Raw genomic sequence first — 72,089 nt, forward strand, 5'->3', positions numbered from 1 at the left:
TGCCTACGTCTTGGGGGTAGAGGTGGCAAAATATACAACTACCGCCTACCGACCGCCACTGAACCGCCATCGATTGCCTACCGACTAATTTCGGTTCGGGAAATTTTGTTCTGAAAGTCGGTTTGGTACAGAACCGAATCGCTCTTTAACCGGATTACCAAACCGAACCACCCTTTAACTGAATCGACATAAACAAAATGACGTCATTTTCGCAGGACAGAAATGACGTCATTTCCTTTCATCGTTTTTTTTTTTTTTTTTAAAAAAAAAAAAATATATCAAAATGACGTCGTTTCATTACAATTGAAATGACGTAGTTTTGAAAGAGTATATATTCATCTCTTTCGGCTAACCCTAAGACACATTCCCCATTTCGCATTTTCCCTCCTCTTTCTGCATTTCTGCCGAATCGGCGAACCCTAGCCCTCACATTCGAAGTCGACATAACCGCTTGCCTCCCTGGAATCTGGCCATATTAGGCAAGATTCTGGCCAAATCGCCGGAATCTGGCTTGCTAGAATCCAGCAACAGTGACCGAACGTTTCCGGATTTCAACCACTTTTGCCGGAATTCGGCCAACCCTGATTCTGACAAAACTGTCTGAATTCCAGCCTTTATCCCGGATTCCGACAATAGTAGCCGGGATCAGGTGAAAGAAGTTGGAATTCTGCCATTCAGTGACGGAATCTCGTCATCGGTGATTTTTATATTATTTTGCATAAATATTTATATGTTGTGAATAAAAATTGATTTTTATGAGTTAATATGATTGAATGAAAATAGTAAAAATATTTGCGATTTTTCGTACGCGCCAAACACTGAAAAATACTTTCGGAGAAAAACATTTTCCTGAAAAATGACTTCCCTTAAACCATGTTACGACGGAAATCATTTTACCTCGAAACAAACAGACCATAAGATTTATGCTATTATGGGACTACGGAAGGGTATTACAGCAAGATGGGAGGTTTTTCTAGATTTGTAAAATTTCAGATCCGTGATAGTGGATTTGGCTTAGGTGCTGTAAAAAAAACAACGCATATCTCTTGTAATTTTTTAAACGATCCAGATTTTATTTCAAGTTTTTCTTGAAAAAGAGAAAATGTTTAAATTTGGACCAATGAAAAAAGTACAAGATTCCCAGTAATTGGTTTTACAGCACGAAGCCAAATCCGGTGAATAGTAGGGGAGTCCATTTTTGGCTTATTCATTTTTACCTTTTAGGCTAAAATGACTAATTAATTCACTAAAAAGTCGCATAATCAAATGCAAAATACATTTATGATGCATATGTAAATAGTACAACTCCACATGTGGAGTTGTACTATTCACACATGCATCTCTTTTTTATTTGATTATCTTTCTCTCTCTCTCTCTCTCTCTCCCTTCTCTTTCACCAAAACTCATTTATGCTATAACAATATTTTAATATATCTCTGAATATAAGAAATTGTATTTCAAAATATATCTATATGACAAAAGATATGTTTGTCATTTTAAGGTCACACTCATGCGAACCACCTCATATGAGAACAAGAAATTTGCTGACTTTATAGAAAATAATTATTCAAAAAAAAAAAATACCATGTTAGAAAGAAAAAAAATGACTTATTGTTGAAAAAATGTCTTAGAATTAAAATATAGAAAGATAAAGAAAGAATAAAAAATATATATTTAAATGATATAGTAAAATAATCGATAATGAGATATATGATACGTACCTTTTGAAATCCATTAGTTAAAATATATAAAGTAGGTTTTGACTAGTCATTTTGCATATAAAAATATATGCATAAGTTATTGGAAGTGCTTTACAAGTTTCAAATTTTTTAATTAATGATAAATTTATATTTTAAAAAATTTACAAGAGTATAAAAAACATTTTGTATGTTAGTCGTTCGAGTTAACGAAAATCCCCAATGATGAGAGGTGGATTGAAAAAGGCTGAAAAATTCAACACCAACATTACCACTTTTGATAATTTGGTAATGACCTTGCATAACCCATCCTACTTTTTTTTTTTTTAAGATGCGTAACCCATCCTACTTGGAGAGGGAAAATGAAGTTTTTCCAAAAAGGAAAAAAAAAATAAATTCATTCATTGAATATAAGATAAGAAGATTCGAGCTGTGATTGCGTACCTTGCCTGGAAACTATAGGTAGCTTTTCAAAGTCACCAAAGTGGGGCGTGTGACGTTAGGTGGGTCCATTTGACAAGAAAAGAAAATAGATGAACGAGATATTATACATTCTCACTTTTAAAATATAGCTCTTGATTATCTTTATTTATGTGACAATTTGTACTTTTTTTTTTTTTTTAATATAGAAAAAAATCTTAAAGTTAGCAAGGAGACCATTTTACCACATAAATAAGAAGGTCAAGAGTTGTATCTAGCTTGGAGTGACAAAAGATTATATCTTTAAATGTACAGGATTGTAGCACGATTGTTTATTTTTCTATTTCTTTCATTTTATGAAGGATTGAAATATGAGATATGATACATTGTCACCCCAAAACATAGTTTCTGATCACTTTTGCCCACATGACAACTTTCAGTCTACCTTTTTTCCTTTTTTTTTAAGAAAAAATTTCCTAGTGCTAGTTAAGAATCACCTTACCACATGGATAAGATAGTCAAAAATTGTATCTTGGAATAACAAAAGATCGTATCTAAATATTACCTCTATTTTGTCCTCATTCTAACTCACAGAATTTGAACAACTATTCTCCCATATTTTTGCAGGTGTGTGCCTTCATATTGAATTCAGGGGGACCAAAAAAAAAAAAAAAAAAAAGGCTGAGTCACTATAATTTATTTGCTGTTGCTTGTCATGTCATTGGTATTGGCATCCCAAGAATGATTAGTGCTTTCTATGGGCACTGAATTGAGCCCAAAAACTATGGAAAGGTGCGGAAATGACTGCATAACCCCAATAGGCCCTGCATGAGCTGGAATGATCTGAGCAAGATTCAAAGGGGCCTGCAAGTCTTGATGCTTACTTTTCTTACTTGTTTTTGTCAATGGATTTGTATATCTATTGGCTGGGGAGCAGAAGCCTTCTTCAGGCCCCAGTAGATCCTACCCATGCTCAAAATGGTATTTAGGGCTCAAAAGGGGCTGCTTAGGCCCTGGATGGACCCCAATAAGCCCTGACTATAGACCAAAAGGTTCAGATGGAGCCCCAAATGAGTTAGCAATGTTGGGAGTGGCAAGTTGGGCCCCTTTTCCTTTCAAAAGAAATCGAGTAAGCCTTTGACTCTCCAAAAAAGACAAAGAAACCTAGGGGTAAGAATGGGGTGGAGGGTGGGGTCTGGACCAAATGGCACTTCCTGACAACTTAAGTTGTCAGAATTAGTGGTTTCAACGGGTGACGCCAGTAGTAGTACTAGTAGTAAACTATTATTATCATTTTTGTCATTCTGTTCTCTCATTTGAGTACCTACAGTTTCTCCACATAAGATCAAGTGAAGAATTGATGTCAAGCATGGCATGAATCAAGTTTAAGATGATAATTTTGGCATTCCCCCCTTTTTATTGCTTGATGATTTGGTATTAGTTAATGATCTGGTATCTACTTTGCAGTGGATTGATTGTGTTTCACAATTGCTGCGGATGTATCCCTTTGCTTTTGAGTTCTCCTCGGTATGTGTCCTAGCATATGTGACACTAAGTTTTCATGAACATTTGACTGTGTTGATGAGCATCTTATTTTCTTCCCCTTTTTATTTTGTATTTTAGATCAGAAAATACTTGCTTGCTGACATCTATACCATTTGGTGGTTTAGGGTTTCCTGGTGGATTTCTTGGACTGCGTGCTTTCTTGTCGCTTTGGAAAGTTCTTCTGTAATAGGTAATTTGCTTTTATCAGTGTTGCTCTTGATACAGTGGATTAAAGTCTGTAGTCTCTTGCATGTGTTTGCTTGATGTACCCTTGCTATTTTGAATTAGAATGCACAATGTGATATCACAAGCAAAAACTAGTTAACTATCCTGAGAGAAACACATTTTTGTTTTGATCTTGGACTGCGGCAGTCTGTCTTGGTTCATAAAGCTAAAACGTTGCTGATCATTGTGTAATTGTCATACTGATGCACAAAATGCATTGGCATGCTTTGGTGCTTATAGTGAGTATATGTATAGCATGGTACAAAAAATAGAAAAAATTGTTTGAAATGCTTCTAAAGTTGATTAAAAAAAAAAAAAAGCTTGAAATGGAATGAAATTCTTGAAAGATGTAAAATATGCTAAATAGGAAGCTTAGAAATTGGTAGGCAAGGCTAAATTGAGCATATTATGTGATTGAATGGAAATATTTTCCAGGCCAATAAACTGAAATCGTTGTATTTTCTGTGTTCATCAATGAAGTTAACAATTGTCATTGATTTCATATTTCTAGTGTTTCGGCAGTGGAATCTGGTAGTTCATCTGTGTATTCTTACTTCTTATATTGTGCTATTGATTATTCTTTTTATGGAATATTAAATTTATAACCGCCATCGAAATTTTCTTATAAAAAAAATCCACCATACTACCATAGACCTTCAAATCTTGTTAATTGTTAACCTGGTGGTAATTCTTTTTTTGTTGTTGCACTGATTACTCATTGTACTCCCTTTCTGATGTTGTTCTAATTATCCTGCACTCTATGATACTGAATTTTTGTTCTCATTAACGAATTTCTGCAATTCTAAATCATCCTAATCACCGGTTGATCATCCAATTATATAAGGTTATATCAGGTTGTAAAAAAAAAAACAAAAAAAAAAAAACATAATAGTGAAATACACAATAAAGGAGTTCTGACTTTGGTGATGCTGGCCACTGTGGAAGCAATACGTACCTGTTTTCTCATTGCATACTCTGATTTCAGTGAAAAAGAGAGGCAGCAATGCGTTGTTTCTGAAGCTTGTGGATGTTTGTGGGGCATATTTGGCTGATTTGCGTGCTTCAGAGGGAAGCTCTCATGTGCATTACAACCCTTTTTATGATCCATTGAAACACGATGGTCCACTTTTACCTCCAGCAGCAGCCTTAGCCCCAACTCTCTGGCCCCGGTTTCATCTTCGTTGAGCTTGCCCTTCAGAGGCCCAAGCTGGGGAGGTTGAAGGTCAATGTAGAAAGATGGCTATAAAATTCTCTGAATTGCAGAAGGTATTAATATTACTTCTGTCCTCTGTCCAGTACATTTCCCCAATAACCCCCTCCCCCCTACCCAAAAAAATCTTTTTTCTGAACACTGCTGACATTCTAATGAAGTTTCTTTGTGGTGGTGGCTTTGCCTTACTGATCACGAGCAATTCTGAGCATTAGCTTCATTGTCAAGGATCTTAAGTTTCACCCTGCCATCTGGTCCAGCTTAAATTTTTTTTATAATTTTTTTTTTCATCTCTATAATTCCTTTTTTCTTTTTCCCCCGCAGTTATATAGTGCCTTGTTACTCATAAAGCAACAGTAATGCCAATTTTTCATTCATCAAACATGGTCGTAGTTGAGGGTTAGGCTTGACTTTATGAAGTTAGCAAAGGGTTTGTTTTACTATAAAACTGGGTTGTAGGTGATCTGGAGTTGTCTGATGATATTCTTGTTCACTCAGATTAAGTAGGATACAACAGGTTTTGAGTCTAGCCGTTGTTGCAATGGATAATACTGTCTCTGTTGACAGACTGTCATGTTTGCAGAAGTCGATCATGGTTTTCTTTTCTGTTTATGAATGTTGTTAGCTAAAAGCCTGTCTATCGCAACCCCCCCCCCCCCCCCCAAAAAAAAAAATAAATAAATAAAAAAAATGAAAGACCGTATGTTTTATATTTAGACTCTGTTGTATTTTTTAACAATGTTTTATGTGTTACACAGGCAAAAGAGGTAGCAGAAAGGAAAGCTAAAGAAGTTACAATTGCCATGGAATCATTAAGTGCAGAATTACGGTATGAGAAGCAGCTCAGCAGCTCAGCTGTGAACCTGGCAAAGAGGGCTAGCAAGGAAAGTGAGGCCATAAAGCGAGCAGTACAGTCACTGGGGTGCAAGGTTCACTTCTCAAGCACTGGTGATTGTACTGTTGGCATTGAAAGCTACCCAATAGATAATCCACAGAAATTCGCTTCTTCTCCTTCAAAAAGAGTACCAGATGGTACTGTGCAGCTTGATGAGAAGTCAGATATCTCCGTTTCTATCACGGTAATGGCTGAGGATGCTATTCCCAGTAATCCAGTTGCTGGAGTGTGTGAAACTTTATGCCCACTACGCACTCGAGATGGAGTCTGTAGGTGGCCAGATGCTGGTTGTGCGCAGCTGGGTAGCCAATTTCTTGGGCTAAAGGCAAATTTTGAAGCATTTGATCAGCTTTCCATTTGTGATAGTTACTTTCAGTCTGAGTAAAACCTGTGGATTTGAAGCCAAGCATGAGTTTCCAGCTCCAACTTCTGTTGCAGTACTTGGATGAGGTTCTGCTTTGGGCAAGGGTTCAAGTAGGTTTAGATTTAGAGCTTTTTCAGAACAGATTCAAGATTCTTTTGAAGCTCACCATCAAAATAAAATGGAAATGCATTATGATGTATCCGGGCATTTGGAACGGGTCCCGGGATTGTTTGTACAGGGCATAGAGTCTAGCCGATAACCTTCTTCGTACAGAAGGAGAAACGCAGAGGGTAAGCTTGAAATATACCTGCAAGAGCTAATGTATATTAGGGTGGTCCAGGTCCATATCTTCGTAGTTTTTGACAAGGTGTTGGCCAGGTAGTTTTAATAACATTGCCATTCATTTCCTGAGTAAGAGTATAGCTTCTGTACATGTTTCGGACTAGTTACTTTTTGTCACATTCTTATACCAACACTATGTAAACCAGGGCTGTACAATTAGTAAAATCTTCTTGCTAGTGAATATTGAATAATGCCAAGGATTTCTGCATGCTTTCTGGTGGCCGTCCTGTACTAGGTTTTCCAGAACAATTTGAAATTAAGATTTATACTATTCTGGGACTATGGAAGGGAATTAGAGCTAAATGGGAGGTTTTTTTAGATTTGTAAAATTTCAGATCCGTGACAGTGGATTTGGCTTAGGTGCTGTAAAAAATACAGCACATTTCTCGTAATTTTTTAAAAGATTTAGATTTTATTTCAAGTTTTTCATAAGAGAAAAAGATTAAATCCCGACTGTTGAAAAAAGTACAAAGATCTCCTGTAATTGGTTTTACAGCACCAAGCCAAAACCGGTGAACAGTAGGGGAGTCCATTTTTTGGCTAGACGTGTTGCGCACTGCTTCTTTATTCCCTGAACTTTATAAGATTACTGCAGATTAGGATGTTTTTGTGGAAGCATGTATGGAAGTAACAGGAAGTACGTTAGCATTCCAAATGGCTTAGTTATTTTTACTCTTTAGGCTAAAATGACTAACCTATTCACTAAAAAGTCTGTGTCTGATTATCCAAATCAAATGCAAAATGCATTTGTAACGCATATGTGAATAGTATAACTCTACATGTAGAGTTGCACTATATTCACACATGCATCTATTTTTTTTATTTGTTTCTCTTTCTTTCACTTTCTCTCACCGAAACTTATTTACACTAAACAGAATATGTCTTCGAATTTGAAAAATTGTATTTCAGAGTATATCTAGATGACAAAATATATATTTGTCATTTTAAGGTTATACTCATGCGAACCATTTCAAATGAGAATAAGAAATTTGTTGACTTTATAACAAATAATTATTCAAAAAAAATGACCATGTTAGAAAGAAAAAAATGACTTATCGTTGAAAAAATGTTTTAGAATTAAAATAAAGAAAGAATTAAAATATATATATATATATATATATATAATGATATAATAAAATAATAGATAATGGGATGTATGGTATTTTTTGAAACTCATTAGGTAAAATAGATAAAGTAGGTTTTGATTAGCCATTTTGTATATAAAATTGCATAAGTCATTGAGAGTTCTTTGCAAGGTTCAAATTTTTTAATTAATGGTAAATTTGTATTTTAAAAAAATTACAAGGGTATAAGAAATATTTTCTGTTAGTCGTTCGAGTTAATGAAAATCACCATTGATGAGAGGTGAATTGAAAAAGGCTGAAAAATTCAACACCAACCTTACAACTTTTGATAATTTGGTAATGATCTTGCATAACCCTACTTGGAGAGGGAAAATGAAGTTAGCTTTTCAAACTCACCAAAGTGGCGTGTAACGTTAGGTGAGTCCATTTGAAAAGAAAAGAAAAGAAAATAAATGCATGAGATATGGACATATGGTATACTAGCATCCTAAGATATAATTCTTGATTACCTTTACTCAGGTGACAATTTTTACTTTTATCTTTTTTTGTTTTTAGAGAAAACCCCTAAAGTTAGCTAGAGGACCACCTTGTCACATGTGCAATGTAGTCAAGAGTTGTGTCTTAAGGTGACAAAAGATCATATGTCGAAATGTATAGGATTGTAGCACGATTGTTTATTTTTCTATTTCTTTCCTTTGATAGAGGATTGAAATATGAGATATAATACATTGATACTCCAAAACAACTTCTGACCACCTTAATTTGCTCACATTAAAACTTTTACTTTTCTTTTCTTTTTTTTCTTTTTTTTTTTTTAGAAAAAAATACTAATGCTAGCTAGAAAACCACCTTACCACATGGATAAGGTGATCAAAGACAACTTCTGACCACCTTTGCTCACATGGCAACTTTTACTTTTCTTTTTTTTTTCATTTTTTTTTTAGAAAAAAAAAATGCTAGCTAGAAAATCACCTTACCACATGGATGAGGTGATCAAAAATTGTGTTTTGGAATGACAAAATATCATATTTCTTGAAGTATTACCTCTATTTTGTCCTCATTCTAGTGAATAATGCCAAGGATTTCTGCATGCTTTCTGGTGGCCGTCCTGTACTAGGTTTTTCAGAATAATTTGAAATTAAGATTTATACTATTATGAGACTATGGAAGGTTATTAGGAATAGATGAGAGGTTTTCTAGATTTGTAAAATTTCAGATCCCTGTCGGTGGATTTGGCTTAAGTGCTGTAAAATAAACTATAGTACATCTCTTATAATTTTTTAAACGATCAAGATTTTATTTCAAGTTTTTCATGAAAAAGAGAAAAAGACTAAATATAAATGGATGAAAAGGTACATAGATCTCCTGAAATTGGTTTTACAGCACCAAGCCAAATCCGATGAACTATTGGGGAGTCCATTTTTTGGCGTGATGTGTTGCGCACTGCTTCTTTATTCCCTGAATTTTATAAGATTGTTGCAAATTAGGATGTTTTTGTGGAAGCATATATGGAAGTAACAGGAAGTACGCAAGCATTTTCAATGGCTTAATCATTTACCTTTTAGATTAAAATGGCAACCTCTTTTTTTTTTCTTTTTTTTTTTTATCTTTTTTCTTTAGAACATGTAGCATGTGCTACGATATATTACTGAAAAAGCCGGCCTGAAGGCTTACAGATTGAGACAAGAGATACAAGACCCCTACACTCTAAATCAGAAGGATCTGACTTAAAAAACAGTTGCCTATGCAGAAACACAAATCTTACAAGAATAACATTTGAGCCTCCCTTTACAATAACGCTCATTCTCAAAATAAAAGAGGGCCGATCTAGAAATAAGCCAACAAATATTCCCGTAAAACAAGGGCACTACAAAGGCAGACTGTACCGGAGACACAAAGGGAATACACAAACACAACTGACAGAAACACCGAATCCAGGTCGGCAGCAGTGAGGCAGAGGCGGTCTTCGCCAGACGACGGCGCGTGTGGGACACGCGCCGCCACCGACAACCCCCAAACAGCAGATTAGTCGTCCTAAACCCTAGAAACCATCGTGCATGGCCTGAAAAAGTGGAATGTGAACCACACGCGAGGCCCAGGGAGCAAAGCTCCCTAGCACGTGAAAGCCACCCGCCATGCTCCGACGACTGACATGACCACAATTTCCGGCGGCTGGAGCGGAGAACGACGGACATTGCTGCTGGGAGGCACGTGTCTACCGGAAATAGACGAAGATGCGTAAATCTGGCTTCAAAAAAAAATTAGAAAAAGTGAAAGTCCGGCCAAAACATCCACCGTCGACGACAAAGCACAGATCGGTCTCTCCCCCAACTGGTCGTCTTGATTTAAGTCTTCATGCCTGAAACAAAAGAAATAAACCAGAAAAAACAAAGAAACAACAACCACCATAGCCCAAAGGGGACTAGTGGAAAGCAGTCGCCACCGGATCTACCGGGGGAACAAAACTCCACAACCCTAATGGCTAGGAGAAAACCTAACCTCCACTGGTACACACCATGGATGAGCAAAAATCACTCCATAACCCTAGAAGGCTAGGAGAAAGCCCTTATCGGGAGGAGGGAGGTGTGAAGCCACCCTCCCCCGGCGACAATCTCAACCGAAGACTCTCTCCCAACTGTTAAAATGGCTACCTAATTCATAAAAAAGTTCTTTCATCTGATTATACAAATCAAATATAAAATGCATTTGTGATGTGTATGTGAATATCACATGTAGAGTTGCACTATTCACACATGCATCTCATTTTTTATTTGTTTCTCTTTCTTTCACTCTCTCTCACCAAAACTTATTTACGTTATAACAATATTGTAATATATCTCCGAATCTGAGAAATTGTATTTCAGAGTATCTATATGACAAAATATATGTTTGTCATTTTAAGGTCACACTCATGCGAATCACCTCATATGAGAACAAAAAATTTGCTGACTTTATAGCAAATAATTATTCAAAAAAAAAATGACAATGACTAATAGTTGAAAAAATCTCTTAGAATTAAAATAAAGAAAGATAAAGAAATAATAAAAAAAATATTTAAATGATATAGTAAAATACTAAAATAATAGATAATAAGATGTATGGTACTTTTGAAACCTATTAGTTAAAATAGATAAAGTAGGTTTTGATTAACTATTTTGCATATAAAAATGTATAAGCCATTAAGAGTGCTTTACAAGGTTCAGATTTTTTATTTAATGGTAAATTTGTATTTTAAAATTTTTTTCAGGAATATAAAAATCATTTTGTATGTTAGTCGATCAAGTTAACAAAAATCCCCAATGATGAGAGGTGGATTGAAAAAGGCTGAAAAATTCAAAACAAACGTTACAACTTATGATAATTTGGTGATGACCACCTTGTACCATCCACAAGGTTAGCATAATAAATTCCAGTCATTGAATATAAGATAAGAAGATTGCGTGCCTTGGCTGGAAACTATAGGTAGCTTTTCAAACTCACCAAAGTGGCGTGTGATGTTAGATGGGTCCATTTGAAAAGAAAAGAAAATAAATGCGCGAGATATGATATGATATGATATATTGTTAATCTAAGACATTATAGTAATGATTCATTGACACCTTTGTTCACGTGATAGCTTTTACCCCTTTTTTTTTTTTTTTTTGAAAAAACCTTTAAAGCTAGTTAAGGGAACACATTGCCATATGGGTAAGGTGGTGACAAAATATTATATCTCTAAATGCACAAGATTGTATCACAATTGTTTATTTTTGAATTTTCTTTCACTTGATGGAGGATTGAAATATGAGATATAATACATTGCCACCTCAAGACACAACTTCTAACAACCTTTGCTCATGTGGCAACTTTTACTTTTTACTTTTTTTTTTTTTTTTTTCTTTTTTTACATACACAAAATAATCAAAAATTATATCTTAGGGTGACAAAATATCGTATCTACTGAAATATTACCTATATTTTGTCCTCATTCTAACCCACAGGACAGGTCAAATTCAATTTTGTTTCAGATGGTTAATTAATTGTCCCAACTCCGGTGTTTGACGGTAAACTTGTATAATTAGGAGATACTTCGAGGATATGATTAAAGACGAGAGGTAATTGAAGAATGTTTTGCCCACTATTTTCATTCCATCGAACCCTAGTTTTTTGAGTATGAATCATTTAATAATCGAATCCTAGTTTCATGTTCACAAATAACTCATTTATTAATTGAGTCAAATGACTCAAGTTTTATCGAGCCGAGTTCAACTAAACTCGCAAGTAACTCAACTCGTTTATATCCCTACTGATGATCATCTATGTATGTACAAAGATTTACTATATGTGTTCTTTTTTTAAAAAAATTGAGGTGGGGTTCGCTTTTCATTTTGGGGAGCATCTTGTTCATGCGGTGTGTGTGAATAGGAATATAGTATTGTTCATTTTTCTTAGCTTGACTGGCTTTGTGATTTGGATTTTTGCTAAAAGTCTTGATTGGTGTTCTTGTCTTGGACGATCATGTGAATGTTGCTAAAAGTCTTGATGGGTGTTCTTGTCTTGGACGATTATGTGAAATGTACGTGGAGATGTTTCGAACTGACATAAAAAGTTAAAAAAAAAAAAAATTATTAAAAAATTATTGATATAGCATAAAAAGTTGAATGTTATGAATTTGATTTTCTTACACACACGTTTCAGTCTCTTTCTTCTTTTCTTCATGGAGAAGCTTCTTGACCGACATGTACAAGCAGGGGGCATTGGGTCTTTTGGGGAAAAGTAGCAACTTGGTGGGAGAGATGAGAGTGACTGTCAGTTGCACAGCAAAAGATAGATAATTGTCAACTTTTACTGTTGTTATTGTAGAACAGAGTTCGGTACTCTGTTGATTAAATCAATAAGTTTTTAGAGAATTAAAATATAACAATGAGTCAAGGTTCTTAAGAGGAATTTTCGTTCATGTCATGGTCAAATAAGTCCCCTAATGAGATCAGATAGAGGTTGGAAGGTGTTTCACGTTCATGTTATGGTCGAGTGGGACCCCAAATGAGATGATATAGAGGTTGAGTGGTTGAGAGTAGAAGAGTGGTAAAATGGGACTCATAGTTGGATTTTATTCCCAACAACTGTGGACCCATTGATCGTGGATTCCGAGGTGAGATTGTCAAACTTCTTTCTATATATATATATATATATATATTTGTCAATGTGCAAACGAAGAAGCTAGAAAAATGAAACAATATTGGAGAATGGAGTGGCCTTTACTGAAAATCTTGTTGTGGGGTTTACTTGTATTTCTTCAAATTCATGGACACACAGCTGCCTGCCTCCAGGAAGAAAGGATTGCTCTGCTGGAATTGAAGGCGTTTCTGGAATCCAATATTATTCATGCTGATGCAGATGATCACCACCTTCTTCCATCATGGATTAACGACGCAAAGAGTGATTGTTGTGGTTGGGAGAGGGTCACATGCAACTCCACCTCCGCTCACGTGATCAAGCTTTCCCTCTACAACTTAAAGAAAGAAGATCCTTATAACAACCGTTGGTTGCTAAACGTGTCCCTGTTGGTGCCTTTTAAGGAGCTAACAACTCTTAATCTATCCGGCAATGCAATTCGTGGTTGCCTACCAAACGAAGGTAAGTTCTGAGCCACTCCTTTTTTTTTTCTACTTTTTTTTTCTTATTTTATATGCTACGTTGAAGAGATGCCTTTGAACGTTTTAGATCAATCTAATTCCCTCCACCCAAAAGAAATAAAAAGTTAAAATATTTCATTGAGCCCTTTTGTTGTCTTTGGTCATAAAATTCATAATGACAGAGGGTTGGATTTATGGTGTTACCTGTCCTTGATCTTCATCTCTCTCTCTCTCAATTAAACCAATTACCAAAACTCCAAGTAATTTTAAATGTCACATCATATTTTTCTTGTGTTTTTTAAAATTGATGTGGCTTTTAAAATCTTTATTAGATCAAAATTCAATAAAAATCTATCACAAATTTAATAGTAATTTTAAAAAACACTATCAATTTTTGGGGGACACATGAAGGACATGTAGTAGTTTTTCAATTTTTTGCAATTCCTCTCCCATTTACCAGGGTAATTATGAAAACCCAACCTCTCTCCTTCCAATAATTTTTCACGTATAGCTATTTATTATAGTTTTGATTTTGTTCATAGGATAGGGACCTTCTTACATATGTTTAAGTCTGACCGGTTAAAACTTAAAGTCTCACATTAGATACTTGTAAAAAAATGAATTTTCAAGTGCACTAATATGACCTATCAAACTATCAAAGTGTGCCAAAAATGTCAATTTTGTCGAAATATTCCTATAATACCCTTATTCTCTTAAAAATTAAAATAAAAAATGGATAAAAAAAATCTATTTTAAGAGAAAGGGGTACTATTATAGGAATATTTTGACAAGAGTGGTCCTTTTGGCACACTTTGGTAGTTTGAAGGGTCAAATTCAAGAGACTATTCTAAAATCAATTATTAGTTCAGGGGGCTTTTTTATATTTTTTTCCTTAAAATATATACATGTAAATAAGAGTGATTAAATCTAGGAAAAAATACAATTTACCCTCCCTCAAACTACCAGTCATTTTTCAGATAACCCCCCGAACTACTAAGGCTTGGACTCTGGCTTCCAAAACTACCAAAACCTTTGAAAAAAAGGCCCACTTTTCATAGAATATGCCCATAATACCCTTGTCTCATGTCATTTTTCAATAAAATTTTTTAAAAAAAAAATTAAAAAAAATTAAAAAAAATTTATAAAAATTTATAAAACTTTTTTAAAAAAAAATTATAAAATTATAAAAAATTAGATTTTTTTTTTTTAAAAAAAAATAAAAACTAAAAAAACAAAAATTTTCATTTTTTTTTAAAAAAAAATATTGCAATCGATCGGAGGACGTACTGCTTCTTTAATTTAGCATCGTTGTTGGGCACGATGCACGCTTGTAGCTTAGCGAACTTGTCCCCGCATCTCTAGATGTAGACATGGCTCATTTCCTATCCATCGATGTCTATGATATTGATCTTTCGGAGGTTATGAACGTCGGCCGAGGTCAGCGAGCTGATGATTGCGAACCGAAACTCGCTGAGCCGGGCTATAAAATCAGTCATCATGGTGTTGCAAACTAACGGTGACGAGAGAGGTGTCGAGATGATCGGGTCGCGGTTGGGAAATAACGCCACCCCAAAAAATAAAATAAGAAATAAAATTTTAGTTTATTTATTTATTTATTTTTTATTTTTTATTTTTGATTTTTAATTTTTTTGAATTTTTGAATTTTTTTTTGAATTTCTTATTTTTTAATTGAAAAAAGATACGTGACAGGGGTAGTGTGGGGATATTTCGTCAAAATGTGCATTTTTCAAAAGTTCTGATAGTTTGGAGGGCTAGTGTCCAAACCTTAGTAGTTTTGAGGGCTATCCGAAGAATGGCTTGTAGTTTGGGGGGTTAAATTGTATTTATTCCTTAAATCTAACATTAGGGCAGCTCAATAGTAAGTTAAATTAGCATCCACTTAAGACTTCTTAATTTTTGAAAGCCCTCCCAAAATATAAGGTCCTTTATATTAAATTTGTCCAAAAAGAAAGAGTGAGAGACCACAAGAATACGGTGAGTCCGCCCTCTAGGTTTTCTCTCTGAGAGGACTCACGAGCTAGGTGTGCGATTTGAGTCTCCTACCAATTTTCTTGGCTGAGAGTTTTAGTCTTTTTGTTGTTCCAGTACCATATTCTGCCATTCACAAGCATGAGAGGGATGGCTGAATATATAGATGGTGAGAAGTTGGGCATAACGATAATCGAAGATGATACTGCTGACTTACGTATGAAGAGTGGAAAATGCCTCATTGAGAGACTCATATCCAACCGCCGCATCTAAAAAGAAGCATTTCCAATGATGATGTCCCGGCTATGGAAAACGTTGGATAGTGTGGCGTTTAAGGAGATCCACGATAACCTGTGGCTGATCGAGTTCTCTAAAGAGAGTGATAAAAACAGAGTCAAAGACGGAAGGCCTTGGTTATTTGATCGAAGTGTCCTCGTCCTCAAAGAAGTGGAGGAAAGTATTCCTCTAACGCAAATGGATTTCACCAAGTCTCTCTTCTGGGTTCAAGTGCATGAAATGCCTCCCACTTGCATGAATCGAGAGGTGGGGCATAGGATTGGGTCAACTTTAGGGATGGTGGAGGAAGTGGATGTCATTGATGATGGGGTTGGATGGGGACGTTGCTTGCGGATCTGAGTTAACATTGACCTTACCAAACCATTAAATAGGGGTCGAGCCCTTCATCTAAATGGTAAATCTCTCTGAGTGCCTTTTAAGTATGAGAAATTGCCACAGTTCTGTTACACTTGTGATCGGATATGTCATGCAAGTTCCTGTTGCAAGGGGAGTAAAGGATTCAAACTCAATGAGGATAGTCGTGCAAAACAACGGGGGTTTGGCTAAGGGCCGATGATCTTCGGTATAAGAAGGAAGTACCACCAAGTTCATAGTCGGCACAAGCAGACTCTAATCCAGAGCTAGAAACTGAAACAAACTTTGGCACGACCGAAAATCCAAATGACGAGGGGTGGTGACAAGGAAATTTCCGGCCCTACAATCATGGAGGCTCCCATAACAGACAATCAGGCCAATAAGGAAATTCATTATCCTGGGCGTGATTCTGGGAGCATGAAGGGAAACGGATGCTCGTTACAAATTCGGAGGAAATCTTATATGTTGAACTTGATTTGGGGCCTGGGGGTGGTTTCGACCACCCCTAAGGCCTTTGGGGGTGGTCTGGCCACCCCCCGGCCAAAACCCAAACCTTTTTTTCCTTTTTGTTTTTTTGGCCTTTTGGGGGTTGTCAGATCCCCCCCAAAGCTGATCTGGGGTGGTCGAACCACCCTAGATTGGCCTAGGGAGCCACCCATTTGGACAAAAATGGGGTGGCCGGCCACCCCTTTTGTTTTTTTAGGTTTTTAATTATTATTATTTTTATAATTTTTAAGTTTCAATAAATTTTTTATTATTAAGTTTAAGTTTTGCAAATTGTTTTAAGTAGAAAACGGTCGTTTCCATTACAGCATGCATGCAATAGTTTTAAACTACCGCATGCAAGTCGGATCCCCATTAAGGAGTCTATTCAAACGGTGGTTTTGGATGGGCCTGGAAATGGGCCAGTCTAGACAAATCTCAATCTAATACAACGTACCAGGGGTATCTAGCCCACAGTGCATGATGCAAACACCAACGGCAAACGAGGGTACGTAACTCACATGTCAATCCAACAAAAAAAGGGGGAGGATCCTTACGGGCCAAGAAGAGTAAGGCAAGGGGAAGTTCCAAGGAAGATGAAGCAACCTCGCTGGAAATAGAACCAGCAAGCAAAAGGAAGCAACCAGATTCCCCAACAATCCCTCAGAATTCCTAAGGGGGACATGTTAAACGGACCAAAATACCGAGTAAGGTCTATCATCAGTTGGCAATGACGAAGGCTGTTTCACAACTCCACCTGGCAAAATGATTATCATTAGCTGGAATTCCCGAGGGCTTGGGAACCCTCGGACAGTTCGTGACTTCCACCAGATGGTAAAGGAAAAGCAGCCCAACTTAGTGTTTCTTATGGAAACCCTAAGTCAAAAGTCTCATCTTGAAAGAATAAAGCAGAGGTTGGGGTTTGATGGTCTCTTTGTGGTTGATCTGGTGCACAAAAGTGGGGGATTGCACTTATGTGGAAAGTGGCTAGAGACCTGGAAATCTATATTTATTCAAGGTGGCATATTACTGCTATCGTGAAGGATGAAGATGGAAATCCTATATGGAAGCTTATCGGATTTTATGGTCATCTGGAAAGTGCACGAGGATTGGAATCTTGGGCCTTATTGCAGCATCTGAAAACTATCCAACCTACCTCGTGGTTGTGCTTCGAGGACTTCAATGAAATTCTAAAGCAATTGGAGAAGGAAGGGGCATCTATCCGCCAAGAATCCCAGATGTAGGGATTTCGTACAGTGCTAGAAATATGTCAACTTTGTGATCTGGGTTACTCTGGGTCTCACTTTACTTGGAGTAACAACCGCATGGATGATTCTTTTACAAAAGAACGTTTGGAACGTGCTTTGGCCAACATGGAATGGTTCTCCCGGTTCCAATCCGTGATGGTCAAAACCCTAGTAGCCCGAACCTCGGATCATAGTCCTATCCTTATTAGCTTCTGTGACGAAGCCCCCAAACAGCAAACCTCAGCTAGACCACTGAGCTGGAATGCCAAGGTGTTATACAATCTGCTTGGGAGAATGACGTCTTGGGGGGGGGGGGGATCAAGTATGCAAGCCGTGCAGAGATGGCTATCCTCATGTCAACAAGCACTTACATCCTGGAGTTGGAGGATCAAAAATGGAAACAAAGGGCGAAGCAAAATTGGTTCTGGAATGGAGACAGGAATACTCAATTTTCATTCGTGGGCAAATCATCGGAGGAAGATAAATAGCATCCAAAGTATTAGTGATGAATTTGGAAGGATTTAGAAGAAAAGGAAAGATGTAAGCCGAGCTTTCATTAGCTATTTTGAGGGCCTTTTTACGTCCCAAGGTCCAACCGGGATTGAAGAATGCTTGCAGCTTATGCCTAGCCTGGTAACTCCTGCCATGAATGATCAATTGTTGAGGCAATTTACAAAGGAGGAGGTGAACGCAACCCTATCCCAAATGCACCCTCTCAAATCGCCAGGACTTGATGGTTATTCAGTAATCTTCTACCAGAAAGCTTGGGCAACAGTGGGACCTCATGTTCGAAAAGCAGTCTTGATGGAGGCTCGATTGATGTGGCTCTCAATGCAACTAATATTGTCTTAATCCCCAAAGGACAGTCCCCCACATGAGTAACTGACTATAGGCCCATCAGTTTATGCAATGTGCTTTACAAGCTCATTGCCAAGGTACTTTGCAAAACGACTTAAACTCATTTTGCCTCTCATAATATCGCCAGAACAAAGCGCCTTCGTCCCTGGGCGGCTAATTACTGATAACATATTGGTGGCTTTTGAGACCCTCTATACAATGGATTCCTGGTTGAAAGGCAAGGAAGGATTTATGCCACTAAAGCTTGATATGAGCAAGTCATACGACCGAGTTGAATGGGCTTTCCTAGAGGTTGTCATGCACTAATTGCGTTTCGATGAACAATGGATACAAATACTAATGTCATGTGTTCGGACAATATCCTATTCTATCCTCATCAATGGGCAACCACATGGAAATATCACACCATCCCAAGGGATCCGTCAAGGTGGTCCTTTGTCCCCATATTTTTTTATAATCTGTGCAGAAGCCATGAGTTCATTGATACACAAGGAAGCAAGAAAGGGGAGAATAACAGGTGTCCCGGTTTTCAGGGGATGTACTAGCATCCACCACCTGTTTTTTCCTGATGACAACTTGCTGTTTTGCAAAGTTAATACTCATGAATGGGGGAGAATTAAAGTCCTTCTAGTTCGTTATGAGGAAGCCTCGGGACAGAAAATTAACTGAGAGAAGACCTTGGTTTTTTTTAGCCGAAATACCAAGGAAGAGACTAGGCAAACTATCCTAACCGAGGTGGGAGTCGGTGCTACAAACTGGTATGAAAAATACCTAGGCCTTCTACCTTTGATAGGGAGGTCTCGGATCAGCTCTTTCAACAGTATCAAAGGTCGTATTTGGAATAAGATCAACGGTTGGAAGGAGAAATTTCTATCGCATGCAGGTAGAGAAATTCTACTCAAGGCTGTGATCCAGGCTGTCCCAACATATACAATGAATGTGTTCCAAATCCCGAAGGCACTCATTAGGGAAATAAACGCTATGATGGGGAAGTTCTGGTGGGGACATCTAGAACAAGATCAAAAGATAGCATAGATGGGATGGGACAGGATGGGGAAAAAAAAAAAAAAAGTAGCCTTGGCTACCGCGAATTAGAGAATTTCAATCGAGCTCTTCTTGCAGATTACAGTAAGCTCCTGAGTCTTTGGTTGCAAAAATCTTTCGGGAGAAATACTATCCGAGTGGCATATTTCTGGAGTCCTTTATAGGCAAACGACCCTCCTATGCATGGAGGAGCATTTGGAATGCCAAATCTCTTCTCGAAGAAAGACTACTATGGAACGTGGGAGATGGAACAAAAATCAAAATATGGGGAGATAAATGGGTGCAAGCAACATTGACACACAAAATTCAAGTTCCCAATCAATTACTAGATAGCAATGCATGTGTTAGTGAACTAATTAATTACGATGACAACTGGCAGAACGTACCTATGATTGAGAGCCTATTTCCAGCGGATGTTGTTGAGCAAAGCTGCAGCATGGCCACCAGTCCTCACACAACGCGAATCAACTCATGTGGAGTGGCACAAGAACTGGAACGTTCTCTGTGCTGAGTGCATACCACTTGGCTGTTGAAAGCAAGGTATGGGAAAGAGGCAGTATCTTGGTAAACCCCAATGCTAACCCTGTATGGCAGCTTATTTGGAGATTTCAGGTTCCTCGAGCAGTCCAACTGTTTTTGTGGAGGGCTTGTAATGACATCCTCCCCACCAAGGAGAAATTGTTCAAACGGAAGGTCGTCATCGAACCAGGTTGCCCGACATGTGGAATGGAGATCAAAACTACTATCCACTCGCTATGGTGGTGTAGGGCAGCTCCAGCAGTCTGGACTGAATGCAGTGGGTGTCTCCAGAAATGTGCAATTGAATCCGGTGATTTCCTCACTATTTTCGAACAATTGAGCAACCGATTGGATAGAGAAGAGCTTGAGTTGATTGCAATGATAACCCAAAACATCTGGCACCGGAAAAACAGGGTTGTCTTTGGAGGGACTGTCATGTCATCAAGGTGTTTGCTGACTAGTGTCAAAGAAACCCTAAAGGAATTCAGGAAAGCCCAAGCACCTCCTATTTCCTCCAACAGTAGCAGTCCAAGCAGGCAAACAGAATGGTCCAAGTCGCCACTCAGTTGGATCAAATTGAATTGGGATGCAGCGGTGGATCAGACTACCAAAATGATGGGCTCGAGTCTAATTGCATGAGATCATAAAGGGAAGGTTCGGGGCTCACTGGATTCAGTGGTTGCAGAAGCGATCGCGGCCATTGGAGTCGAATTTTGCAGCGAAATGGGGTTCTCAACGATAGTGATGGAAGGAGATGCACAGGAGTTAGTTACGGCTTTGGGAAAGGCTGATCAATGCTCAAGTGCATACGGGAGCATAATTCACGACACCAGAACCCGGGTATCAACGTTCCAGGCTTGGACAATCCAACACGTGCGGAGGGAAGGAAACAATGTGGCTCACTCACTTGCACGATGGGCCGTTTCTCAACAACTGCACCAAACTTGTATCGAATGTTGTATTTCCAGTTTATTTTTACCAGTAAAAGCACAATTCAAAAAAATAAAATAAAATGAGAGGAGGCCATTTGACATGCTATGAGAGTTTTTTTTTTGTAGAAAAAAAATAAAAAAAAAAAATAAAAAGTCATATAGCATGTTTAAAATCTTAAAATATTCCAACCTAAAGCATGACCCGTTTTTTTTTTTTTTTTTTTTCTCTCTCTCTCTTATTTTATGTTATCACTTCTAATATTTTGCTTTTTTGGTTTTATCATTCTTTATCTTCTTTTTTATAAATCATATGTTATACTTACATTCAGATCGATTGATTTTAGTTGGTCATTATTATGAGTTCTCATCTCTTATCATCACCGTGCCATTGATTTTACTACGCAATCTAATTGAATTCTAGTTACATTTGACTATCTTACAAAAAAGATAAAATGGATTAACTATATTATTTATTGACAATAACATATTAACAAATTTGAACATGAAAATTTAATTAGAAATTTTACATCCGCCTTGGATATTAATTTCCAATCCACCTTGGATGGAGTGGACCTCAAGAAACGATCATAGGATTTTCTCCTAAAGCTGGAAGTGGGCTGGATCAAATATGGATTTTGATGATCTACCATGTCCCAGCTGTGTTTATTAAAAGAATAGAAATTTTCTTCAAACTGGGTTGGAGGAAACATTCTCCTAGGGATGTAAACCTGAAGTCGGTTCCCAGTTATTGGTCAATAACCAGGAACCGACTCCGGGGTCCCCAGTTATTGAAAATCAGAAACCGGCTCCGGAACCGAGTACCCCGGTTGACTGAGATTTACTCGATTGACTCGGGTGAAACCAGTTATATGTTATACTTACATTCAGATCGATTGATTTTAGTTGGTCATTATTATGAGTTCTCATCTCTTATCATCACCGTGCCATTGATTTTACTACGCAATCTAATTGAATTCTAGTTACATTTGACTATCTTACAAAAAAGATAAAATGGATTAACTATATTATTTATTGACAATAACATATTAACAAATTTGAACATGAAAATTTAATTAGAAATTTTACATCCGCCTTGGATATTAATTTCCAATCCACCTTGGATGGAGTGGACCTCAAGAAACGATCATAGGATTTTCTCCTAAAGCTGGAAGTGGGCTGGATCAAATATGGATTTTGATGATCTACCATGTCCCAGCTGTGTTTATTAAAAGAATAGAAATTTTCTTCAAACTGGGTTGGAGGAAACATTCTCCTAGGGATGTAAACCTGAAGTCGGTTCCCAGTTATTGGTCAATAACCAGGAACCGACTCCGGGGTCCCCAGTTATTGAAAATCAGAAACCGGCTCCGGAACCGAGTACCCCGGTTGACTGAGATTTACTCGATTGACTCGGGTGAAACCAGTTATCAGGATCGGCAGTGAAAGAAAAAAAAAAAAAAACTACAAATCACAAAATCAGAGGGGATCTGTTGGCTGTTGCTAGAAATCCAAGACCAACAAATGTGAACATCGAGAAATTTCTAAATCACAGGGAGTCTAAAACTAAAACCAGAAATTAAAAACAACGTAACAGAAACAAAATAATAGGAAACAACATTGCAAATCAATGGTGGTTGCCGTGGTGGTGGAGGAAGGAGAGTGGCGGCCAAGCGTGAGCCACACGTGCCAACAAGTGAGATCCACTCGCAGGCGCATGCAAGCCACACTCTGGTGAGCAGATGGCTGATGGAGATACCATTAGCGTCGGCAGAAGCAGAAGACAATAAGGAACACGGTGGGAATGCGCATGTCGAGCAAGAGCTTACGGGGGAGAATAGATCTAACTTCAAAAAAGTATATCTGAAAACCTTGGCAAATTCAGCAAAAAACACGGTGAAGAAAAGGAACAAAGGGAGAGAAGCTTGGAAAGACAAAAGAACCAAACTTAGAAAAGTCCTCCGCAAACTTGAATCTTCCAGAATCAGAGACATATTGGACCGGTCTTTTGCCTAACCCAAAGATATATATATATATATACAACCGGAGCCGGTTACCCAGTTATAATCGGATGTCTAGAAAATATATAATCGGCTCCTGCTCCGGGTACCCGGTTACTCAGTTCTAAATAATCGGGTACTAAACCGATCTCCTGGTTTTCCAGTTTCCCGGCCGGTTATAATCGATCCGAATTTACACCCCTACTTCCTCCAACCAAATCATTAAATTGTCATGTGTCTTCAAAACATGTGCTTCTCACTTTTTCTTTTTTTTAGACACTACCAGAGGAAGCCACCATTCTACAAATCTTGTCCGACAAATAAATTTTTTTTATTGACATCTCTCTCTCTCATGCGCGTCAACTTCTCTCTAGAAAACAATGAAAAATGTGTTTGGTCCATTCACCTTCTTCCTCTCACACTAAACCGTATTTTCACTTCCCACTTAATATGTCATAAAAGCTTTTCTTCAATCTAAGGATTATTACTATGCCTTAAAGCATTCCTAATTCTCCAAATATTGTAAATGGAAGAATCAAACACTAACCTACAAATATAGTCTTTTATTGTTTTCCCCTTCCACTCATGCAAACCCAAAGAAACTACATCATCCCAACAAGTGGGTGGATTCAACACATGCACCATATAGTCCCATGACTTTTTTCCAAATTCTGCCACTAAACCCACAAGAGAAGAATAAATGATCTCTATCTTCAATCACAAATCTGCAAAAAATACGTTTCACATCCCCTTGAAAGCCCCAACCCAAAAGCTTCCTACCAGTCGATAACGCATCCCTCATTGCCAACCAAGTCAGAAGCTTGCTTAGGAATGGAAATAGGAAACCAAACCAAAGACCACCAATCCACAATTTGTCGCTTAACACGAGTAGCATCCAATGTATGTGAGCAAGAGTACATAACATTTATTGAAGCAGACCAATGCAGAATATCTTTATCACAAAACGAAACCAAATTTGAGGGATACGAACCTGCCAAAAGCTCCTCCCCTTCAACAATACTGCATGCTCCCACACAACCCAAAGAGACCCTAACCTCACAAAGAAACTCCAAATATGTCTCATCATGGCAGCACAATTCCATTCCTCAAGATTCTTAATGCCCAAACCTCCTTCTTCTTTAGGCAAACACAAAATATTCCAAGAAACCTTAGCTCTAGCAATCCCTTCATCCTTACCATTCCAAAGAAAACGATTGAACTTTTGTTCAGTAGCTCTAATGATCTTCTTAGGTAATATGAAAATGCTAATCCAGTACACTTGAACACTATAGAAACAAGTTGCAACCTACTACTAAAAGATAAATTCCTAGATAACCAAGAATTAATCCTAACAGTAATTATTTCCAAAAGAGCATCACAATCTGCTGCACAAAGCCGAGAGGAAATTGTGGGAGCACCTAGATACCGAACATGAAGTTTACGTTCACACATCTTTAAACGGTTGACAATCTGAGTCTTAAATGAAAGAGGTACCCTAGCACAGAAGAAAGTACTCTTCTCAGGATTTGCCTTTAAGCTAGAGAGAGATTCAAACTCACTAAGGACTTTTTGGATAGTAGCAACAGATTGCACACTAGTCTCAGAAAAATAAAGAGGTCATCAGCAAAACATAAATAAGTGAGTCCAATTTTAGAACACCGATGATGATAGCCAAAACTCCCTTGTCTCCTTGCACACTCAGCCAACAAGCAAGACAAAACATCCATTGTCGAAACAAACAAATAAGGTGATAAAGGATCACCCTAACGAAAACCTGTCTTCCCATAAAAAAACCAACAAGCGTGTCATTCACCGCCACATAGAAATGAGGGAAAGTGATACACTCTCGGACCCAAGCAAGAAAATTTTCAGGATTCCTAAAGCATCCTAATTTACTAGATCATAAGCTTTCATAAGATCCACCTTCAACTTACATCGAGCTTTATAATCAACCTTATAATAATTCTTCATTACTTCTTGGGCCAATAACACATTTTCAGTAATGCTTTGATGAGGAATAGAAGTTGTTTGATTAGGACTGATTAAATCTTCTAAGCAAGAGACCAACCGATTAGCCAAAATCTTGGTTATACACTTCTAAATCAGATTACATCAAGAAATTGGAAGATAATCACCAATCTTTGAAGGATTCACCTTTTTTGGCACCAAAGTAATGATAGTGGTGGCATTTGCTTGAACTGAACACATTTTGGAGAAGTAATTCACAGCGTGTAGGGGATGATGCATTTCTCATCATGGGATTCAGGAACTCCACACTACTAGTCCATTACTACAAGTTTGTGCGAAAGGGAGAAGATGAATGGACCAAACACTTTTTTTAATTGTTTCTTAGACAGAAGATGAATGGACCAACTCCACACTTTTGTAATAGTGCTTCTTCTCTTAGTATTTTTTTTTTTTTTTTTTTTAGCAAAAATAAAAAAAAAATTAAAAAAAAAACCTATGAATAGCACGTGTACATGGCAGTTTAGAGACTGGGTTGAAGGAAATTTCTTCCAACCCAGTTTAAAGGAATATCATATACATATAGTTCTTTTTAGGGTTTTTTCTTGATCTTTGGTGTTCTCTCTCTCATACATGCGAGCACACACACATGTGCCTAACACATCCACATGTTTATTCAAAAAAGAAAAAAAGAAAAAGAAACACATTCATTTGAACTATTTTTGTATATGACTAATTTGCCCATAAATGCATTGTTTTAGTGATGTCGATAATATATTTTTTTTAAAAGAAGAAACTGACATAAAGGGATGGCCATGTGACCATCCCATTAAACAAATGGAACTCTGTTATGTTAGAGGTGGCTGCATCAGTTCAGATAAGGCAGCCACCCCTTTGTGTCAATTTTTTTAGTCAATGTTACTAAAATGGTGCATTTATGGGTAAATTAGTCATGCAAAAATAGTTCAGGCACACGTGCTAGTCATGTGTGATGATTTCCATCCAAACTAATGGTCAAAATTTGACACAAAGGATAACAAGAAACACTTTGATAGTTTATGGTCCGAGTCGCAATGAGTCATAATTGGAGGTTTGAGTGTAAATACAATGGTAGTTTGTAGGATAAAGTGTAATTTATCCTTTCAATTTTTTTTTTTTTGTTTACTACATCATTTATTACTATGATTTTGGGTAATTGGAATATTTTTATTGGGTGAATATAAAAAAGTCTTGAATTCAAACATTAAAAATATTAATTAGACTTTTTTTTTTTTTGGTAATTAAGATATTTTGTTGGACGACACTACATTTTCAAGTAAACCATTGAATAATTTTCAAGTTATGTAAATCCAATAATAGGAGTTCGGTTTTAATAATAGAGATTCTTGCTCAAGGTAGTTTCTTTTATCTTATATTTATAAGAGCATTTACAATTTGATAACATTCATCATTCATAGTTATTACCTAATTTTTATTTCACTTTAATTTTTAATGTACAGTTAATTACATTGAGAAACTTGAACAAGCTAGATATAAGTCGTAAAACCAATTTTATGCAAAATTATTAGCTTTTGAAAACTTGGAGAAGTTGGATTTAATCTATTAGATATCTCGCTCTCTCACTTGTTTTCATGCCACAACACATATCTAGTTAGTAAGCTATAAAATGCTATTTTTCTTTTAAATACTGCGAATTGCATAGTTTTTTTCCTACAATTTTTTAATAGATTTACTACAGGTTTTAAAAGCTTGTCAAGATTGGAGAACTTGGAGACCTTAGATCTTAGTCACAACAATTTCAACATAAGCATCATAGAATTACTCAGTGCAGTCAAATCCATTATGAATCTTAATCTTGCTTCGAATCGGATAGAAGGATCATTTTCTACCAAAGGTATGTTGATCTTCCGTGTTACTTTCTAGAAACAACAAGCAGTTACAATCATATTTTAATTTTTCTATGCTCTCTTTTATGCAAAATTATCGGATTTTGAAAACTTGGAGAACTTGGATTTAATCTATTAGATATCTCTCCCTCTCTCTTTCTCTCTCTCTCTCTCTCTCATATGTTTTTAGGCCACAACACAAATATCTAGTTACTAAGCTATAAAATGCTATTATTCTTTTACATACTACGGATTGCATAGTTTTGTTTTACTACAAATTTTTTAATAGTTCTACGACAGGTTTTGAAAGCTTGTCAAGATTGGAGAACTTGGAGACCTTAGATCTTAGTCACAACAATTTCACCAAAAGCGTCATAGAATTATTGAGTGCAGTCAAATCCCTTAAGAATCTGAATCTTGCTTCGAATCGGATCAAAGGATCATTTCCTCCCAAAGGTATGTATGTTGATCTTTTGTACCACTTTATAGAAACAGCAAGCACTTCCAATTATATGTGAATTTTTCTATTTTCTGTTTTATGCGAAATTATCGGCTTTTGAAAAATTGGAGAAGTTGGATTTAAGTCATAAAGAATTCAATGGCTCCCTAACAATCAATGGTAATGAAAGAGATACACTTAAGTATGTGGTTTGTAGTTTTGGCAAATAGTAGTGTGAGCTTTAAAAACTAATTAATCACTCTATTGGGTAGGAAAAAAAAATAATATTTACCATTAGAAAAGTTGATAGAATCTGTTAATGTGACACGTTTCACTTACAATAAAAATAAAATTAAAATAAAAAAACATTAGAAGCATGCGAAGAAAATGCAACATAAGGCTGTACGAAAATGTAATGTAAATTTGGATTATGTAAAAATATCCGCCAATGATATAGGAGTTGCAAAGATCACATAATAAGCAAGTTACTAAGAAAAGACTCAAGCTTTCAAGGATTTTCCCATTGACTGCGTCGAGCTTTGATGATTCAATATAATCTTGAAATGTGAAAATAAAAATGTAAATGCTAAAGAAGTAACAAAAAATCTTAATTAAACAATGAACTGTTGTCCTTGTCTTGCGAGGTAATCAACTTAATGGACGGCTACCAGTCTCGAGTAAAAAATTCCATCACCTAATTTCAGGACTAATATAAATTGCAATTGAAAGATGATATCTATTTAATTTCAAGACTAATATAAATTTCCTTCTTAGAGATTTTATTGACACTATCTCTCTTCACTCGTGGTAAGTTTGTCTAATTTTAGTCGGTTGGAGATTTTAGATTTGAATGGAAATTCTTTCACTGGAAGTATTTCTCCACATATCGGGGCACTATCTTCTCTAAAGGCTATATCATTAGGTTATAATGACCTTAATGGCACTTTACCAGAAGGTAAGAATCAATTTTTTATAATTTGTTACTCTTACCTGTAATTAATGATCGACAATTTATTATGAATATAAAATCAGATTTTTTTTTTATAATTTTTTTTAACATAATTAGGATGGGCATTGCTAATGTTATTCCTTTTGACAGAGTTTTGCAAACTGAACAAACTTGAAGAGTTAGACCTTCATGGTAATTTATTTGAAGGGATCCTTCCACCATGCCTAAACAATATGACGTCTCTTAGATTGTTAGATATATGTCTTAACCAATTCGCTGGAGACATCTCTTCAAATCTGATAGCCATCCCGACATCACTTGAGTACATTGATCTGAGTTATAATCTTTTTGAGGGCCTATTGTCATTCAGCTTATTTGCTAATCACTCTAAGCTTGAGGTGATTATGTTGGTGAATAATAACAGCAAGGTTGAGATAGAAACAGAAAATTCGTTGGGTTGGGACCACCTCTCATTTCAATCGTTAAAGGTCATTGTACTACGTGATTGTAATTTGAACAAGCCCACTGGAAATGTTCCCAAGTTTCTATTTGACCAGCACGAATTGGAAATAGTTGATTTGTCTCACAATAAGTTGAAAGGAAACTTCCCCAATTGGTTGCTTGAAAACAACACAGGACTGCAAGAGCTAAATCTTCGAAATAATTCTTTCGTGGGTCAAATTCATTTGCCACCAAATCGCTACAAGAGTATTTCATTTATGGATTTCTCTGACAATTGCTTAGATGGTCAACTTCAAGAGAATATTGGAAAGATAACTCCATGCATAAAATATCTAAATCTTTCCCAAAATCTTATTGAAGGTTATCTTCCGTCCTCAATTGGTGACATGAGATATTTGGAGTATTTGGACTTGTCCTCTAATAATTTCTCGGGAGAGTTACCAACGGAATTATTTGCCACTTGCACCTCCTTGAATCTTTTGAATTTAGGCAATAATCAGTTCACAGGAACAATTCCTGGATGGATAGGAAACATGACACGTTTGTTGACTATTGTCTTGAGTAACAACTCTTTTGAAGGTCAGGTTCCATGTGGACTAGAGTCAGTTCAATTAGTAGACCTTTCTCATAACTCACTTTCAGGATCATTACCTTATTGCTTGAATCTACGATTTGTTGAGCACCTACATTTGCAAGGAAACAAACTTACAGGTCCAATACCAAAAGCTATTTTCAATTCATCATCTCTTTCAACATTAGACCTTAGAGATAATAGCTTTTTTGGTAGCATCCCTGATGAAATCGGTGCACTTTATAACTTAAGAATACTTTTGTTGAGGGGCAACTATTTCAGTGGTATAATTCCAAATCAGTTGTGTTGGTTAAATAAGATAGACATAATGGATCTCTCCAAGAACTCTCTTTCTGGGACAATACCGCACTGCTTTCACAACATGTCCTTTGGAAATATAGATGATCTTGTCTATTATAGATTTCCTTCTATGTCTTGGTTCATTGGATTAGGTTCTACATTCCAAAGGCTCCAAGAATGGAATTGGGAAGGAGATAACATGGTGATGTGGATAGAATATGATGATCCTGTTGAGGTTGAGTTTGTAACAAAACGTAGGTCTAACTCCTACAGTGGTTATATCCTTAATTATATGGCTGGATTGGATTTGTCATGCAACAAGCTAACAGGTACAATCCCACCAGAACTAGGAGAGTTATCTTCAATTCGTGCATTGAACTTGTCTTACAATCAGTTGACAGGTTCCATTCCACAAAAAATCTCATATTTGGACAAGTTGGAGAGTTTAGACCTTTCTCACAACAATTTGAGTGGAGAAATTCCTTCAGTATTGATTGATATGAACTTTCTGGGAGTGTTTACTGTGGCTTACAACAACTTATCAGGTAAAGTTCCAGACATGAAAGCACAGTTTGCAACATTTGATAACAGTAGTTACGAAGGAAATCCATTTCTTTGCGGACAACCACTAGAGAATAGATGCACCAAAATAGACGAGTCACATCCATCACCAACAAAATCTTCAAATGCAAGTGAAGGGAAATGGTATGAAATAGATCCTCAAGTATTCTTTGCAAGCTTTACCGCATCTTATATTGTTTTCTTCTTGGGTGTAGCTACTCTTCGTTATATTCGTCTTTATTGGCAATAACGGTGCTTCAATTTAATTGAGGATTTTAAGTACCAGTGTAATTATCATGTTTTTTATAGCTTAAAAAGTTCGTCAAACCGTCTATATCCTTAGATATTTTCAGTTTCCATGGACATCTTTGGTGGTAGTGATGATAGCTAGCTGTACATTTGATTATGAATAATGGTTAATTATTGTAATCTAATATGAGAGAAGTTGTTCAGTTTCACTTGCTTTCTTCTGTATTGTTATTTTTGTCATTTGATGATGGAGATTATTCATGTAGTTGGAAATTTTATTAATAGTATGAATTAATAAACTTAGTTTCTCCATACACATGATTTTTGAACACTTTTCCAATAGGGAAACGATTCATTATATGATATATCCCTGGAAGAAGGAAGAGATTGAAGGGATGAGTACTCACTAGTCAAAACAACAAAAGAGTAATTAGACATCTTTCACTTACAAATACATACTCTCAAGCATGCACCAAGATTAAGATACCACAAATATAGTTTAATATAAAATTAGGTGTTGGAAATATAAGATAGTATAGGAAAAATATGAAGGCAAAAATAAAATTAAAATTTCAAGGTTCGATCGTAACGACCATATATATCTTTACTATTTATTTTGCCCCTTTTAAAGTGCTAAGGGTATATGACAAAAATAGTCCACAGGATACAATGAAGCCTAAATGTTAGTTGAGAATAACACTTTCTAGAGTAACAAGGAATCACCCTTACAAAGAATTGAACAAAATAAATTTGTATGAGGAAGAAGAGAGATTATGTGATGGTGTGTTTGCACATGACCAAATGGTCATGTTTATATTGATTTTTGGATCCAAATTAAATCATTTGATCCAATGGTCACAAATTGTAAGCACCAAATCCAGCTTAATGGCATGGACACTTTAATAGCGTATTAATCTCTTTTGTAACCACCAAATCCTTAAAAAACCTCCAAATCTTTAAATAAAATATATTTCAAAATTACCCAAAATAATTAATTTTATTTATTTATTTAAATAAATATAACATTAGGCACTTGCCAGTAACCACTCAAAACTAATTAGTCCCAAGCACATACCGTTGCTCCTATTCCTAAATAAATACTAGCTTACATGGATGCATTGATAATTCAGATTAAGCAAATGTCTATTGTTCCAAAAAGAGCATCTCCTGCTTTCGCAGCTGTTGTGTGTTTTAAATAGTACTCGCAAGCGCACGAATCGTTTGCAATATAGTGTGTGCAAGTGCGAGGTCGAATCCACAGGGAAATGGTCAAATATTGGTGTCTTGCTTAATCAATCTCATCTTAACCTAGTTCCAAAGGTTTGAAAAATGATTGAAGAACAAAAGACTAAAGGAAGAAGATGTAATGAAATATGCAAATTAAAAGGAACTAAGGTTAAGGAATCCACCAAACCAAATCCTACAACTCACACTCTTGGTTTCCACTTGAACACCCAAAGAACATTAAGCTTAGAGTGTTATTCAAGTTTCTTAACCATAAACCCAAGAACCATTAAATGAATCCAACACATTGACAAATCACAAAGAGTATCGATTGAAATCAAAACATCCAATGTATCATTCAATCACAATGGATTTCACTCAAACCGATAAAACAATGTATTAGTCGGTTGAAACACATAAAATGTCCTCTATCCACCACTAACCATATTCATTGCAAAAGATAAAGCTTTAAATGAATGGAACTTGAACAATTAACATGATATATCATTAAATGTTCAAGTGGTACAGCAAGGTTGTGAGTGTCATCAATGGAAAGGTTTCATCTTCAACCCTAGTTGAGGTTACTAGCCTTCCATGACTAAAAACACCACAAGAAGATGATGAACAATCATGGAAATGAAAGAAAAGCTCTGCAAAGAGAAAGTATCTGAAAATAAACTACTGAATTACACTACAAGAAGCACGAAATTAAACCTATCTACAGAATTTCTGCTCTATTCTCTCCTCTCCTACTCTCTCTACTACCCTCTCAACAAGGGGATGGCTATGGCTTTTATAGAAGAAAGCCATGGCAAGAAATGACTCATCTACCCTCCTCTAGGGTTCCTTTGCAGCTAGAGACAACCCCAAACACGAAACCAGCTTGTTCTGCAGCGGAAATCAGAGGGAGGACTGCTTTTTGGCTTCTGATTGGGCGTTCTGGCGCGCTCTGCAAAAGCAGTTTCTGGAAAATTTCGATCGATCGACTTTTATTTCGATCGATCGACTTCGGGCAAATTTTCGATCGATCGAATTTTAAGTTCGATCGATCGACTTTGTCAGGGTCTCCGAATTTCCAGTTATTTCCTTATGAAATTTGTCATTCCTCTCTTATTGTCCTACAGAAACAGAAAACACAAAAACTAGCTAAAACATTAGAAAATAACAAGGCTAAAGGTCTAACTAATGCAAATCAAGGGGTCCAAATACACCATATTTGGCACTCATCAGCAGCCTCTTTAAAAGCATGCACATTTTTCTATCAACCAGAGCAGCTTCACTGCACTCAAATAGGTGTTTATGGGCAGACCACATATATACCTCCACAAAATATGAGTCCTTACCCCTCCCAATTCCTTCTCCAATTTTCTATAAAAATTAAACCCAAAAAAATCCGAATAAAGTACTCCAATTCTTCCAAAATAAGAAGAACTGGTAAAAAAATGCACAGAATGTGAAATTCGAAAATATGTAAAGAACAACACATCTGATTGATAATTTGAATGGCAAAAATTAAATTAAAAATCAATGAAAAAGTAATCTATTAGGTGGAATGAGAGGTTTAAGGTTTAGGGTATTGTTCCAATTAGGCTGAGATATTTTGTCCCATTCTTTGGCAATCTGTATGTAAATGTTATGACTTATACAAGCTTAATTATTAAAGCTAATCTGGCTCAAATTTATGAACAAAATAATGACTAATCTCTCAATATCCTTCTTTGATTAAATGGAGCTGCAATATTTTAGCTTGGAACGGTGCATTGTTAATATCTTGGGTGTGGTTGCCATACATTGAAGATAGGGCCATGCACTTGTCAATTTGGAGTGTTTTTGTCTGATCTCTCTTTCTGTTTATAAATATCTTTAGAATAAATCGAGCTCCAATATGATTCATGCACTTGTCAGTTTTTATTTGATCAATCTTGTGCATTAAAAAAACTACTTCTCAGATCTTATATATCATAACAATGGGTATTGATTTGAACTTATATATTGGGTGAGACCACATATTATGTCTCTTTGTGCAATTTGGATTTTAATTTCATTTGAGAATGAGGAAACAGAGGAATCAGGACTGCAACTGGATTTGATATCTTTAGATAATTAGTATATCATACTTAATGTGGCCAGCTTAATTACAAAGCCATCATGCTTTCTACTCTTAATTAAAGTTGACCCTTATGTATTCATAGACTATTTATGTTGGGTTGATCTTCTTCATCTAAATAAGCTCTAAATGGCTTATGCATTTTTATCAATGTCGAAAAGAAAAGAAAAAAAAAAAGGATTCACATTAGGAGAAAGCTCTCCTCAGTCGAAGAATTTTATTGAATGTATTATATTAAATTGGCATGTGTTTAAAATGTATATAAAAATTATATGTAATTTTAATTCTCACGCGCATTTTAAAAATTAATAACATGTTTTTACATGTATTTTTAATAAATACATGTGAGAACTATGTGCATTTTTAACTCTCACGGCTAATTTTAATATAACATGTTATTCTCACTTGTATTTTTAAAAGATACACATAAAAATTACCTACATTTTTATATTGTTCAGTTGATGCTGCAGAAGAATATTAAATCTATTTCTTTGGCATGAAGCATAGTGTTGATCTTAAAGCATATATATATAGGTAATTTAATAAATAAATAAATAAAAGACAGTATCTGACAACAATTATATTCCGCATTTCTTTCTTTTATTTTTATTTCTCTATTCTTTATCCAGCTGGAAGAAGGATTTCAAAGACTCAAAGTGCTTGGTGCCGCATAATGAACTCTTTATTAATTATATTCTTCTTAATCTGTACGTTCTAGTCCTTGAAGGGCTCTCTGACTACTCTCGCTCTCTCTCTTTTTCTGGAAACACACACATGCATGCTCCACATCAAACAGATATATATATATATATATATATATATATATATATATATATATATATATATATATATATATATATATATATATATATATATATATATATTCTAATTGAAAAGGCAGATAAGGGTGACTAGTGTAATTATTCACATTAAGCGTGACCATCGAGGTTCTCACCCGCTGTGGAATGTTTGGTTTGAATCATATGTACTACCTTAGAAAGCAAATCCGTCATCACAACCCCACCAAAATATAAGTTAGTAAAGCCCCTTAGTAGCATCCTGTTCACAGAATGTCAAAGATATTAATCCCACAAGACAATTATTACATGAGATTTCCCAAATCCCAATCCAGATAAGATGATGTTAAGAATAATATTATGGGATATGCTCTTGGCTCCATTGACTAAAGGTAGCATTGAAACCGACGGGTTTTCACCGTGATCCTAGAAAATTTGAAACTACGAGCATTCCTAGCATCTTTTTATTGATTTTTGTTTTTAAAAAAAAAAAAAAAAAAAAAATTAGATAAGACAACTACTTTTTGTACTTCTCTACTCAAATACATTCCATAATAAGTTTTCTTATTCGCAATCAGCTATGGAAACCAAAACCAATCTTTACAGTACATGTTACGGGTCCACCTCATATGGCAGAAGAAGCGCATCAAGTTTCTCAGAATCCAAATGGAAAAAATGGTAATAGAGAGCGAAGGAAGAGAGGGTGAGCTAATCTGAACATGAAGGAGTTGAGCCGAAAATGGAGCAAGAGACAGTATTCGAAAATGGATCATTCGCTTGCCATGCATGATCGCTCTTCTATTCGCGTTGCTTTTGCTTTACTTGTGTGTGAGAACGAGAACGAGGGAGAGAAATAGAGAGATTGGTATAGGGCGAGGGTTTTGCATGGGTTGAGAAACTGATTGCGGCCATGGTGGCTGGGAGCAAAGACGACGTTAGAGTTTGGGACATGGCGACGGTTTGCTGTTTTATTTTGTAATTATAAACCTGCCCACTTAAATCAAATTCACTTCATATTTTCAGAAAAAATAAAATAAAATAAAGAAAGAAAGGTAAACAATATTAGAATATTTTAGATTTACTAATGTAACTTCAATGTAACGTTCTTAAAATCCTATTCTAATTAAAATATGAATTATTTAATTAAAACTAATAGTTATAATTATAAGAATTCCAGCCACAAAGTTATCTTAAAGAAACTATAATAATTAAAAGATGACCAACAAAATTCAAACTTCATCTAAAAAAAAAAAAACTATATTCAAACTTCCAAACCACTCAATGCCACTCGACCTCAAATCAAAGCATTTTAATAAATTCCGTATTTTAAAACATCCACAACCACAAATCAAATAGAACACATTTGTATTTTCACTTTAACTATATGTTCTTGTGCTTCATTTTACACCACATGAACCACATTTCGATGGCTTCAATCCAAATGGTCTTGTACTAACTGACCGAACTAGGAACTCAACTCTAAAGGACCTTCTTCTTCTTTTTGGTGGGAGGCCGAGGTTATGGCCACTCTCAGTCCTCCTATAGTTCCATCATATCCGTGCTCAGCATTGTTTGCCGGTGCACTTGTATGAAATTCACTTTAAAGACCCGTATGCCACGTGTATTTTATTGTGATTTGAATTAAACACAATTACAAGTGTTCGGTAATTTATTCCAAATAAATTAAGAATAACTTGTGGAATCAAATAAATTTGAATTGATTTTATTATGATTCTTATTCCTTGATAGGAGGAATAAATAAGGTAACAATTCTGATCAAGGGGCCCTGACCTACTTACAAATAAAGCATGTGTATTCCATCAATAAGGCAATCAAGTTAGATATTTGTCAGAAGATCTATCTTTCTCCTAAATATTGTTTCAGGTTTATGTTGCTAAGAGGTTTTTGGTTCACTTGAGCAAACATGGCTGGAGATAATTCTAAATCCTTTTCACTGCATATTTTAGCATAATAATTGTTTTGTATACTAACAGGACCTCCATCAGATGGTTCTGTTGCTCATTTCCCTTTCCTTGTTGCTGTTAGTGCTAAATTTCTTGCTAGCTTCTTCACTTCTACCAAACAGTGGGACCATACATAAAACCAGTATGCATTTACATCTTATGCACTAAAACCAACAGAGTATAGACCAACAAAATATTACCTGATCTTAGGACAATAAAGATCTAACTGCATGCCTACAGAAGGAATGGTTTGATAACAAAGCTATTTGATAAATTTTAAGCCTTATTTAGCAATTTTTTTATAAAAAAAAAAAAAAAAAAAAAAAAAAAAAAAAAAAAAACTAAAAAAGGAACCCAAGGACTCCTATAGTAATTTTCCCTATTTAATTATTTTTCATATTAGACTTATTTATTTGCTAATATATGTCGATTATTAAGAGCATATATGTTTGAGATTGCGTTAATAACCTTAAAAAATACTTTTAGTTCATAAAAAGTTGCAGTAAACAAAAAACTAGTCTGCTTGGTAAAAAAAAACTCAAAAAGTACTTCTTTAACTTATTGCTCTAAAAAAAATTGCAAAAACACACTTTTAGGAAAAGCTTAAAAATTAAGCTTTTCTAGCTTTACAAGCTCTATTTTCTAACGCAATCTCAAACAAGTTATAAATTGTTATTGGCAATGGTCATAATCTTATAACTCGGATTATCAAACACCATGGCATGGTCGGTTTTTCATCCAAGATGTAGGTTCACTTCATTACTTTCTTGGAATTGAGGTGATTTCAATGTCCAATGGCCTCTTTCTCTCTCATCACGAATACATGTGTGAGCAACCTTCTTCAACGATAAATGTTATATACACTTTCAAGTATATGTGACAGTGAAAATTACTATTGTCAATTTTAGATGGATAACCATTAGATTTTGAATTTAATAGTGATTTTTAGTGCTACGTCAAACAATGTAAACTTAAGAGTGCATGCAACATTTCTCCGCACCACATATAATAGTGGGTGCCAAAGTGGTTCAAACTCGTTTTGCATGGACAAGTTCATTGCCCCTTCAATCGTCATGATGGCTCTCCACAGTTGCCACTGAGTATGTGATCATACCATTACAGCCTTGCCATCCTTAGACTCTTAGGAATGAAAATGAGTATTACTAAGGATACAATAAGCTGCTTAGGAAAAAAAAAATATGATACAAGAAGTTGGAATGAAGTGACTATTTCTATTCTTTTGTTTGATAACAACACGAGATTAAACAAATTTCCAAACTGAAATTAGATCATATTTCTACTAAATAAACTAAAACACCCTAACTCTTAAAATCATTTCCCAAAAAAAAAAAAAAATTATTTTTATTTTTCTAAGCATCCAAAAATATAAATAAATAAATAATAATTTTTCCCTAGGTGTGGCCGATCACCCCGAAGGAGATGGTTGACCACCCTAATAGAAGTTCTACGGCTCTGGGGGTGCGACTACCCTTCATGCCATCGAGGGTGGCCAACCACCTCTATTAGGAGTGGCCGTAGCCACCCTTGATGGTGCATCAGGAGTGGTGCGACTACACTCAAAGCTTTTGTTAAGGTGGGAGGTGATTGGCCACTCATGTGAACAAGAACCACAAAGGGTATATTTTTGGGGTGCTTAGAAAAAAAAATAGTATTTTAGAAAAAAAATATTTAGAGCTATTTTGGGAGGAATATGAGAAATGCTACTCAGCGTTCTCAAGTGTCAATCTCCTAGCATTCTTATCTACGTGGCACATTCACAACCACTTCTCTTTTTTTTAAAAAAAAAAAAAAAAAAAAAAAAAAACTAACAAAAACAAAAGAACAAAGAGAATGTTGGGGGATGGACACTTGAGAATGCTGAGTAGCATTTCTTGGGGAATAATTATTCTTTACCTTTTTGAAAAAGGAATAGCTATTCCTCTATTTTAGAGGAATAGCTATACCAGGAAAATAATTATTCATAAAAATGGTGGTGCAACCATACTAAAGAATAGTTATTCCGTTTTAGTCTATTTATAATTTTATGCATATCAAATGTCCCCTACATTTTGCTTCTTGGTGGCAGTCGTTTTTCTTGGGGTACTTGCAAACAACGATCAGTTGCTCGTAATAGAACTCAAATATACTCTTAATTATAATTGTCACTCACACTACGATGGTGGAGATCTCTCCATTCATTTAAATAAAGTTATTGTTACATGTGTATAAATAACAATCAAATACAACCATATTAGTTGAGACTATTCATTTTCTGTAACTATTGGAACGTTGAATGGAATGGACTTTGATAACAATTGAAACAGGCAGAAGTTTAATTGACTTTGGACTTTTGTGTAGTCTTCATATATCTAATAATTATGTTCTAATACGACCCTGCAAACCCAACAGTAAATCACGTATGTTGAGGTTTGAATAAAGTAACTTGTGATAAAACGGTCTTAGATAAAGAAGAGAAAATCATAAAACGGTCTCAGATAAAGAAGAGAAAATCACACTTAAGAGAGGGACAGCTTTTAGGACATTTGTCCTTTAGCGATTGTTGATCTTGAACAACAAATTGCTGAAAAATAGCTACTATGGCTTGAATTAAAACATCAGTTGACATGACAGGAACTTTGATTTCGACGACTTTGGTCGGCATCGACTGCTATAGCCGGAACATAGGCTTCAACGACTTTGGCTTGTAGAGGTTACTATGGCCGTAACTTGAACATCAGCTATCTTGTCCTAAAACTCGTTGGACTGGGCTGAATTGGTTTTGAAGCAGGTTGAACCGATTAGAAATGCTATGAATCGGGTTGTGGTGATATGAAACATGTTTGAACCGAATTGAAATCATGCCGGTTTGGCTTGAAACCCAGTTGGATCGGGTTGAGATCGAATCCAATTATATGAACAGGATTGGCGCGCATGAGTCACTTGTCGGGCACGTGCGCGAGTGTATTTGAGGTACTGAAGGGGCTCCCGACGCATAAGCGCATATCCACACTCACAAAAACTCTCAAAGAAGTCGTGGGTGAAAAAGGAAGAATGACGTTAGTAGTGTTATGAAAACAAAAAGGAAACAAGGATTTATTTTGGTGAATAAAGAGAAAACTTGGAAGATTTTTCTGGTCACAAGCCACTACCCATGCCAGGCGGTGCTACCACTGAAGGGTAAAATTCAAAGTCTACAAAGGCATTAGTCAATTGGCTCTGATACGATAATAGAACTTAAACATACTTTTGATTATAATTGTCACTCATACAACGATGGTAGAGACCTCTCCATTCATTTAAATAAAGTCATTGTTACACTGTTTAAAATAAAAATTAAATACAACCATATTAATTGAGACTACTCATTTTCTATAATTGTTGGAACGTAAAGTGGAATGCACTTTGATAACAGCCGAAACGGACGAAAGTATAATGAATTTTAGGCTTTTGTGTAGTCTCTTATCATCTAATAATTTAATAGCTCACTTCTCAGTTCTCTCCCAAAGCAGAGTATCGTGCCATAGTAGTCAAGGCATTTGAACTTTCGTGAGATCAATCTCACTTCATTGAGCTTCGTATCACTCCACAATATACTCTTGTTATCGAGGCCACAGACCTTGTGTTAATCTGGTTTTTCACTCTCGAATAAAGCATATTACTATTAATATTTTTTTTATTGCTCGTGATCCTGCGAATAAAGGACAAAGGAGTGAAGGACTACTTCAAGTCTCACCCGCCGGCGCGTGGATCTCGTGGATCTCAAGCGATATTTTTCTTTGCCATTGCAGATGTTGTTCGGCTTTTTGTGCTGTTTTGTATTTTCTTTTTTGAGTTTCTATTTTCTGTATCGTTATTTTGTTTGTGTTGTATGGGTTTTGTGGGTTATTGTCTCCCTGTGTCACTATAATTTGATTTTACTATGGAGCTCTGCTCCTCTCTTCAACGGTTCTAGATGGAATTTCAATGCCTTTTTTTCAATAGTTTACGGGTTGTGTTCAAGCGGAAGTTCTGGAAGGATTAAGGGATCTTTCGAGGTTCGAGCCCTTTACGGTGCTTTTTTACTTTAGTTACTGCCTTCTACAATTCATTTCTCGGCTCTGTTTAAGATATAGAGAACCCAATCAATTTTATTTTATTTTATTTTTTTTGCTTTTTGTTGAATTTTTTGCATTGTATTTTTAATTTGGGTATGTTGTTGGAGAGTCCACTCCGTTTTTGACTTTTTGAATCCATATTCCCCTTTCCCAATTTGCTTAGAAATAATAATAATAATTAAAAAAAAACATTTCAATACTCAGGATGTCTTATCCAAGCCACTATCTCACCAGCAATTTATCTTTGGAAAAAATAAAATTTAGTCCTTAGGTTTTAATGTAATTTCAATTTAGTCTTTAAATTTTAAATTTCAACATTTAGGTGCTTACGTTTTTCTCTAATTTTAAGTAAGTTCTTCCATCAATTTACTATCTAATCAATTAACGATATTTCACATCAGACCATTCAATTAATGCCACAACTCTCATTTGACAAGACATATGGTAAGTGGTGGCCCTCCTCACCAATTAGGGATGGTTAGACACCTCTCTTAAAAAGAATGTTTTAAATTTTTTATTTCGGGTATATTAATAATTTAAAATAATCTGTTACATGACACATACAATTGCACAGTTGGCACATGATGTGATGTGCCAAACAAGAGATCATGACATTAATTGATTGGTCTAACGTGACATACCGTTCATTAATTAGATGGTAGATTGATGGAAAGACCTACTTGAAACTAAAGAAAAACCTAATGACCTAATTGTTCAAATTGAAAACCTAGAAACTACATTAAAATTGCATAAAAAATTAGGGACTAAATTTATTTATTATTTTTTTTTTACTCTTTATCTTTCTCATACCCAATATCACTGTCTGCCTACATCTTGGGGGTAGAGGTGGCAAAATATACAACTACCGCCTACCGACCGCCACTGAACCGCCATCGAATGCCTACCGACTAATTTCAGTTCTGGAAATTTTGTTCTGAAAGTCGGTTTGGTACATAATCGAATCGCTCTTTAACCGGCTTACCAAACCGAACCGCCCTTTAACCGAATTGACATAAACAAAACGACGTCATTTTCGCAGGATAGAAATGACGTCATTTCGTTTCATCGTTTTTTTTTTTTTTTTTTTTTTTAAAAAAAAAAAAACCAAAATGGCGTCGTTTCATTACAATTGAAATGACGTAGTTTTGAAAGATTATATATTCATCTTTTTCGGCTAACCCTAAGACACATTCCCCATTTCGCATTTCCCCTCCTCTTTCTGCATTTCTGCCGAATCGGCGAACCCTAGCCCTCATATTCGAAGTCGACACAACCGCTTGCCTCCTTGGAATCCGGCCGTATTAGGCAAGATTCCGGCCAAATCGCCGGAATCTGGCTTGCCAGAATCCAGCAACAGCGACCGGACGTTTCCGGATTTCAGCCACTTTTGCCAAAATTCGGCCAACCTTGATTCTGACAAAACTGTCCGAATTCCAGCCTTTATTCCGGATTCCGGCAATAGTAGTCGGAATCAGGTAAAAATGGTGGGAATTCTGCCAATCAGTGACGGAATCTCGTCACCGGTGATTTTTATATTTGCATAAATATTTATTTGTTGTGATTAAAAATTGATTTTTATGAGTTAATATGATTGAATGAAAATAGTAAAAATATTTGCGATTTTTCGTACGCGCCAAACATTAGAAAATGCTTTCGGAGAAAAACATTTTCCTGAAAAATGATTTCCCTTAAACCATGTTACGACGGAAATCATTTTACCTCGAAACAAACAAACCATAAGATTTATGCTATTATGGGACTATGGAAGGGTATTAAAGCAAGGTGGGAGGTTTTTCTAGATTTGTAAAATTTCAGATCCGTGACAGTGGATTTGGCTTAGGTGCTATAAAAAAAAACTACAGCATATCTCTTGTAATTTTTTAAACGATCCAGATTTTATTTCAAGTTTTTCATGAGAAAGAGAAAATATTTAAATTTGGACCAATGAAAAAAGTACAAAGATTTCCAGTAATTGGTTTTACAGCACGAAGCCAAATTCGGTGAACAGTAGGGGAGTCCATTTTTGGCTTATTCATTTTTACCTTTTTGGCTAAAATGGCTAATTAATTCACTAAAAAGTCCCTCCATTTGATTATGCAAATCAAATGCAAAATACATTTGTGATGCATATGTAAATAGTACAACTCCACATGTAGAGTTGTACTATTCACACATGTATCTCTTTTTTTATTTGATTATCTTTGTCTCTCTCTCTCCCTTCTCTTTCACCAAAACTCATTTATGCTATAACAATATTTTAATATATCTCTGAATATAAGAAAATGTATTTCAAAATATATCTATATGACAAAAGATATGTTTGTCATTTTAAGGTCACACTCATGCAAACCACCTCATATGAGAACAAGAAATTTGCTGATTTTATAGCAAATAATTATTCAAAAAACAAATACCATGTTAAAAAGAAAAAAAATGACTTATAGTTGAAAAAATGTCTTAGAATTAAAATATAGAAATATAAAGAAAGAATAAAAAATATATATTTAAATGATATAGTAAAATAATCGATAATGGGATATATGATACGTACCTTTTGAAACCCATTAGTTAAAATATATAAAGTAGGTTTTGACCAATCATTTTGTATATAAAAATGCATAAGCTATTGGAAGTGCTTTACAAGTTTCAAATTTTTTAATTAATGATAAATTTATATTTTAAAAAATTTACAAGGGTATAAGAAACATTTTGTATGTTAGTCGTTCGAGTTAACGAAAATCCCCAATGATAAGAGGTGGATTGAAAAAGGCTGAAAAATTCAACACCAGCATTACCACTTTTGATAATTTGGTAATGACCTTGCATAACCCATCCTACTTTTTTTTTTTTTTGGTTAGATGCGTAACCCATCTACTTGGAGAGGGAAAATGAAGTTTTTCCAAAAAGGAAAAAAAAATGATTTCATTCATTGAATATAAGATAAGAAGATTCGAGCTGTGATTGCGTACCTTGCCTGGAAACTATAGGTAGCTTTTCAAAGTCACCAAAGTGGGGCGTGTGACGTTAGGTGGGTCCATTTGAAAAGAAAAGAATATAAATGAACGAGATATTATCCATTGTCACCTTTAGAATATAACTCTTCGTCATCTTTATTTATGTGATAATTTTTACTTTTATTTTTTTTTTAATATAAAAAAAAAATTCTTAAAATTAGCAAGGGGATCATCTTGCCACATGAATAAGAGGGTCAAGAGTTGTATCTAGCTTGAAGTGACAAAAGATCATATCTTTAAATGTACAGGATTGTAGCACGATTGTTTATTTTTCTATTTCTTTCATTTGATAGAGGATTGAAATATGAGATATGATACATTGTCATCCCAAGACACAATTCCTGATCACTTTTACCCATATGACAACTTTCACTCTTACCTTTTTTCTTTTTTTTTTTAGAAAAAATTTCTTAGTGCCTAGGAATCACCTTATCACATGGACAAGATAGTCAAAAATTATATTTTAAAGTAACAAAAATCGTATCACTTAAAATATTACCTCTATTTTGTCCTCATTCTAACCCAGAGAATTTGAACAACTATTCTCCCATATTTTTGCAGGTGTGTGCCTTCATATTGAATTCAGGGGGACCAAAAAAAAAAAAAAAAAAGGCTGAGTCACTATAATTTATTTGCTGTTGCTTGTCATGTCATTGGTATTGGCATCCCAAGAATGATTAGTGCTTTCTATGGGCTCTGAATTGAGCCCAAAAGCTATGGAAAGGTGCGGAAATGACTGCAGAACTGCCAGAACCCCAAAAGGCCCTGCATGAGCTGGAATGATCTAAGCAAGATTCAAAGGGGCCTGCAAGTCTTGATGCTTATATCTATTGGCTGGAGAGCAGAAGCCTTCTTCAGGCCCCTGTAGATCCTGCCCATGCTCAAAATGGTATTTAGGGCTCAAAAGGGGCTGCTTAGGCCCTGGATGGACCCCAATAAGCCCTGAATATAGACCAAAAGGTTCAGATGGAGCCCCAAATGAGTTAGCAATGTTGGTAGTGGCAAGTTGGGCCCCTTTTCCTTTCAAAAGAAATCGAGTAAGCCTTTGACTCTCCAAAAAAGACAAAGAAACCTAGGGGTAAGAATGGGGTGGAGGGTGGGGTCTGGACCAAATGGCACTTCCTGACAACTTAACTTGTCAGAATTAGTGGTTTCAACGGGTGGCGCCAGTAGTAGTACTAGTAGTAAACTATTATTATCATTTTTGTCATTCTGTTCTCTCATTTGAGTACCTACAGTTTCTCCACTTAAGATCATGTCAAGAATTGATGTCTAGCATGGCATGAATCAAGTTTAAGATGATAATTTTTCCATTCCCCCCTCCCCTCTTTTTATTGCTTGATGATTTGTATCTATTTTGCAGTGGATTGATTGTGTTTCACAATTGCTGCGGATGTATCCTTTTGCTTTTGAGCTCTCCTCGGTATGTGTCCTTGCATATGTGACACTAAGTTGTCATGAACATTTGACTGTGTTGATGAGCATCTTATTTTCTTTCCCTTTTTATTTTGTATTTTAGATCAGAAAATACTTGCTTGCTGACATCTATAACATTTGGTGGTTTAGGGTTTCCTGGTGGATTTCTTGGACTGCGTGCTTTCTTGTCGCTTTGGAAACTTCTGGTGGATTAAAGTCTGTAGTCTCTTGCATGTGTTTGCTTGATGTACCCTTGCTATTTTGAATTAGAATGCACAATGTGATATCACAAGCAAAAACTAGTTAACTATCCTGAGAGAAACACATTTTTGTTTTGATCTTGGACTGCAGCAGTCTGTCTTGGTTCATAAAGCTAAAACGTTGCTGATCATTGTGTAATTGTCATACTGATGCACAAAATGCATTGGCATGCTTTGGTGCTTATAGTGAGTATATGTATAGCATGGTACAAAAAATAGAAAAAATTGTTTGAAATGCTTCTAAAGTTGATTAAAAAAAAAAGAAAGCTTGAAATGGAATGAAATTCTTGAAAGATGTAAAATATGCTAAATAGGAAGCTTAGAAATTGGTAGGCAAGGCTAAATTGAGCATATTATGTGATTGAATGGAAATATTTTCCAGGCCAATTGTAACGACCCACCCCCAATGACACAATATTGTCTGCTTTTGGCTCCCCCGAACCAGACTTCCCAGGAGGTCACCCATCCTGTGATTGCTCTCGCAGCGGCTCGCTTAACTGCGGAGTTCTGATAGGTTCATTGCCATCACGGCTTTAAAACGCGTTGTGTCATAAAGGGTGCATTTATACATATAAGCACATCCTCATTCCCAGGCGATGTGGGACGTCACAATCACCCCCTCTTTGGACCCAGCGTCCCCGCTGGCGTCCCTCATTGGGCTTGTGCACGCTCCCACCATCTCAGGCTGGGCAATGGCTCTGATACCATTTGTAACGACCCACCCCCAATGACACAATATTGTCTGCTTTTGGCTCCCCCGAACCAGACTTCTCAGGAGGTCACCCATCCTGGGATTGCTCTCGCAGCAGCTCGCTTAACTGCGGAGTTCTGATAGGTTCATTGCCATCACGGCTTTAAAACGCGTTGGGTCATAAAGGGTGTATTTATACATATAAGCACATCCTCATTCCCAGGCGATGTGGGACGTCACACCAATAAACTGAAATCGTTGTATTTTCTGTGTTCATCAATGAAGTTAACAATTGTCATTGATTTCATATTTCTAGTGTTTCGGCAGTGGAATCTGGTAGTTCATCTGTGTATTCTTACTTCTTATATTGTGCTATTGATTATTCTTTTTATGGAATATTAAATTTATAACCGCCATCGAAATTTTCTTATAAAAAAAATCCACCATACTACCATAGACCTTCAAATCTTGTTAATTGTTAACCTGGTGGTAATTCTTTTTTTGTTGTTGCACTGATTACTCATTGTACTCCCTTTCTGATGTTGTTCTAATTATCCTGCACTCTATGATACTGAATTTTTGTTCTCATTAACGAATTTCTGCAATTCTAAATCATCCTAATCACCGGTTGATCATCCAATTATATAAGGTTATATCAGGTTGTAAAAAAAAAAAACAAAAAAAAAAAACATAATAGTGAAATACACAATAAAGGAGTTCTGACTTTGGTGATGCTGGCCACTGTGGAAGCAATACGTACCTGTTTTCTCATTGCATACTCTGATTTCAGTGAAAAAGAGAGGCAGCAATGCGTTGTTTCTGAAGCTTGTGGATGTTTGTGGGGCATATTTGGCTGATTTGCGTGCTTCAGAGGGAAGCTCTCATGTGCATTACAACCCTTTTTATGATCCATTGAAACACGATGGTCCACTTTTACCTCCAGCAGCAGCCTTAGCCCCAACTCTCTGGCCCCGGTTTCATCTTCGTTGAGCTTGCCCTTCGGAGGCCCAAGCTGGGGAGGTTGAAGGTCAATGTAGAAAGATGGCTATAAAATTCTCTGAATTGCAGAAGGTATTAATATTACTTCTGTCCTCTGTCCAGTACATTTCCCCAATAACCCCCTCCCCCCTACCCAAAAAAATCTTTTTTCTGAACACTGCTGACATTCTAATGAAGTCTCTTTGTGGTGGTGGCTTTGCCCTACTGATCACGAGCAATTCTGAGCATTAGCTTCATTGTCAAGGATCTTAAGTTTCACCCTGCCATCTGGTCCAGCTTTAATTTTTTTTATAATTTTTTTTTTCATCACTATAATTCCTTTTTTCTTTTTTCCCCGCAGTTATATAGTGCCTTGTTACTCATAAAGCAACAGAAATGCCAATTTTTCATTCATCAAACATGGTCGTAGTTGAGGGTTTGGCTTGACTTTATGGTTAGCAAAGGGTTTGTTTTACTATAAAACTGGGTTGTAGGTGACCTGGAGTTGTCTGATGATATTCTTGTTCACTCAGATTCTATCGCCCCTCCCCCCCCCCCCCCCAAAAAAAAAAATAAAAAAATAAAAAAAAATGAAAGACCGTATGTTTTATATTTAGACTCTGTTGTATCTTTTAACAATGTTGTATGTGTTAAACAGGCAAAAGAGGTAGCAGAAAGGAAAGCTAAAGAAGTTACAATTGCCATGGAATCATTAAGTGCAGATTTACGACATGAGAAGCAGCTCAGCAGCTCGGCTGTGAAGCTGGCAAAGAGGGCTAGCAAGGAAAGTGAGGCCATAAAGCGAGCAGTACAGTCACTGGGGTGCAAGGTTCACTTCTCAAGCACTGGTGATTGTACTGTTGGCATTGAAAGCTACCCAATAGATAATCCACAGAAATTCGCTTCTTCTCCTTCAAAAAGAGTATCAGATGGTACTGTGCAGCTTGATGAGAAGTCAGATCTCTCCGTTTCTATCACGGTAATGGCTGTGGATGCTATTCCCAGTAATCCAGTTGCTGGAGTGTGTGAAACTTTATGCCCACTACGCACTCGAGATGGAGTCTGTAGGTGGCCAGATGCTGGTTGTGCGCAGCTGGGTAGCCAATTTCTTGGACTAAAGGCAAATTTTGAAGCATTTGATCAGCTTTCTATTTATGATAGTTACTTTCGGTCTGAGTAAAACCTGTGGATCTGAAGCCAAGCATGAGTTTCCAGCTCCAACTTCTGTTGCAGTACTTGGTTGAGCTTATGCTTTGGGCAAGGGTTCAAGTATGTTTAGATTTAGAGCTTTTTCAGAACAGATTCAAGATTCTTTTGAAGCTCACCATCAAAATAAAATGGAAAGCATTAAGATGGATCCTGGCATTTGGAATGGGTCCCGGGACTGTTTGTACAGGGCATAGAGTCTAGCCGATAAACTTCTTCGTATAGACAACGGAGGAACGCAGAGGGTAAGCTTGAAATATACCTGCAACAGCTAATGTATATTAGGGTGGTCCAGGTCCATATCTTCATAGTTTTTGACATGGTGTTGGCCAGGTAGTTTTAATAACATTGCCATTCATTTCCTGAGTAAGAGTATAGCTTCTGTACATGTTTCGGACTAGTTACTTTTTGTCACATTCTTATACCAACACTAAGTAAACCAGGGCTGTACAATTAGTAAAATCTTCTTGCTAGTGAATATTGAATAATGCCAAGGATTTCTGCATGCTTTCTGGTGGCCGTCCTGTACTAGGTTTTCCAGAACAATTTGAAATTAAGATTTATATTATATATTCTGAGACTATGGAAGGGTATTAATAGGGCTAGATGGGAGGTTTTTGTGTAAAATTTCAGATCTGTGTAAGTGGATTTGGCTTAGGTACCGTAAAATAAACTATACTACATCTCTTGTAATTTTTTAAACGATTCAGATTTTATTTCAAGTTGTTTTTTTTTTTTTTTTTTTTTTTTTTTTTTATGAAAAAGAGAAAAAAGATTAAATATAGATTGTTGAAAAGGTTCAAAGATCTCCTGAAATTGGTTTTACAGCACCAAGCTAAATCCGGTGAACAGTAGGGGAGTCCATTTTTTGGCGTGACATGTTGCGCACTGCTTCTTTATTCCCTGAACTTTATAAGATTGCTGCAAATTAAGAAGCACGTTAGCATTTTCAATGGCTTTAATCATTTACCTTTTAGGTTAAAATGGCTAACTATTCACACATGCATCTTTTTTTTATTTGTTTCTCTTTCTTTCACTCTCTTAGTCTCTTTCTCTCCCCTCTCTCTCTCACCAAAACTTATTTACGCTATAACAATATTCTAATATATCTCCGAATCTGAGAAATTGTATTTCAGAGTATCTATATGGCAAAATATATGTTTGTCATTTTAAGGTCACACTCATGCGAATCACCTCAGATGAGAACAAAAAATTGCCGACTTTATAGAAAATAATTTTTCAAAAAAAAATGACAATGACTTATCGTTGAAAAAAATGTCTTAGAATTAAAATAAAGAAAGATAAAGAAATAATAAAAAAAAATTAAATGATATAGTAAAATAATAGATAATAGGATATGATGTATGATACCTTTTGAAACTTATTAGTTAAAATAGATAAAATAGGTTTTGATTAATTATTTTGTATATAAAAATGCGTAAGCCATTGAAAGTACTTTACAAGGTTCATATTTTTTAATTAATGGTAAATTTGTATTTTAAAAAATTTATAGGAGTATAAAAATCATTTTGTATGTTAGTCGTTCGAGTTAACAAAAATCTCCAATGATGAGATCAGGTGGATTGAAAAAGGCTGAAAAATTCAAAACAAACGTTACAACTTATGATAATTTGGTAATGACCACCAAGCTCGTACCATCCACAAGGTTAGCATAATAAATTCCATTCATTGAATATAAGATAAGAAGATTGCGTACCTTGACTGGAAACTATAGGTAGCTTTTCAAACTCACCAAAGTGGCGTGTGATGTTAGGTGGGTCCATTTGAAAAGAAAATAAAATAAATGCGCGAGATATGATATGATATATTGTTACTCTAAAACATAATTCTTGATACTTTTGTTCACGAGACAACTTTTACTTTAATTTTTTTTTTCTTTCAAAAAAAAAAAAAAAAAACTAAAGCTTGTTAAAGAAACACATTGCAACATGAGCAAGGTAGTCAAGAATTGTGTCTTAGGATGACAAAATATCATCTCTAAATACACAAGATTGTAGCACAATTGTTTATTTTTGTATTTTCTTTCATGTGATGGAGGATTGAAATATGAGATATGATACGTACATTGCCGTCCCAAGACACAACTTCTGACAACCTTTGCCTACGTGGCAACTTTTACTTTTACTTTTACTTTTCTTTTTTTTTTTGAAAATAATCCCTAGCTAGGCCGGGGACCTTGCCATATGGACATGCAAGTGGTCAAGAATTGTATCTTAGGGTGACAAAATATTTCATATATTAAAATATTACCTGTATTTTGTCCTCATTCTAACCCACAGGACAGGTCAAATTCAATTTTGTTTCAGATGGTTAATTAATTGTCCCAACTCCGCTGTTTGGCGGTAAACTTTTATAATTAAGAGATACTTCGAGGATATGATTAAAGGCAAGAGGTAATTGAAGAATGTTTTACACACTATTTTCATTCCATCGATGGTTGGTATATATACAGGATATTGATTGTTTTACTTCACTTTTACAAAAGGGAAAATAGTTCATAGTTCATACAATATATATAGAATTGATGAGAATCATAGTGCTAGCCGTTGGTGTTGATTTGATTGCCTTTTGTAGATGACTTAGCCGTTGAGTTGATTTGATTTCCTTCTTGAGATTGTGCTAGCTGTTGAGTAATTATTTGGTTGCCTTGTATGGATTGTTGACTATTTTCCTTTGATGGTTCATTAATGATCGTATGGCACAATATTATATATAGTTATATAATCATATAGTTCTATTATATATTATATGAATAATATGATCAAGTATTTAAATTGTCATTAGATCATACAATTAAGTATTGGTATTATTCACTTTTACCATTCAATATACATATAATCAATTAATTATTGTTGTTTAATATATATTGACTATTATTATTTATCACTAAATAAATAATACATTGTATAACCTATTTTTATTCATGTATATATATACACATATTAATAAATATATACGAGTCGACCCCTAACAAGCGATCGATCCTTATATGAGAGGGTTCATAAACATTAACCGAGTCAGGCCGAGTGTAAACCAGTATGTATCGTTTATATCCAAGCAAACTCGCAAGTAGTTCAACTCGTTTATATCCTACCGATGATCATCTATGTATGTATGTACTAAGATTTACTATATGTGTTCTTTCTTTCTTTTTTAATTGAAGAAAAAAAATATTGAGGTGGGGTTCGCTTTTCATTTTGGGAGCATCTTGTTGATCATGCCAGTAATATATTAAGGAGGTGTGTGTGAATAGGAATATAGTATTGTTCATTTTTCTTCGTTTGACCGGTCACTTTGTAATTTGGATTTTGCTAAAAGTCTTGATTGGTGTTCTTGGATAATCACATGTGATCGAATGTGGAGATGTTTTTCAAAGTCATCAATGGCCATGCAGAAATCTATTATTTATTTCGCAATTGTTCAACTCTCTAATACCAACAAGTTTGTTCGCCAACTTTTTGGTTTTCCAGTAAACCTTTCACACGATTTCGAAGAACTGCACGTCTCTTTCTCTTTCTTGTTTTCTTCTTGGAGAAGCTTCTTGACTGACATGTACAAGAAGAGGGCATTGCGACTTCTGGGGAGGGATGAGAATGACTTTCAGTTGCACAGCAAAAGAAAGATGACCATCAACTTTTTACTGTGGACGGTGACGTTCCCATTAATCTTCGATTCCGAAGTGAAACGTTTTGTCAAACTTCTTTATATATATATATTTGTCAATGTGCAAAGGAAGAAGCTAGAAAAATGAAACAATATTTGTGAATGGAGTGGCCTTTACCGAAAGCTTTGCTGTGGGGTTTACTTGTATTTGTTCAAATTCATGGGCACACAGCTGGCTGTCTCCAGGAAGAGAGGATTGCTCTGCTGGAATTGAAGGCGTCTCTGGAATCCAATATTATTCATGCTGATGCAGATGATCACCGCCTTCTTCCATCATGGATTAACGACGCAAAGAGTGATTGTTGTGGTTGGGAGAGGGTCAAGTGCAACTCCACCACCGCTCACGTGATCAAGCTTTCCCTCTACAACTTAAAGGAAGAAGATTCTTATAACAATCGTTGGTTGCTAAACGTGTCCCTGTTTGTTCCTTTGAAGGAGCTAACAACTCTTGATCTATCCCGCAATGCAATTCGTGGTTGCCTACCAAACGAAGGTAAGTTCTAAGCCACTCCTTTTTTTTTTTCTTTTTTTTTTTTCTTTTTTTTTCTTATTTTGTATGCTACGTTGAAGAGATGCCTTTGAACGTCTTAGATCAATCTAATTCCCTCCACCCCAAAAGAAATAAAAAGTTAAAATATTTCATTAAGCCCTTTTGTTCTCTTTGGTCATAAAATTCAGAATTACAGAGGGTTGGATTATTTATGGTGTTACCTATCCTTGATCTTCATCTCTCTCTCTCTCAATTAAACCAATTACCAAAACTCCAAGTAATTCTAAATGTTACCTCATATTCTTTTTGTATCCTTTCAAAATTGATGTGGCTTTTAAAATCTATATTGAATTAAAATTTAATAAGAATCTATCACAAATTTAATAATAATTTTAAAAAATACTATCAATTTTTGGAAGACACATGAAGGACATGTAGTAGTTTTTCAATTTTTTGCAATTTCTCTCCCATGCATTTACCAGGGTATTTATGAAAACCCAACCTCTCTCCTTCTAATAATTTTTCATGGATAGCTATTTATTATAGTTTTGCTTTTGTTGATAGGATGGGGACCTTCTTACAGCTAGATGGTTAAAAATAAAATGAGAGGACGCCATTTTACAAGCTATGAGAGTTTTTCTTAGAAAAAAATAAAAATAAAAAGTCATGTACATGTTTAAAATCTTAAAATATTCCAAACTAAAGCATGACCTGCTTTCTTTTTGTATTGTTTTTTTTTTCTCTTATTTTATGTTATCACTTCTAATATTTTGCTTTTTAGGTTTTATCATTCTTTAGTTGGTCATTATTACGACTTCTCATCGCTAGCTTATCATCACCCTGCCGTTGATTTTATTATACACTCTAATTGAATTCTAGTTACATTTTACTATCTCACAAAAAAGATAAAATGGATTAACTATATTATTTATTGACAATAACATATTAAAAAAAATTGAACATGAAAATTTAATTAGTAATTTTACATCCGCCTTGGATATTAAATTAATTTTTAATATTTAATATAAAAATTATTATATTAATGTTAATTTCTAATCCGCCACGGATGCAGTGGACCTCAAGTAACAGGCATAGAATTTTCTCCTAAAGCTGGAAGTGGGTCGGGCCGAATATAGATTTTGGTGGTCTACCCTATCTCGGCTGTGTTTATTAAAAGAATATAAATTTTCTTCAAACTGTTCCTCCAACCCAATCACTAAACTATCATGTGTCTTCAACAAATCTTGTCTGTCTAGCAAAATTTTTTTACTGACGTCTCTCTCTCTCTCTCTCTCTCTCTCTCTCTCTCTCTCTCTCTCTCTCTCTCTCACACATGCGTGTCAACTTCTCTCTAGAAAACAATGAAAAATGTGTTTGGTCCATTCATCTTCTTCCTCTCACATATTATCACTTCCCACTTAATCTGTCATAAAAGTTTTTCTTCAATCGAAGGATTATTACCATGCTTTAAAGCATTCCTAGTTCTCCAAATAATGTAAATGGAATAATTAAACACTAACCTACAAATATAGGCTTTTGTAATTTTCCCCTTCCACTCATGCAAACCCAAAGAAACTACATCATCCCAACAAATTGGTGGATTCAACACATGCATGCACCATATTGCCCCATGACATTTTTCCATATTCTACCACTAAGCCCACAAGAGAAGAAAAAATGATCTCTATCTTCAATCCCAAATCTACAAAAAATACATTTCACATCCCCTTGAAAGCCCCAACCCAAAAGCTTTCTACCAGTCGATAACGCATCCCTCATTGCCAACCAAGTCATAAGCTTGCTTAGGAATGGAAAAAGGAAACCAAACCAAAGACCACCAATCCACAATTTGTCGCTTAACACAAATAGTATCCCACGTATGTGAGCAACAATACATACCATTTTTTGAAGCAGACCAATGCGGAATATCTTTATCACCAAAAGAAACCAAACTCAGCTTACTCTGAATATTTACAATCTGATCAAAACGAGCAAGCCTTCAATCCCATTGGCCATCTTTAATGACTGAATCTAAACGGGCCTCTAGCTTACTATGACCATCATAAATGACACGATGCCCTTCTCATAAAGCACCCCATCCGGGCGCCAAGTATCAAACCAAAGATGTATATCCTTTCTAGTACCAACAAGAAAAAAAATATATATATATATATCTAGCATCATCTCTAAGCTTTAACAACTTCCTCCAACTCCAAGAACAAATTTGAGGGATACGAACCTGTCAAAAGCTCCTCCCCTTCAACAATATTGCATGCACCCACGCAACCCAAAGAGACCCTGACCTCACAAACAAACTCCAAATATGTCTCATCATGGTAGCACGGTTCCATTCCTCAAGCTTCTTAATGCCCAAACCTCCCTCTTCTTTAGGCAAACACAACATACTCCAAGAAACTTCAACTCTAGCAATCCGTTCATCCTTACCATTCCAAAGAAAACGATTGAACTTTTGTTCAATAGCTCTAATGATCTTCTTAGGTAATATGAAAATGCTAACCCAGTACACTTGAACACTATAGAAACAAGTTGCAGTCTACTATCAAAAGATAAATTCCTAGATAACCAAGAATTAATCCTAGCAGTAATTTTTTTCCGAAAGAGCATCACAATCTGCTACACAAAGTCGTGAGGAAATTATAGGAACACCCAGATATCAAACATGAAGTTTACCTTCACACATCTTTAAAAGGTTGACAATCTGAGTCTTAATCGAAAGAGGCACCCTAGCACAGAATAAAGTACTCTTCTCATGATTTGCCTTTAACCTAGAGATAGATTCAAACTCACTAAGGACTTTTTGAATAGTAGCAACAAATTACACACTAGCCTCAGAAAAAATAAGAAGGTCATCAGCAAAACATAAATGAGTGAGTCCATTAATTTTAGAACGCTGATGATTATAGCCAAAACCCCCTTCTCTCCTTGCACACTCAGCCAAAAAGCAAGACAAAACTTCCGTTGTCAAAACAAACAAATAAGGTGATATAGAATCACCCTACCGAAAACCTTTCTTATCCTCAAAAAACCCAACAAGCATGTCATTCACCGTCACAGAGAAACGAGAGGAAGTGATACACTCTCGGACCCAAGCAAGAAAATTTTTCAAGAATCCAAAAGCAACTAGACAATGAAGAGCAAAATCCCAATTTACTAAATCATAAGCTTTCATAAGATCCACCTTCAACGTACAACGAACTTTACAATCAACCTTATAATAATTCTTCATTACTTCTTGGGCTAATAACACATTTTTCAGTAATGCTTCAATGACGAATAAAAGTTGTTTGATTAGGGCTGATTAAATCTTCTAAGCAAAAGACCAATCGATTAGCGAAAATCTTGGTTATACACTTATAAATCAGATTACAGCAAGAATTTAGACGATAATCACCAATCTTCGAAGGATTCGCCTTTTTTGGTACCAAGTAAGGATAGTGACATTTGCTTGAATTGAACACATTTTGGAGAAGTAATTCACGGCGTGTAGGTAGGGATGCAAATGAAGCAAAGCTACCCATGAGCTCGCTTGGGCTCGGCTCAATAAAGTTCAGCTCGTACGTGACTCAATTATTAAATGAGCCACTCGTTGACATTACACTATACTTGATTATTACACGATACATATCCATATAAAGCTCGGCTCGCTCGTTTAAAGTTCACGAGCATACTCGTATAAGGGATCGGCTCACTTATTAGAGCGGCTCGTATGTATTTATATATATAAATTTTAATTAATAAATATATGTATATATAATGATTATTGAAAATAACTTATATAGTATATTACTTATTAGCAATTTCGCAATAGTCATTGTGATTTTATATAATATATATGTATATATTGAATATTAATTATTAAGTAACAACAATTTAATAATTGATTGGTATACAACATGTAATTATTTCTATAAAGTATAAACTATAATTAAATAATTTTATCTATAATTAAGTATCTATATAATATATAATTTAATGATAAAATTTAATCATATGGTCATATCTTAAATGATCTAATTATAAAGTGCCTAATGGTAGTTGAATCAGCATATATTAAGTATGTACTATATCATATGATATAATGACAATTTCAATACTTAATCATATTATTTATATATACAATGACAATGTGATTTATCTAATTCCAAATTAAGTAATTAGCATTGAAATCAACAACGCGTTTCTTATACTTACAAATTAAGTAACATAACAATGTTAAATCATATGGCACAATGATTATAAGATATAAATTCTAATGATAGTACTTAAATCATTTAGCCATATGATCATATGTATTATCATTATAATTTAGATCATATAATAATATAATCTAATATCAGGCCATATGATCATATTATCATTAGATCAAAGTATTATCAATAGATGTTTATAATTATATGATCTAAGTATACTTAGGAATTTTTAGATCATTTTTTCAAAAAAAAAATGTCATATAATTATATAATGTCACATAAGTATAGAGATTCATATTTATACAATGATTAAGTATCTAGATACTTAGATAAAATGATTAAGTATCTAATTTACATAAATACTAATATTTTATAGTTAAGATATTAAGATTGTAGTCATGTAGTGTGTAAGTATTTATAGTGAACTAGTGTATATTAATCATAGTTAACTAAATAGGTAATTAGTTAATATATACTATTTATAGTTAATTAGTGTATCTTAACCATAATTAACTAACTAGTTACTTAGTTTAATGTGTTTGTATAATTACAAATTAAGTATTATTATTATTAGAATTGATATCATAAGATGATATAATTATGTATATTATCATTAGATCTTATATCAAATGATCATATGGTCTAACAATTTATATGCTATTAAATCTTTGGTTATATGGCACAATGTATCTTTATTATATAATCTAATGATCATATGGTCCCGTGTATCTAAATTATAATCGTATGGTCTTGTGTACCTAAATTATAATGATAATGCTTACATAATTATATTATATGATCTAAATATTATTATTAGATATTTGAGATAAATCTTATTCCTAATTATCATATCTTATTATAAATAATCTCATATCATAAGCTATGAATCATAATTCATAAATATATATAATTAAAAATTAAGCTATAACTATTTATAGCCACATAATGGCATAAGTCATTAGTATACAATTAATACTAATATAATGAGTAAGTACCTTTTTTTCTTTTTCTTTTTTTCTTTTTAAACGAATGAGTAAGTACCTAGTTGCTTAGATACTCATACAATGGTTATGTATGTAAGATTCTAAATACATAATTTTGATTAATACTTTTAGCTTAAGTATAAAATAATAATTAAGTATGATTATTATTTATACAGTTGAAATAGAGAGGATCATATTCCATGAAGTGTAAATACTAATTATGAATTTATGATTGTTAATTATAAATTATAAATGTTTAATTAACTCATAGCAGGAAATGGTGTGTTTTTCACCAAAACACGGTGTTTTGGTTGAAAACTAGTTAACAATTTCAACCAAAACATTGCGTTTTGTTGTGGAATTCAAAAAATTACAACTTGATTTTTCTTTTCTATTTTTATTAAAAAAAATGGGATGTAAGCAATTCTCCAATTTTTTTTTTCTGCACTTATTGTTCCCCTTATTTATTTTTTGTTCTCCTATTTAATTATTCTCTATTTCTCTACATTGCGCTACGCAAAGACAAATTAATTTATGAGAAACTGCTTCATAAATTATTTCTTCTTTATTGAGTAAAATTTGACTTTTAACCTTCCATTTTTATCATAGAATCCATGGAACTTTCCATGCTCCAATAGTACAAACGTGAGGTGGCCTCTGGTCTACTTGAATGAAAACCTTGATGTACCCCTTGTCGACGTGTTTGCTTAAAGAAATGGTTGCATGTTTTTTCAAGATTTTGTCAATGCGAACGTCCCATTCAAACTGGCCGCTCCCTATTTACAAACTGTGCGTTTTATGCACTTAAACGGTGTGTTTCCTTAAGCCTCCGGACTCTTCTAAATCAAGCCAGCTGTCTACTGCCTAGTTTGCCTCAGTCGCTTCAAAGTTCAATCCACTTCACGCACGTACGTCTTCGCACTGCTCCATGAAGACCACTGACCACTTGAGCTATTCAAACTCAAACCCCAATGTGCACTCTTTCTTTCTTCTTCTAATCTTTCCTCCTCCTTCTTATGCTCTGCTTCTTTATTTCTTTTTTCCTCTTACATCTTCCGAGTTGTGAAGGTCCTCTTCTTCTCATTTTTGTCTTTCAAAACACTAAAGCAGGCATCAAAAAAGGCAGGAGGTGGGTCTGGGTCGGCGACGATCACGGGCAAATCGACGACGATGACGCCGTGCTGCAGCAAGGTGGGACTGAAGGGAGGGCCGTGGACGCCCGAGGAGGACGAGTTGGGCTGCTACGCTGCGGCAAGATCTCATTCAGTAATCTATATCTACAATAATAATAAATATTTCTCTAGATTCATGATAATCGTTTGACATTATGTCTTCTTATACATTCTGAAACTCAACTGCAAACACTATACGTGCGGGTGTTGGCTTAGCTTAGTTTAGGTTTACATTGAAATTTGTCCACACGAGCCAGGCGAGCCGAGTGCCTGATAAGGCACTCGGGTCGTTAAAAAACCGAGCTCGAGTTCAAGCTTGGACAAGAATTTACTCTTACCAAGCCGAGCCGAGCTCGATATTCAATACCCGTCACGAGCTCGAGCTCATGAACATTCTCCACGAGCCAAGCTTGGACAACCATTACTCGCTCGTGCTCGGCTCTTATACATGCCTACGTGTAGGGGATGAAGCATTTGTCATCATGGGATTCAAGAACTTCACACTATTAGTCCATTATTGCAAGTTTGTGTGAGAGGGAGAAGATGAATGGACCAAACACTTTTTTTTCATTGTTTCTTAGAGAGAAGTTGAAAGCCTGAGCGAGAGGGGGGATGTAATTTTTTTTCTGCCATCTTCCCAACAGTTTTTTGGCGCCACCTTTGCTTCCACAACACCTCATTGCTTTGTCTTTCACGGTTCTTCCTCTTCTTGTCCTTGTTTCAAATTGGTGACCATACCACTAGAAACCTTGGGAGACGACCGTGCCAAAGCCATCGAGATCAATTTCATTGGAGCCTCCACGCTCCGCCACGTGCTGCCTGAATATTCTGCTGCCTAAAGCTTTTGCTATCCGGCCGCTACAATCCATCGACTAATCCGGTTTCGGCCCAGATCCGTAGATCAGCCCAAGACCTGTTCAAAGCCATCAAGAACGGCCCCGTCAAATTTCGCACGCGCCTCCACGCGTCGCCCATATGCCACGAGTGCACTACACGCACCTACAGTGAAGCTTGGAGGCGCGTGCCAAATTTGATGGGGCCGTATCTTTCTTATTAGGGTTTATTCCATGTATCTTTCCTATTAGGATTTATTCCCTACCTTAATTACTCTAGGGTTTTTGGTTATTACTCATAGCCTCTTTATATATTGAGGTCTCTTGTAATATGTTATGATTAACACTACTCAACACAGTGTAGCCCTTAATATATTTCCATTCTCTCTCTTCCGCTCTTTCACATATATTCTCCATTTCATATATTTATTTAACACTACAGTCTTTGGGTACAGTGACATCGCTTGAGACTTTGAATCTTACTGCAATCAGTTGCAAAGATACTTTCCGGCTCAAAGTGGTTTCTTTTATCTTATATTTTATTAGAGTATTTACAATTTGATAACATTCATCATTCATAGTTATTACCAATTTTTTATTTCTCTTTAATTTTAATGCACAGTTAATTACATTGAGAAACTTGAACAAGTTAGATATAAGTCGTAATAACTATAATGGTTCCTTAACATTGCAAGACAAGAGTGCTATTATGGAGAGAGAGAGAGAGAGAGAGAGAGAGAGAGAGAGAGTCCTTAAACCATGGGTTAGAAGCATTAATCATAAGGTTTAAGAGTATGAAAACCAATTTCATGCAAAATTATCAGCTTTTGAAAACTTGGAGAAGTTGGATTTAATCTATTAGATATCTCTTTCTCTCACATGTGTTTTCCTGCCACAACACAAATACCTACTTAGTAAGCTATAAAATGCTATTATTCTTTTACATACTGCGAATTGCATAGTTTTGTTTTACTACAAATTTTTTAATAGTTCTACTACAGGTTTTGAAAGCTTATCAAGATTGGAGAACTTGGAGACCTTAGATCTTAGCCATAACAATTTCAACAAAAGCATCATAGAATTATTAAGTGCAGTCAAATCTCTTAAGAATCTGAATCTTGCTTCGAATCGGATCGAAGGATCATTTCCTGCCAAAGGTATGTATGTTGATCTTTTGTAGCACTTTATAGAAACAACAAGCAATTCCAATCGTATTTAAACTTTTCTATTTTCTGTTTTATGCAAAATTATCGACTTTTGAAAACTTGGAGAAGTTGAATTTAAGTTGTAAAGAATTCAGTGGCTCCCTAAAAATCAATGGTAATGAGAGAGATACACTTAAGTTTTCAAGATAAATGCATTTTTAGTACATGTGGTTTGTAGTTTTGGCAAATAGTAGTGTGAGCTTTAAAAAATAATTAATCACTCTATTGGGTAGGAAAAAAAAAAAGTCTTTACCATTAGAAAAATTGATAGAATCTGTTAAAGTGACACGTTTCACTTACAATAAAAAATAAAATAAAAAAAAAAAACAATAAAAGCATGCAAAGAAAATGCAACATAAGGCTGTACGAAAATGTAATGTAAATTCAGCTCAAAAAAAAAAAAAAAGTATTTTAAGTTTGAATTATGTAAAAATATCCGCCAATGAAATAAGAGTTGTAAGGATCACATAATAAGCAAGTTATTAAGAAAAGACTCAAGATTTCAAGGATTTTCCCATTATCTAAAAATAAAAATGTAAATGCTACAAAAGAAACAAAAAATCTTAATTAAACAATGAAATGTTGTCCTCGGCTTGCGAGGTACTCAACTTAATGGACAGCAACCAGTCTCGAGTAAAAATTCCATCATCTAATTTCATAATTAATATAAATTGCAATTGAAAGATGATGTCTATTTAATTTCTCAAGACTAATATAAATTTCTTTCTTAAAGATTTTACTAACACTGTCTCTATTCACTCGTGGTAGGTTTGTCTAATTTTAGTAGGTTGGAGATTTTAGATCTGAATGGAAATTCTTTCACTGGAAGTATCTCTCCATATATCGGGGCACTATCTTCTCTAAAGGCTATATCATTAGGTCACAATGATCTTAATGGCACTTTACCTAAAGGTAAGAATCATTTTTTTTATAATTTGTTAGTCTTACCTGTAATTAATGATCAACAATTTATTACGAATGTGAGAAAAACAGATTTTTCATTTTTTATTTTCACATAATTAGGATGGGCATTGCTAATGTTATTCCTTTTTACAGAATTGTGCAAATTGAATAAGCTTGAAGAGTTAGAACTTTATGGTAATTTATTTGAAGGGATCCTTCCACCATGCCTAAACAATATGACGTCTCTTAGGTTGTTAGATATATGTGAGAACCAATTCGCTGGAAACATCTCTTCAAATCTTATAGCCATCCCAACATCACTTGAGTACATTGATCTGAGTTACAATCTTTTTGAGGGCCTATTGTCATTTAGCTTATTTGCTAATCACTCTAAGCTTGAGGTGATTATGTTGGTGAATAATAACAGTAAGCTTGAGATAGAAACCGAAAATTCATCGGGTTGGGACGACCTCTCATTTCAATCGTTAAAGTTCATTGTACTACGTAATTGTAATTTGAACAAGCTCACTGGAAATGTTCCCAAGTTTCTATTTGGCCAGCGCGAATTGGAAATAGTTGATTTGTCTCACAATAAGTTGAAAGGAAGCTTCCCTAATTGGTTGCTTGAAAACAACACCAGATTGCAAGAGCTAAATCTTCAAAATAATTCTTTCGTGGGTCAAATTCATTTGCCACCAAATTGCTACAAGAGTATTTCGTTTATGGATGTCTCTGACAATTGCTTAGATGGTCAACTTCAAGAAAATATTGGAAAGATAACTCCATATTTAAAATATCTAAATCTTTCCCAAAATCTTATTGAAGGTTATCTTCCGTCCTCAATTGGTGACATGAGATATTTGGAGTCTTTGGACTTGTCCTTTAATAATTTCTCGGGAGAGTTACCAACGGAATTATTTGCGACTTGCACCTCCTTGAATCATTTGAAGTTATCCAATAATCAGTTCACAGGAACAATTCCTGGATGGATAGGAAACATGACACGTTTGTTGACTTTTGTCTTGAGTAACAACTTTTTTGAAGGTCAGATTCCTTGTGGACTGGATTCAGTTCAATATGTAGACCTTTCTCATAACTCACTTTCGGGATCGTTACCTTCTTGCTTGAATCTACAGTTTGTTGAGTACCTACATTTGCAAGGAAACAAACTTACAGGTCCAATACCAAAAGCTGTTTTCAATTCATCGTCTCTTTCGACACTAGACCTTAGAGATAACAGCTTTTTTGGTAGCATCCCTGATGAAATCGGTGCACTTTATAACTTAAGAATACTTTTGTTGAGGGGCAACTATTTCAGTGGTATAATTCCAAATCAGTTGTGTTGGTTAAATAAGATAAGCCTAATGGATCTTTCCAAGAACTCTCTTTCTGGGACAATACCGCACTGCTTTCACAACATGTCCTTTGGAAATATAGATGATCTTGTCTATTATAGATATCCTTCTATGACCTGGTTCATTGGATTAGGTTCCACATTCCAAAGGCTCCAAGAATGGAATTGGGAAAGAGATAACATGGAGATGTGGATAGAATATGATGATCATGTTGAGGTTGAGTTTGTAACAAAACACAGGTCTAACTCCTACAGTGGTTATATCCTTAATTATATGGCTGGATTGGATTTGTCATGCAACAAGCTAACAGGTACAATCCCATCAGAACTAGGAGAGCTATCTTCAATTCATGCATTGAACTTGTCTAACAATCAGTTGACAGGTTCCATTCCACAAAAAATCTCAAATTTGGACAAGTTGGAGAGTTTAGACTTTTCTCACAACAATTTGAGTGGAGAAATTCCTTCGGTATTGATTGATATGAACTTTCTAGCAGTGTTTACTGTGGCTTACAACAACTTATCAGGTAAAGTTCCAGACATGAAAGCACAGTTTGCAACATTTGATAAAAGTAGTTATGAAGGAAATCCATTTCTTTGTGGGCAACCACTAGAGAATAGCTGCACCAGAGTAGACGAGTCACATCCATCACCAACAAAATCTTCAAATGCAAGTGAAGGGAAATGGTATGAAATAGATCCTCTGGTCTTCTTCGCAAGCTTTACCGCATCTTATATTGTTTTCTTATTGAGTGTAGCTATTCTTCTTCATATTCATCCTTATTGGCAACAACGGTGCTTCAATTTAATTGAGAATTTTAAGTACCAGTGTTATTATCCTGTTTTTAATAGCTTAAAAAGATTGTCAAACCGTCTATATCCTTAGATATATTCCGTTTCCATGGACATCTTTGGTGGTAGTGATGACAGCTAGCTGTACATTTGATTTTGAATAATGGTTAATTGTTGTAATCTAATATGAGACAAGTTGTTCACTTTCACTTGCTTTCTTCTGTATTGTAATTCTTGTCATTTGATGATGTAGATTATTCATGTAGTTAGAAATATTATTAATAGTATGAATTAATAAACTTAGTTTCTCCATACACAAGATTTTTGAATACTTTTTCAATAGGGAAACGATTCATTATATGATATATCCCTGGAAGAAGGAAGAGATTGAAGGGATGAGTACTCACTAGTCAAAACAACAAAGAAGTAGATTAGACATCTTTCACTTACAAATACATACTCTCAAGCATGCACCAAGATTAAGAGACCGCAAATATTGTTTAATATAAAATTAGGTGTTTGAAATATAAGATAGTATAGGGAAAATATGAAGGCAAAAATAAAATTAAAATTTCAAGGTTCGATTGTAACGACCATATATACCTTTACTATTTATTTTGCCAACTTTGAAGTGCTATGGGTATATGACAAAATAGTCCACAAGATACAATGAAGCCTAAATGTTAGTTGAGAATAACACTTTTTAGAGTAACAAGGAACCACCCTTACAGAAAATTGAACAAAATAAATTTGTATGAGGAAGAAGAGAGATTATGTGATGGTGTGTTTGCATATGACCAAATGGTCATGTTTATATTGATTTTTGGATCCAAATTAAATCATTTGATCCAATGGTCACAAATTGTAAGCACCAAATCCAGGTTAATGGACACTTTAATAGCGTATTAATCTCTTTTGTAACCACCAAATCCTTAAATAACCTCCAACTCTTTAAGTAAAATATATTCCAAAATTTCCCAAAATAATTAATTTTATTTATTTATTTAAGTAAATATAACATTAGGCACTTGCCAGTAACCACTCAAAACTAATTAGTCCCAAGCACATGTCGTTGCTCCTATTCCTAAATAAATACTAGCTTACATGGATGCATTGATAATTCAGATTAAGCAAGTGTCTATAGTTCCAAAAAGAGCATCCCCTGCTTTCGCAGCCTCCTTAAAAGCATCCACATTTTTCTATCAACCAGAGCAACTTCAATGCACTCAAATAGGTGCTTATGGGCAGACCACATATATACCTCCACAAAATATGAGTCCTTACCCCTCCCAATTTCTTCTCCAATTTTCTATAAAAATTAAACCCAGAAAAATCCAAATAAAGTACTCCAATTCATCCAAAATAAGAACAGGTAAAAAAATGCACAGATGATCATAAAATCACTTTTTATCTAATCAATCTTGTGCATTGAAAAAACTGCTTCTCAGATCTTATACATCATAACAAAGGGTATTGATTTGAACTAATATATTGGGTGAGACCACATATTATGTCTCTTTGTGCAATTTGGTTTTTAATTTCATTTGAGAATGAGGAAACAGAGGAATCAGGACTGCAACTGTATTTGATATCTTTAGATAATTAGTATATCATACTTAATGTGGCCAGCTTAGTTACAGAGCCATCATGCCTTTTACTCTTAAAAGTTTACCCTTATGTATTCATAGACTATTTATGTTGGGTTGATCTTCTTCATCTAAATGGTTTATGCATTTTTATCAATGTAAAAAAAAATTAAAAAAAAAAAAGAGAGAGAAAGGATTCACATTAGGAGAAAGCTCTCCTGGGTCGAAGAATTTTATTGAATGTATTATATTAAATTGGCATGTGTTTAAAATGTATATAAAAATTATATATAATTTTAATTTCTCACATGCATTTAAAAAATTAATAACGTGTTGTTTTTAATGTATTTTTAATAAATACATGTGAGAATTATGTGCATTTTTAATTCGCACGGCTATTTTTAATATAACATGTTATTCTCACTTGTATTTTTAAAAGATACACGTAAAAATCACCTACATTTTTATATTGTTCGGTTGATGTTACATTTTTATATTTTCCCTTCAAGAAACAAGTGTCCACACATATCATAGGCCTACATGTTGCCAAGAACCCTTGTTTACATGCTGCCAACGAAACATACATTCGTTGGAAGAATCGTCCATCCCTCTGAATGAAGGACGAGCTACCCGGATTCCACTTTATTATTGCACTCGCATACTCCTTGTGTGCCTATACTGCTCACCATCTCTTCCGTCAAGAATTCTTAATGCCATCTTCTTGGCACGATGGCAACTCAACCTTGATAGCTCCACATTGTAGTCTCTCCATATCATTTCCTTCAACGTTTTTGCCTTCAAGTCTCTCTGGTCCCGGATAAGATCCAGATATCGAGCTGCAGCCCACTTACTTGTTGCCCTCTTGTTTTGATAATGGCTGCCACAATTATGCTCTGAAATGAAAGTCTGATCTGAAAATGTTTTTGGCAAGGAGACCAAGACGAATGAATTTTCCATCCACATTTCTTCTTGCAGTAGGCAGAAACCCGTTTTCTCTCGTTGTGCAGATATTTGTAATCAAATGAATTTTGCACCGCGTATAATTGTAAACCTCCCTTAAACTCAGTCGGGTTGGCAAACCGCAACCCTACAGCCAACTCCACTTTCTCACTAATGTCTTTCTTTTTCTTCCATTCCGGGTATCTCCTCCTCCTCCTCCTAGGTTGTCCACGTGACCCTTCGCCCTCTTCTTCCCCGATGTCTAAACTGTCAAAGTTATCACTGTCATATGACTGGTTATCCGGGTCATTTGTGTCATCAACTTCATTGTTCACTTGTGAATTTGTATCCGACATGTGAAACCATTTACGCGAATCATCCATCACTTCGCGCACAACATCATCGGGTTTACCAACAAATATGTCCTCCTCTTCACCGTTAGTCACTTCAAAATCACTCAACTCCCAGTTTTCCTCCACTTCAAACTGCTGTGGTGGCTCCTGAGTTTGCTGATGAGGGGGCTGGTGGGGTTGCTGCTGAGGTGGTGGATCAGCTACTGCTTCTGGCCCTTGCTGCTGTGACAAATTCTCTTCATAACTTATCTCAACTTCGGAAGGAGACTGTAACAGCAACATTGGCTTCACCACCTCAATGGGAACCGGCACATCTGGTTCATGATCTACAAAGACATGCAGCTTCTTTTTGCCATTTAAAAGCCTTTTTAGCATAGTCTTGAAATCATTATCTGACAGAAGACCATGTATTTGCTCATTGCTCTCTTCATCATACTTGTAAAACAAATTAGGATAATTGTTGTATGGATAGTCCTAGTATGTTTCCAATACACTCTTCAAGTGCCAAAAGTTGAATCGGTCTGCATCCAAATTGGGTACTGTAAAAATATCTCCTCTAACATATGCCATCCGATGGCCAGTCAGTGACCCATGGTGGTAGATAATCAAATCAAAAATTGATTCATTCATCCCTGCATCAATTGAATTAAAAAAATAATTAGGATCATACTCACATTCAGAATATAATGCACAAAATGCACAAAGTGTTGGTAATTGTTGAATAGTGTTGATAAGTATTGAATGGTGTTCATTAAGTGTTGACAAAGTGTTCATGAGTCTTGAATATTGTTGATAAGTGTTTAATAGTGTTGATAAGTGTTTACAATTGTTGATAAGTATTTACAAATGTTGATAAGTGTTTACAATTGTTGATAAGTGTTTACAAGTGTTGATAAGTGTTTAATAGTGTTGATAAGTGTTCAATGTGTAGAATAGTGTTGATAAGTGTTATATAAAACTTTCCATTAGCAACTCTAATGTACGAAACAACAATTATATAACTTTCCAACAACAACTCCAACGTACCAAATGGCAATTATATAACTTTCCAACAGCAATTACTTTATTCAAAGCATGGCAAGTGGCGAGAGAGAGGGAGGTTCCAATGAGTTAGAGAAAGCAACTACTCAGAAATTGTGCTGAGTGTGTTTATTACTTTATCAAAAGTCATTGTCTTTTGTGGACAAGGACATGGTTTTCCTGTGTGGACTCAGTCTCCCAAATGCAATAAATAAACAAAGATAAAGACACTCTCAAAGATAAAGACATACACATGTGCAATAAACAAATACAGGGACAATGACATGTTTCGGACAACAACCAAACGAAACTGGTTTTGAAACACACAAAAAACAACAACAACACATCCTAGAAGGCCCTACCCACACTTTGCCCAACAACCGATAATCAAACAAAACCTATATTTACAACAAGCAAACTTCAACCAAGTACTTTTTCAAAATATGGTGTGACTGAAACTACCTCTGTTTTAGAGTTCGATGTAGTGTCGCGGGTTCCACTGCAACTACCTTTGTTCTGGAAAATCACCTTCCAAACCACAATAGAGACCTTGCGGAACTAATATCTAGCCGATTTGGTGTGGGAAATTGGCAAGTATGCAGATTTCGAAGAGTGTTTGAGGTATTTGGGAGAATGGCCGATGGTTGTGCAATTTAAGGGGAAATGGTTGATGGTTCTGCGATTTGGGGGAAATGGCCGATGAACGATGAACCCTAGTTTTGGCCGATTTTCGCAATGTTCAAGTTATGTTTTAATAAGTTTAACCAACGGTAAGAAATTTTCAAAACAAAACGGTGTTTAATTCAAACAAGTTTTAATTAGGAATATATGTCGCATGACAAACAAGAGATGGCAGTTACGTAGCAAATGATGTGGCCAGGAGGACAGGTGTCGCGTTAATAAGGCACCATGTGGCAATGACGTGGCCGGGCGTTAAATTTTGGATGGAAAATGTAACAGAGGTACCAAATAGGTTTTTACCCTAATTCAGGTACCATCCGTGATACAAAACAAAACTTAGGTACTAAATTTAACCCATAATATTATGGGATATGCTCTTGGCTCCATTGACTAAAGGTAGCATTGAAACCGACGGGATTTCACAATGATCCTAGAAAATTTGGAACTATGAGCATTCCTAGCATCTTTTTATTGATGTTTTTTTAAAAAAATATATATATATATATATATATATATATATATATATTAGGGAAGATAACTGCTTTTTGTACTTCTCTACTCAAATACATTCCATAATAACTTTTCTTTATCTTTTCTTATACTATATTTTCTGTGTAATCTTCAATGACATGAAATCAATATTCGCAAACAAAAAGCTGGTCTGCTTGGTCAAAAAAGCTCAAAAAGTACTTCTTTAACTTTTTGCTATAATAAAATTGCTAAAACACACTTTTAGGAATTAAGCTTTTCTAGCTAGCTTTAAAAGTACTATTTTTCAACGCAATCTCAAACAAGCTATAAATTGTTACCGGCAATGATCATAATCTTATAACTCAGATTATCAAACACCATGGCAGGGTTGGTTTTTCATCGAAGATGTAGGTTCACTTCATTACTTTCTTGGAATTGAGGTTATATGCACTCCTAAATATACACTTTCAAGTATGTGTGACAATGAAAATTATTATTGAATTTTAAATGGATAACTATTAGATTTTGAATTTAATAGTGATTTTTACTGCTACTTCTAAGAATATAAACTTAAGAGTACATACAACATTTCTCCGCACCATATAATAACATTTCTCCGCACCATATAATGGAGGATGCCAAAGTGGTTCAATTCAAACTCGTTTTGCATGGACAAGTTCATTGCCCCTTCAATCTTCATGATGGCTCTCCACAGTTGCCACTGAGTACTGTGATCATACCATTAGAGCCTTGCCATACTTAGACTCTTAGGAATGAAAATGAGTATTACTAAGGATATAATAAGCTGCTTAGGGGAAAAAGAAAAAAAATGATACAAGAAGTTGGAATGAAGTGACTATTTCTATTCTTTTGTTCGGTAACAACACGAGATTAAACAAATTTCCAAACTGAAATTAGATCATATTTCTACTAAATAAACTAAAATACACTAACTCTTAAAATCATTTCTAAAAAAAAAAAAAGCATTTATTTTTATTTTTCTAAGTATCCAAAAAAAGAAATAAATATATTTGTCCTTAGGGATGGCCGATCACCCCCAAGGAGATGGTTGACCACCCTAACAGAAGCTCTGAGGGCTTTGGGTGTGTGACTACCCTTGATGCCATCAAGGGTGGCCAACCACCTCAAAGCTATTAGGAGTGGCCGCAGCCACCCTTAATGGTGCATCGGGAGTGGTGCGACTACACTCAAAGCTTTTGTTAAAGTGGGAGGTGATTGGCCACTCATGTGAACAAGTACCACAAACAGTATATTTTTTTGGGTGCTTAGAAAAAAAAATGGTATTTTAAAAAAATGATATTTAGAGCTATTTTGGGAGGAATATGAGAAATGCTACTCAGCATTTTCAAGTGTCAATCTCTTAGCATTCTTATCTACGTAGCACATTCACATCCACTTCTTTTTTAAAAAAGAAAAAAGAAAACAAAAACAAAAACAAAAGAACAAAGAGAATGATGGGGGATGGACACTTGAGAATGCTGAGTAGCATTTCTTGGGGAATAATTAATATTCTTTACCTTTTTGAAAAATGAATATATTCATAAAAATGGTGGTGCAACCATACTACAGAATAGCTATTCCATTTTAGTCTATTTATGCATATCAAATGTCCCCTAAATTTTGCTTCTTGGTGGCAGTCGTATTTCTTGGGGAACTTGCAAACAACGATCAATTGCTCGTAATAGAACTCAAATATACTCTTAATTATAATTGTCACTCACACTACGATGGTGGAGATCTCTCCATTCGTTTAAATAAAGTTATTGTTACATGTGTATAAATAACAATTAAATACAACCATAGTAGTTGAGACTATTCATTTTCTGTCACTATTGGAACGTTGAGTGGAATGGACTTTGGTAACAACTGAAACAGACAGAAGTATAATTGACTTTGGACTTTTGTATAGTCTTCTTATCATCTAATAATTTTGTTCTAATACGCCCCTGCAAACCCAACAGTAAATCATGTACGTTGAGGTTTGAGCAAAGTAACTTGTGATAAAACGGTCTTAAATAAAGAAAAGAAAATCATAAAACGGTCTCAGATAAAGAAGAGAAAATCACACTTCAGAGAGCGACAGCTTTTAGGATATTTGTCCTTTAGCAATTGTTGATCTTGAACAACAAATGGCTGAAAAATAGCTACTATGGCTTGAATTAAAACATCAGTTGACATGACAAGAACTTAGATTTCGACGACTTCGGTCGGCATTGACTGCTATAGCCGGAACATAGGCATCAATGACTTTGGCTAGTAGAGGTTACTATGGCCGTAACTTGAACATCGGCTATTTTGTCCTAAAACTTGTTGGACTGGGCTGAATTTGTTTCGAACCAGGTTGAACCGGTTACAAATGCTATGAATCAGGTTGTGGTGATATGAAACATGTTTGAACCGAATTGAAATCATGCCGGTTTGGCTTGAAACCTAGTTGGATCGGGTCGAGATCGGATCCAATTATGTGGACTGGATTGGCGCACGTGAGTCGCTTGTAGGGCACGTGCGCAAGTGCATTTGAGGTACTGAAGGGGTTCCCGGTGCGTGAGCACATATCCACACTCACAAAAACTCTCAAAGAAGTCACAGGTGAAAAAGGAAGAACGATGTTAGTCGTGTTATGAAAACAAAAAGGAAACAAGGATCTATTTTGGTGAATAAAGAGGAACTTGGGAGATTTTTCTGGTAACAATATATATAGCTCTGTTTTTTTTAGAGCTTTAACAGGGCACTGCCCATGTCGGGCGGTGCTACCACTAAAGGGTAAAATTCAAAGTCTACAAAGGCGTTAGCCAATTGGCTTTGATACCATAATAGAACTTAAACATACTTTTGATTATAATTGTCACTCACACTACGATGGTAGAGACCTCTCCATTCATTTAAATAAAGTCATTGTTACATTGTTTAAAATAAAAATTAAATACAACCATATTAATTGAGACTATTCATTTTCTACAATTGTTGGAACATAAAGTGTAATGCACTTTGATAACAGTTGAAACGAATGAAAGTATAATGAATTTTACACTTTTGTGTAGTCTTCTTCTCATCTAATAATTCTGTTGTAATAGCTCACTTCTCTCCCAAAGCAGAGTATCGTGCCATAGTAGTCAAGGCATTTGAACTTTCGTGAGTTC

General features: G+C 35.3%; 4 protein-coding genes across 5 annotated transcripts; all 4 read left to right on the top strand.

Moving 5' to 3' along the window:
- Window positions 1–3,464: 3,464 nt before the first annotated feature.
- On the top strand, window positions 3,465–6,985 carry LOC133879377 (phosphatidylinositol-3-phosphatase myotubularin-2-like). Of its 2 annotated transcripts, XM_062317917.1 has the most exons (4): window positions 3,465–3,644; window positions 3,788–3,852; window positions 4,873–5,153; window positions 5,856–6,985. In XM_062317917.1, exons 3-4 carry the CDS (start codon window positions 5,124–5,126, stop codon window positions 6,375–6,377), a joined length of 552 nt encoding a protein of 183 aa, XP_062173901.1. In that variant the 5' UTR covers window positions 3,465–3,644; window positions 3,788–3,852; window positions 4,873–5,123; the 3' UTR covers window positions 6,378–6,985. The 2 variants fall into 2 exon arrangements, with proteins under 2 accessions (XP_062173901.1, XP_062173902.1); XM_062317918.1 differs by lacking the exons at window positions 3,465–3,644; window positions 3,788–3,852; window positions 4,873–5,153 and adding an exon at window positions 5,207–5,351.
- Window positions 6,986–12,981: 5,996 nt separating this feature from the next.
- On the top strand, window positions 12,982–30,709 carry LOC133879597 (receptor-like protein 56). The gene is made up of 5 exons (XM_062318217.1): window positions 12,982–13,399; window positions 26,822–26,977; window positions 27,270–27,425; window positions 28,220–28,363; window positions 28,508–30,709. The coding sequence occupies exons 1-5, from the start codon at window positions 12,991–12,993 to the stop codon at window positions 30,499–30,501; spliced, it is 2,859 nt and encodes a 952-aa protein (XP_062174201.1). The 5' UTR covers window positions 12,982–12,990; the 3' UTR covers window positions 30,502–30,709.
- A 16,060-nt stretch (window positions 30,710–46,769) lies between these two features.
- Window positions 46,770–48,756, top strand: LOC133879917 (phosphatidylinositol-3-phosphatase myotubularin-2-like). The gene is made up of 2 exons (XM_062318732.1): window positions 46,770–47,138; window positions 47,704–48,756. Exons 1-2 carry the CDS (start codon window positions 47,109–47,111, stop codon window positions 48,223–48,225), a joined length of 552 nt encoding a protein of 183 aa, XP_062174716.1. The 5' UTR covers window positions 46,770–47,108; the 3' UTR covers window positions 48,226–48,756.
- Window positions 48,757–51,990: 3,234 nt separating this feature from the next.
- LOC133880093 (receptor-like protein 15) lies at window positions 51,991–64,395 on the top strand. Its single transcript, XM_062318974.1, has 4 exons — window positions 51,991–52,428; window positions 60,626–60,781; window positions 61,598–61,741; window positions 61,886–64,395. The coding sequence occupies exons 1-4, from the start codon at window positions 52,038–52,040 to the stop codon at window positions 63,970–63,972; spliced, it is 2,778 nt and encodes a 925-aa protein (XP_062174958.1). The 5' UTR covers window positions 51,991–52,037; the 3' UTR covers window positions 63,973–64,395.
- Window positions 64,396–72,089: the final 7,694 nt, after the last annotated feature.

Source organism: Alnus glutinosa, chromosome 10 (genome assembly GCF_958979055.1).
Source record: "Alnus glutinosa chromosome 10, dhAlnGlut1.1, whole genome shotgun sequence".
In the NCBI taxonomy this organism is placed as follows: Eukaryota; Viridiplantae; Streptophyta; class Magnoliopsida; order Fagales; family Betulaceae; genus Alnus; species Alnus glutinosa.

Bases quoted from the DNA above. Each gene is read 5' to 3' on its own strand.
- LOC133879377 (XM_062317917.1), top strand. From the start codon at position 5,124: ATGGCTATAAAATTCTCTGAATTGCAGAAG. The intron at 5,154-5,855 runs GTATTAATATTA...TGTGTTACACAG, and splicing joins AATTCTCTGAATTGCAGAAG to GCAAAAGAGGTAGCAGAAAG.
- LOC133879597 (XM_062318217.1), top strand. From the start codon at position 12,991: ATGAAACAATATTGGAGAATGGAGTGGCCTTTACTGAAAATCTTGTTG. The intron at 27,426-28,219 runs GTATGTATGTTG...CACTCGTGGTAA, and splicing joins AGGATCATTTCCTCCCAAAG to GTTTGTCTAATTTTAGTCGG. The intron at 28,364-28,507 runs GTAAGAATCAAT...TCCTTTTGACAG, and splicing joins TAATGGCACTTTACCAGAAG to AGTTTTGCAAACTGAACAAA.
- LOC133879917 (XM_062318732.1), top strand. From the start codon at position 47,109: ATGGCTATAAAATTCTCTGAATTGCAGAAG. The intron at 47,139-47,703 runs GTATTAATATTA...TGTGTTAAACAG, and splicing joins AATTCTCTGAATTGCAGAAG to GCAAAAGAGGTAGCAGAAAG.
- LOC133880093 (XM_062318974.1), top strand. From the start codon at position 52,038: ATGGAGTGGCCTTTACCGAAAGCTTTGCTGTGGGGTTTACTTGTATTT. The intron at 52,429-60,625 runs GTAAGTTCTAAG...GTTCTACTACAG, and splicing joins TGGTTGCCTACCAAACGAAG to GTTTTGAAAGCTTATCAAGA. The intron at 60,782-61,597 runs GTATGTATGTTG...CACTCGTGGTAG, and splicing joins AGGATCATTTCCTGCCAAAG to GTTTGTCTAATTTTAGTAGG.